The 60,948-nt window shown below is 41.3% G+C and overlaps 2 protein-coding genes and 1 pseudogene across 2 annotated transcripts; all 3 read right to left on the bottom strand.

Moving 5' to 3' along the window:
• Window positions 1–3,000: 3,000 nt before the first annotated feature.
• pskh1 (protein serine kinase H1) lies at window positions 3,001–14,323 on the bottom strand. Its single transcript, XM_039809821.1, has 4 exons — window positions 13,990–14,323; window positions 12,493–13,285; window positions 10,928–11,851; window positions 3,001–3,533 (listed from the first exon to the last, which is right to left on the bottom strand). Exons 2-4 carry the CDS (start codon window positions 12,559–12,561, stop codon window positions 3,216–3,218), a joined length of 1,311 nt encoding a protein of 436 aa, XP_039665755.1. The 5' UTR covers window positions 12,562–13,285; window positions 13,990–14,323; the 3' UTR covers window positions 3,001–3,215.
• A 10,640-nt stretch (window positions 14,324–24,963) lies between these two features.
• Window positions 24,964–26,348, bottom strand: LOC120564292. Its single transcript, XM_039809148.1, has 4 exons — window positions 26,269–26,348; window positions 26,022–26,163; window positions 25,456–25,904; window positions 24,964–25,029 (listed from the first exon to the last, which is right to left on the bottom strand). Exons 1-4 carry the CDS (start codon window positions 26,272–26,274, stop codon window positions 24,964–24,966), a joined length of 663 nt encoding a protein of 220 aa, XP_039665082.1. The 5' UTR covers window positions 26,275–26,348.
• Window positions 26,349–58,955: 32,607 nt separating this feature from the next.
• LOC120564742 lies at window positions 58,956–59,807 on the bottom strand (annotated as a pseudogene).
• Between the last annotated feature and the right edge of the window lie 1,141 nt (window positions 59,808–60,948).

The following is a 60,948-nucleotide window of genomic DNA, read 5'->3' as shown; positions in this document are numbered from 1 at the left end:
CTGGGAACGATGGCAGGGCTTGGGTTGCACCAGCTGTTTGTAAATCCATTAAGACGTTACTACAGTGTTAACTAGCTTTTCCTTTTCCAATCATTTTTTTGTGTTTTTTTATGAATTTTTTGTGCAGAACTTCCAAAATGTAGTTTTGTGGGGGCCAACAATATCTTAAAATTAACAGTATTATTTACTATTATTATGGATTTATTTCCATCTATAAACATGGAGAACGTTGTTAAAGAGTATTGATGCAGTTTTGAGTGGTTGGGAAAGATCTGATTATACTAATCCAACTAAAATTATTGTTTTTGCCATAATTGTAATTTAAGGTTATTTTCTGAAATGTAATTTAGAGTCTTCCCAGTTAACATCATTATTAAACAGAATTTTGATCAAGTGTCGGGTCAGATAACTCTTTTACTCTTCAGTTTGAACGGGCTGTGTATTAGCAGGCTCACTTTATTTCTGATTATTTACTTTTAGAGATGCAACGATAGACCGGCCTGTGACCGGAATTGGCCGGTTTTCACGTGCTCGGCCACGACCGGCAGGTCAGTCTGACATATGCCGATTTCATGCCAGTCAACACTACAATTAACTGACAACATAAGTTATACGAGTTACAGTTCTCAAGGACGCACTCACAGTCTCTTCTTTCCTTTCAACTTTTCCGCCGCGTGTCCGCGCTATTCTTGCACACGTAGGGAACCTCGACCTGCAACATGTCAGCTGTTTGGAAATTCTTCAGCGTGTGTGCAGAAGATAACAAGTTTGCAATTTGCAACACCTGCAAAGAAAAAGGGCGTGGAGGGATGACACCAAAATCAAATTTTTTTAGTTGGATATTGGATGTGAAAAGAAGGAAATGGTTCTAACATTGCACTTTAGATGTGTGTGAATTTCCCACACCAGGAGTAATTTATATAGTTCTATTTTATAGTGATCCATTATCTGTTTAAATTTTTTTTACCATGTTCTGTGCAAAATGTTCTATTAAAGAAAAGATAGAAAAGTGGTTAGAAAAAATGAAATTGGCTTAAATCGGTATTGGCTGGCCTAACTCAAAGAAAATCGGAATTGGCCTAGAAAGTTTTCTTTTTCCCAAATTGTGGTTATTGAACTAGGTTTATTTATTTATTTTCTATCTCTTTTAACCAGTCCAATTGGGTTACTGTCCTTGTCAAAGATTATGTACATTCATGCTATGTTAAAAGGTCAACTAAGATATTGTTGGAAAAAAAGAAAAAACTAAGAAAGAACTAGTTTGTGTGATGCAACCTGCTTTAAATTGGTGATGTGTAAATCCCCACTTAGTTAACACTTCTAACTAATTCAATAAATTGAATAGGCTAAGTTTGAACTTACAAAGAACTGGTGCAACTGGCAGCAAAAAGATCTTTGCCTTCATTGTTGTAGGTGCCATTCTCACTGTAACCAACAATGCAACTGTAAACCACATAACACCCTAAATGGCCCCTTACTTTTACAAAGAGATTAGAATACGGCCTCTTCGCCACGAACGGATCATAGCAGGTACTGCATGATTGAATCTATCGATGTATAAAAATCATTGGATGTGGGGCTGCGTGGCCTATTGTCTAATACAATACAGATTTAACACAAACACAGCTTCACAACCTTTAGAACAATGATATTGACAGAGCAATAATGGCAAGATTAGATGAGCTTAGAACTGATTAATAAAAAAATACGCCTTCATTTTGACCGTCGAGGGTGTGGTCTTGTTGCAGTGTGCTTGCATTACCCACATCTTAAGGCAAACGTCTGTACAATTAGTACAATAATAAATTCACAGCAATTTTCAATCAGAAATGAGTGAGAGGAATTGGTTCCCCCACCTCTTCTAAAAGTATTCCTTTCTTCTTAGAAACTTCAGTACCCAGAACTCTGTTCAACAGATCCGCGCGGAAGGTCATTATCCAGTGACCATTTGAATGGAGACTAATAATCACGTCAACAATAATAAATAAATATGTAGAGACACAGGGATTGAAAGAACAAAAGCAAACGAGTTGGAAGGCACCATCCTGACAGAGAAAAAGTGAAGGAATGGATGGAGAGATGATGTAACCCTTTGGAGTTACAAACTTTTCTGGTGCGTCCCTTTTTTTTTGTGCTCATCAGGAGACACGCTGCCAGAAGAATTCCCAACTGGCAGCAGTTACTTTTCAACCTTACTGTACGTACACACCGCTGCCGACTTGAGCTGCAAAGAAGCACTGGCCGCCCTGTCGAGGACGCTTGTCGAAAAGTACGGGGAAGCTGTTTGACGCTTTGGCCGCTCTGACGTAGCAGCATTCTTCGATCATGTTGAACACACGAATAAAGAAAAAGCACAAGCAGCCACTGCACGGCCAATCCATTGACACTAGAAACCTTTTATAAATTGCATATATAATGACAGAATTTGTATTGTTTGTTGGTCGCAGCGGTGTCTGTTAGCAGTTAGCTCGCTCGTCAGCCGCTGAACCGCAGCAGAATGCAGGCAGAGCGAGCAGCCGCCAGCTGTTGATCCGTGCAGGACTTCACCATGAGCGGACTGTTTAGAGACCATGTGACCGGCAGGTAACGTTAACTGGTCCCTATACGCAAACAATGTCATATCATAAATGATAGGGGAACCCAGCAACGGCGATTATGAGATTTTCCTCCATTTTCATGGAACTAATGTCTTGGTAGGAACAAAAGTTTACATCGTATTTTTCTCTGGGATCAGCCAGCGCGAAGGACGTCTATATTCCGATTGGTTGCTGGCGTTTGCCGCTGCTTGCCGCTGAACCACGTCATAGCTCATTACCATAAAGTTGACCAAAGTTCAACTTTCTGATTGACGCTCTGGACGCTCAAAACGCCCAAAACGCAACGCCGACAGATTTGACGCTCCTTGCAGCTGAGAGAAGCCAGCTTCCATTGAAAATGAATGACTTCCGGTATCTTTAGAAGCTCAAGTCGGCGGCGGTGTGTACGTACAGTTAGTTCTACTTTTGCTGGTAGCCATGGAATTAGTCAGGCCATTGTCCTTTTTTTTTTTTTTTAAGGCAATGATTTGGGACTTGAAGCATTGGCAGCAACTTCGAATGGTGGTAGTCATTGTATAAAAAAAAAAAAAAAAAAAAAAGAAATCAGTCATTGTAGTGCTGTGTTCTTCAAAAGTATAAGGTTTGCTACAGTCGCTGGCTGTCAAGGTCCAGGCTGGTTCAGCCGTTGTACTGCTGCTGATAGCGACGGTTCAGCTCCCGCAGCTCCTTCTCTCGCACCCGTCGGGCTTTGTTGGATTTGGTGGAGCGGCTGGAGCGGGTGGACTGGGCCGACTTGGTGCTGTGGCAGCGCGAGGACGCCCGCTTCAGGAGGTTCTGAGATATACAGCGCTGTAGGTTCTTCATGGAGGAGGCGGCGGCCATGCTGACAATCCAGGGGTGCTTGAGGGCCTGGCCAGATGTGAGCCGCTCGCTGGGGTCCACCGTCAGGATCCGCTCCACAAAGTCTTTGGCCAGGTTCGACACACTGGGCCACGGCTGGAGAGGGGAGGGGAGACAGATGGGAGACAAGACTGTAAATTAACACACTTAGTACATGGCACTTTTGATGCCAGTACACTCAATAGTCCAAACCAGTGGTTTGAACTATGTGTGTTCGAACTGAGGTTTAGACACAGAGAGTAAGAGGAAAATACTTTTCTAGTATAGGATCTTCTTATTATAAAAATAAAAAATACTCTAATTTTGATTGGCTATGGTTTTAATCCATACTCCTTCATTGAAGGAAATCTGAAAACTATTGAATATGCAAATATTGTTCATTCCAGAAGTTTCAATGCCGGACATAAGACGTTTCCTACTTCACTGAAAAGTCCATTCTCAGTGTTAAGTCCACTGGAGGTTTAGTTTTAATATCACACTTGTGTAAGTTGTATACTGGATTATGATTGTCTTCCAAACCAGTTGTCAAAAAAACTTGCTTGTGCGTGCACGTGTTAAAGTCTGGTTTAAGGGGAGTACAGAGAAACTTTCCACCTTCAGTAGATTGTGAAAACAGCCTTCTAGCAGCAAACTCTGCACATACAGACACACCGATAGAGACACACCGATACAGACACACACAGATAGACACACACCGATACAGACACACACAGATACAGACACACACAGATACAGACACACACAGATACAGACACACCGATACAGACACACCGATACAGACACAAACACACAGCAAGTGCAGTAACAATAAAACACCTTTCTTTTAACCCTTGTGTGGTCTTCCCATTGACCATGCAACCTTTTGTTTTTCTGGGTCAAAATTTTAAATGAAATTTTGTGTTTATTTTTGTGTTGCTTTTCCCGATGTTTTTGTCACTTTTTTCCCCCAATTTTTTTGTCACTTTTCAAATGTTTTGAGTTTTGCTGCGATTCTTTCAACGTTTTTGTTGTTCTTTTCGACATTCTCCATATGCTATAAAATTGAATAAATCCCCCAAATTAAATAAAAGTAGTGATCTGATCATTTATTTTACTTGTGAAGAGCGTTTTAATGAACCATCCATGTTATTTATTTTGACAATTTGGTTGAAAGAAACTCAAATTCTGATATAAAAACTTTTTGAAAATGGGTCCCATTTGACCCGAGGACAACAGAAGGGTTAATCGGATGGGACTTTAAATAATTTTGTCAATGCAGTTCTGTTCACTGGACACATGAGGGCAGCAGAGTGATATAAAAGGGGAGAATGTCTATTGAGGACAGTACTCACTGAACTGACAAAAAGCTCGGTCATTTTAACCATGTTAGGCGTTTGGTTTATTCCATGTTCAATGTGAGTTTTCTTGGTCTTTTGATATGGTCAGATGTAATAATGGGTGTGGGGTAGTTAAGTTGTGCATCTTGATTGCTTGCATGTGTTTTGCTTGAACACATTATCTTGTTTCCAAAAGACCTAATGTGACATAAAATGTCCTTTAAAGCAAATGTTCTCGCCAACGGCTTTCTTTCTGAAACACAGACTCTATTTAGTATGAGTGACTGATAGTGAGTCAAACTCTACCCCCTACTTAGACAGGAATTGGGAATATCAACGCTGCATGCCTTTCCACACACAGTTTGTACATGATGTCCTACTTGGCAACCAGCTGTGCCTTCAGTCTCCCAGTAGACAACTAACCCCCCCTACTTCACACAACAGGTAAATCACCAGTGTTGGTGAAAGATACATGAGCCATATATAAGCCTCAGACGTACATTTGTCCACCTACGACGATGTCCGGGCTGTGATCACTTCTTGGACTGCAGCTGTAAATGTTACACATTATTTATCGCAGATGTAAAGACAGGTCCCTATGGGACGTCATGCATAGTGACGTAATACAAATTGCTGTATTGCATCGTCACAGGGAGACAAAATTACCCCTTTATGAAATGAATAATTCTAGTCAAGTGAGTCGTGTTTAAAGCAAAGTAAATCAACGCACAAGCTTTGCAGCAGAACACAGCATATATACACTCACCTTAAAGATTATTAGGAACACCTGTAAGATTTCTTGTTAATGCGATTATCTAATCAACCAATCACATTGCAGCTGCTTCAATGCATTTAGGGGTGTGGTCCAGGTCTAGACAATCTCCTGAACTCCAAACTGAATGTCAGAATGGGAACGAAAGGTGATCTAAGCAACTTTGAGCGTGGCAAGGTTGTTGGTGCCAGACGGGCTGGTCTGAGTATTTCACAATCTGCTAAATTACTGGGATTTTCACGCACAACCATTTCTAGGGTTTACAAAGAATGGTCTGAAAAAGTAAAAACATCCAGGATGCTGCAGTCCTGAGGGGCCAAAATGCCTTGTTGATGCAAGAGGTCAGAGGAGAATGGGCTGACTGATTCCAGCTGATAGAAGATCAACTTTGACTCAAATAACCACTCGTTACAACCGAGGTATGCAGCAAAGCATTTGTGAAGCCACAACACACAACGGATGGGCTACACCAGCAGAAGACCCCACCGGGTACCACTCATCTCCACTAAAAATAGGAAAATGAGGCTACAATTTGCACGAGCTCACCAAAATTGGACAGTTGAAGTCTGTAAAAATGTTGTCTGGTCTGATGAGTCTCGATTTCTGTTGAGACATTCAGATGGTAGAGTCAGAATTTGGCGTAAACAGAATGAGAACATGGATCCTTCATGCCTTGTTACCACTGGGCAGGCTGGTGGTGGTGGTGGTGTAATGGTGTGGGGGATGTTTTCTTGGCACACTTTAGGACCCTTAGTACCAATTGGGCATCGTTTAAATGCCACAGCCTACCTGAGCATTGTTTCTGACCATGTCCATCCTTTTATGACCACCATGTACCCATCCTCTGATGGCTACTTCCAGCAGGATAATGCACCATGTCACAAAGCTCAAATCATTTTAAATTGGTTTCTTGAACATGACAATGAGTTCGCTGTACTAAAATGGCCCCCACAGTCACCAGATTTCAACCCAATAGAACATCTTTGGGATGTAGTGGAACGGGAGCTTCGTGCCCTGGATGTGCATCCCACTAATCTCCATCAACTGCAAGATTCTATCCTATCAATATGGGCCAACATTTCTAAAGAATGCTTCCAGCACAGTGTTGAATCAATGCCACGAAGAATTAAGGCAGTTCTGAAGGCGAAAGGGGGTCAAACACGGCATTAGTAGGGTGTTCCTAATAATCCTTTAGGTGAGTGTATATTTCGGCATTTTGTGATAGCAACAGAGAGGAAACATGGGCTGCATCTCATGGCCGTTATTTCTAGGGGTGCACGATTTAGAAAATTTAACGACTCGATTCAAAATCGATTTTTAGGCTTAAGATTCGATTCCAAATCAATTTTTGAAAAGAAAAAAAAGAAAAGCTATCCGGGCGCCCGGATTGCTCAGCTGGTAGAGCGGGCGCCCATACATAGAGGTTTACTCCTCGACACAGCAGGCCTGGGTTCGACTCAGACCTGCGGCCCTTTGCTGCATGTCATTCCCCCCTCTCTCTCCCCTTTCATGTCTTCTGCTGTCCTATCAGAATAAAGGCTGAAAATGCCCAAAAACATAATCTTAAAAAAAAACAGTAAATGTAGTTACTTTTCCCCATGTAACTGCAGTAGACATACAATTTAAAATATATATGAATCGATTTTTGGGAATTCTATCAATCGATTTTGAATCGGTAGAGCTTGAATCGCGATACGAACGTGAATTGATTTTTTTTGCACACCCCTACTTATTTCACAGCTCCTCGACTCCTCGGTCCTCGGCTGAACCGGAAGTTGTTCTGTCCCTCATTGGTCCCCGGTGAAGGCCGTCTCAAAGCTCCTGTGTATGCCCTGAGGACCGAGGAGGGATCATTGAGGAGGGATCATTGAGGAGCTATAGGCGAGGATACGTGAGAGCAGCCTTCCCGGAAGCCGTGCAGCAGAAGGAGTTGCTAACTCCGCCCATACAGCTGACAAATTCATGGGACGCTTCAGAGGAAAGGACGTCTAATCCCTCTAAAAACACACTTGCCCGTTGCCTCTCTCCTCTGATGATTTCCTCGCGTCTCTCCCGTGCCTCGTCGTTGGGAATGGACTAAGACGCGAAGAAGGGACGCAAGTGGAGGAGTCGAAGAGGCAATTTAAGCGACGTGAGATGCACCGATGGCTACAAGAGAAAGAGGTATGACGTGCAAGAAAGGTCCCCGGCCGAACGGGGACGTTGCATCTTAAAAGGAGCACGCCGACTTATTGGGACTTTAGCTTATTCACCGTAACCCCCAGAGTTAGACGAGTCGATACATACCATTCTCATCTCCGTGCGTGCTGTAACGCTGTCTGACGGCTCCAGCATTAGCTTAGCCTAGCACAGATCCTGCAAGTGAATGGTTCCAGTAATCCTACTGCTCCAAATAGTGACAAAAGTGACAAAATAACGCCAACATGTTCCTATTTACCTGTTGTGATTTGTAGAGTCACAGCGTGTACAAAAAACAACGTAACATGAGACACAGCCATTTTCTAACCGTAAACAAACCGGGAACTATATTCTCAGACAGGCTTGCTGCGAGCATATCACTCATATTCTTCCGCCTGAGAATATAGTTCCTGGTTTGTTTACGGTTAGAAAATGGCTGGGTCTCATGTTACGTTGTTTTTGTACACGCTGTGACACAACACGTAAATAGGAACATGTTGGCGTATATTGTAAGATATACTAACCATACACACCTGCTTTCTGTTATGGGCTGATGCCACTGGAGCCATCAGACAGCTTTACAGCACGCACGGAGATGAGAAGGGTATGTATCGACTTGTCTAACTCTGGGGGTTACGGTGAATAAGCTAAATTCCCAATAAGTCGGCGTGTTCCTTTAACCACTATGCCACTGGATGCCTCCGACCCTGCACTCTTCCTGTATTTTCTCTTTTCTTCTTATTTTGCTGTGTGCAGGACTTTTATGGGCGGCAAAGAGCCTTTGGGCCCCACTGAGTGCGCAACCCTTAGCTAATAAAAAGCGCGCAGGGGGGGCAGCCAGTTCTCATTCCCGAAACAGTTGCTTTGCCACGCCCCTCAGTATCTGATGCCGACACACAAGGCATCCTGTAGCGTATTTTAATACAAAGCAGCAGTGTTTGAGAAATGGGTTATTACTTCGCTGGGCATTTTTCTGTGCTTCGGTGTAGAGCCCAACCGAAGGATTTTTTCAGGCCGATACCGATACAAATATTTGATGATTTAAAAATCCGATATTCCGATATATTGGCAGATATATATTTAAAAAAACAACAAAAAAAAAACCAACAACAACAAAAAATCTAAGAGTGTTGCCAACAGGGACGTTGTAGAGCGCCCTCTGGTGGACAAACTATGCAACGCCAACACTCAGAACATGGTTAAAGGGTGTTTCGTCCATTTTTATGTCATTTTTTTAATATTCAATTATCAGAATCATTTGTCATAAATGATTCTGATGAATGAATAAAAATATTTTAATAAAAATGGATGAAACCCCCTTTAACCATGTTAAGAGTTTTGATAATATCTGTGTGTGCGCGCGCGCACACACACACACACACACACACACACACACACACACACACACACACACACACACACACACACACACACACACACACACACACACACACCGATATTATCGGCTGATATTAGGCATTTTCCAAACTATCAGTATCGGCATTTATAATGGCCGATAAAACAAATAATATTGGCCATTATAAATGCCGATACCGATAGTTTGGAAAATGCCTAATATCGGCAGACATATCGGTGTTTCCCCTGCTCCTTATCTCTCTCCTCTGCTGTGGGCTGTCGGACGGCGGGTCTGTTTGAACAACACAAAAAAAAAGGTACCCTGTGGAGTTTTTAACCACTAGTAGCACTATGGAGCAGTGTTTTTTATGAGTGGGTCCCTGTTTTGTTTGTATAATGCGCACCAGGACGCACATGCACAAGCCATTCCAATGAGAGACAGTGAATGTGCCCAAAAAAGTAGCACCAACAAAAGGAAGAAGCTAGCAAACTATCACGTAAACTATGCAAGACCTAAAATACTTTTAAAAAATGGCAATGCATCACACGTTTGTCAGGACTCAAGGCTACACACAATGCATGTTGGTGAGAATGAAGTGAAGTGGTGTAATTTTATGAACTTACCAGACTGTTCTAGCTGTTCTATTATTCGCATTTAACCACTTAGTCATTATATCCACTTTACTGATGATCATTTATCAACAATCTCATTGTGTAAATATTTTGTGAAAGCACCAATAGTCAACCCTACAATATCGCCACAATATCGATTTTGATGTATTTGGTAAAAAATATTGTGATATTTGATTTTCTCCGTATCTCCCAGTTCTACTCGCAGGGTAAAGACTGTTTAATGACAATTACGTTATCACATACAGCTCCTCCGGGTAACGTATCGATAACATCCGGTTTGCAGTGCATGTGTGAAAGGGGCTAGAGAATAAAGATATTCTGTCATTGCTGTCATGAGAAATCTTCCTTTTTTTAAACGTGACTTTTATGTGACAACTAAGACCACAACATCAATTCAATAACCCCTGTATCTCTCAAATAATGCATATTTGGTTTATTCCAGTGAAAGGTTCTCTCACTAATTCAAGGAAGACTTGCTGTCCATACCTAGTACTCATCCAGCAGCTCTGCTAGACTATTTGCAAACCTCAGCCAAAATACAGGCTGCCTTTAAGTGATGTCAATCAATTCAATTATTAATGTGTCCCATCTGACCTTATCTTAGCCTGTCAAGACACTTCAAGAACTTCAAAATCTGGACGCATTCCAAGAAAACAGATGATTCAACTGCTCCAAATTAAATATTACAAAACTACTCAGCTGTTATTTGCTCTGCAGTGGCTGTATGTGGGGCAAACATTAACCAGGGGCCCCTTTTGTAAAGCGCACAGGCAACATAAACATCCCACGCCATGAAACAAAGGAATGGACTACTCAGCATTTTTCCAACTAAATACACAGATAGAGCATAAATTATTGTGCACGCACACACACACACACACACACACACACACACACACACACACACACACACACACACACACAGATGTAGAGAGGACAAATATGCAAGAGTGAGCGCAGAAAGGTAAAACTTAAAGGAAAATGAGATAGATATGGATGTGAACTGTGGGATGATTCACGAGGAGAAAAGTTAGACGTGTGAAGATGTGTGTGTGTGTGTGTGTCTGAACAATGTCACCTCACGAGAAAAGCTGAACTTCTCGGAAATCTGTTGAAAAAGCCTTATGCGGTGTGAGGAATGCATTCCAAATATGGGTGAAATCTGCTTGTGTGTTTATATGAGAGAGAGAAAAAGAGAGAGAGAGAGTGTGTGTGTAACACATATCACCCCTCACCTCTCCAGAGAAGCTGTACTTCCCCTTGAGGATCTGCCGATAGAGCCTCATGCGGTTGTCGTCCTCGAAGGGCATGGTTCCACTCAGCAGGATGTACGATATCACCCCCAGTGCCCACATGTCCACAGCGTTTGTGTAGGGCTTCCTGACCAGGATCTCCGGGGCGATGTACTCTGGCGTGCCGCAGGTGGTCTTCATCAGACATTCATCTCCTTTCTTCCGGCTACTGGCCAAACCAAAGTCAGTGATGATGATCTTGGAATCGGCGCCAGGGTGGTAGTAGAGCAGGTTCTCCGGCTTCAGGTCTCGGTGGGTGATCCCCAAAGTGTGGAGGTACTTGACGCCGTCCAGCACCATCTGCAGCACCCGCGTGGCGTCGCGCTCCGTGAAGGAGCCGCGAGCGATGATCCGGTCAAAGAGCTCCCCTCCGGTGGCCAGCTCCATCACCATGTAGACGCGCTCGGCCGTCTCGAAGACCTCCATCAGCTGGATTATGTTGGTATGACGGACACGTCGCAGGACACACAGCTCGGACTCGCACACCTCTCGCCCCTCCCGGTAACGGGTCTCGATCATCTTGATGGCGTACGGCTGCCGGGTGCTCTTGTGCTCCACGCGAACGACCCGGCTAAAACTCCCGCGGCCTATCAGAGCTTTGATGTCATACTTGGCCGTGACCCGGGGGTCAAACTTGGCTCGGTATTTTGCCACCTTTTTCCGCTGAGGGTCCGACAGATCGGACGGGTCCTTAGAGGGCTGGGCCGAGGCGGTGGGAGTGGCCGCCTGGGCCTGGGCCTGACATGGGGAGGTGGAGTCAGCCTTGTCACCTCCCCCTCCAACGGCCCCATCCGTCTTGCTGCGAGTGCCATTCCCTCGTATGAAGTGCTTATAGATATCTGTATGAGCAGGTTGGGGAGGATCAACCTGAAAGATACAAGGACCCCATTTCATCACAGACGCAAAGTAGGAACCACAGCAGAACAACAAAAGTTAACAGAGTTTCTGAGTAAATAAATAATAAACAATTACAAATCTTAAAGTCAAGTTCATAAAGTAACTTTCTTTGCATTCATTTGATTCCCAATCAAGATACACTGGTAAGAATTGCTTTCCATTGTTAATATGTACTTAAAAACAGTTCTGAAATGCAAAATAATACAATTTTATTCATGTGATAAAACGTGATTAATCGCAATCAACTACAGAAATTTTATGGAGGATAAAAAAATAAAAATGATGGACTCTTCAGAAGAGGTCATTATCTTCACTCAACTTTCTGTGCGGGAAAGTCACCGGATGCCACAATCTTCTGAACATAGCCATACTGGGAAATACAGTACAATACAGGATAGTCTTAATTAGCTTTGTAGCAACTTTGGCAATGGCTTGAATGTAACGGACGTTCATTAATATCAAAAAGTTACACACTAAAGCTTTAAGGTAGCACGAGTAATCGTGTTAAATAATCATGATTCTGATTCTTTCTTTTTTTCCATAATCAAGCAGCCCTACTGTGGCGGTAACAACATTATTACTATTACTGGTAACGACGTTGTCCTACTGACCTTTTTGACCAGGTCCAACTGAACATCCCCTGGAGGCTCAGGGAGGACCTTACTGTTCCTGCACCCCATCACATCACCTTGGGCCACTGCCCAGCGAGCCACACAGGCCACCAGGAGCCCTGCCTCATCACCGCAACAGCTGATTCAACACACTCAGGGCATCCAACATCCAGGCTGTAGCCACACTCAGGGTTCATGAATAAAGCTGATTACACCCACTCAAGTCCCAAGGAGCTGGCATCAGCAGTCACAGTTCATGAATACACCCGATACATCCACTTAAGTGCAATTTTAAAAAGTCCAAGAGTTCATTAACATATTCTGGGCAAGCAAGTTGTGTGTCTAGGCTCCATCAGCAAGTACTGTATTACTGGTTGTCTTTTTGTTACAGTATTCTTTTGATAGGCCTGTGCCGGTGGGTCTCGCACACACAGACAGGCCTGCAGTCAGCGGGCAGGGGGTACCTCAAGCCCCTTGCAGAACCTACCAGGGCCCCATCTCAGATGGTGTAATATGTCGAATGTTTGAGAGAAAAATCGCATGAGCTAGTATGGATGCTCACGGGACGAAAAGGACTGATCAGGGCAGCGGAGGGAGAGACGTATAAAACAGGGTTGAGTGCAGTTGCCTTTAGGAGAAATGCAGAAAGATTCAGGCAGAACTTCCACAGAAAATAAGATCATCAAGTGCGCTCCGATCCATTGGGGAAGGCTGCAATGTCAGCAGCGGGTCTTGCCACAGATAAAGCAGCTCCCCTGGAGAATCACAGGCTGACGAACAGCAGAGGGAAGCTCTGAAATGCAGAACAAAATGAAATATGAAACTTGAGTGATTATGGTTAGGCTCACACATGGGCATTGCTGAATTCGGACATGATAGCAGATCTCAATTAGGCCAATCACTGAAAAGGCAGAAAAGCAACGGACCTAAACACAATGATAATTGTAGTACTAGTTACACACCATTGTTATATGGAAGTTACGTGATGAAGCCATATTGTTAAACTCCCTGCCAAAATATGATTACAGCTATCCAGACATGTTTTGCAATGGCCAAGAAAACAAGGCTTTGGCGTTGTAAAGAAATAGCTGCTCTATCACAGATGGTCACTTATATCCGAGTATCAAATGCTGGAACTCTGCTTGGTATTTTTTTTTTAAGTTATCATTACAAAATGTTTATCAATTTACTTTTTTCAGTCATAACAACAAAATATTAACTGGAAACATCCCTAAAAACATACGTCAAAGTACCTTAAACGCTGAAGAAACCATGACACAGAAGTGTTTATATCGGAAACGTAATGGACAGCTGCATTAAGTTTTAGTCAAATTTGAAAAATGGCCAGGCCCTATTCATGTCAATGTTTTTTCTTTAGCCCAAAACTAATTCAACCGTTATTTTTTGGCAAAACTGGGTAACGACAGGACAGTCTCTAAAAAACACTTTCACAAATAACCCCGACATTACAAGTGTAAAAGTGACTTGCAATCTCACCTCATTACTTATCCGAAATAGCGTGTTGAAGAAGTGTTTAAGTATGCTAACTAGCCTGCTAGCAGCAGGGCAGGACTCCCAACTTTGCCAAATCCAGCCTCCTCACCCCACTCTCACTCAGCTGGGCTCTCCATTTTCACCTCGTAGTTTCCCAACTTTATTCCCGAGGACAACCAAAGTCAAATCCGTCACTTCATTTGTTAGCGAGTTAGTTTGTACTAATTCCGAAGTTTAATGGTTTGTTTTGGAGACGAAGGGACTACAAAAACATGCAAAGTTGCCCCGTTGGTTGCTTTTCTGGACGGTGTTTTTCGCCCAGGACCACCTTCCCACAGCCAGAGAAGTGAAAAGAGACATAATGCAACTCAGGTGTTCCGGTTTACATTTTCAAAATAAAACGCTAGTGAGAATTATTTGCAGCATTTTATGTGGAACTAAATGTTTTTTTTTTTTATAGAGAAAAAAAACTCAAAAACATGAGGTGTGTTTTTCTCTACAATGTTCTGTATGAGTTACTTGAATATGACACTTAATATATTTTTGGCTTGTTTGAGTTGTTTAGCTAGTTTGAACTGTGCTTTTTTAATTGTTATGTAAAGTAGTCTATATCCTCAACGTTCCACTTCTGGGATTGTTCTGTTGCCAATGGAAATTCTGCCAGATTTCACTCATTTAGGCCGGATATCGGTTGCCTTGGGCTTCCTCCAGACAGCTATCTGTCCAATCTAAGTTTTCTGTTGCATGACTAAAACAACTTTCGAACCTACACATGTTCCACCAAAACAAGTTCCTTCCCCAGGCAGAGGTGGCGTTGAACCTTACGGTGCTTAATGCCGCCCAAGACAATTGTGATTGGTTTAAAGAAATGCCAATAAACCAGAGCACATTTTTCTCCCATCCCGGGAATGCTGTGTGGACTAGCCAGACCCTCCTCCGCGGCGCTGTGGAGGAAGGTCTGGCAATGCAAGACTAATGTTAAACTATATATCATGCAAAAAATAAAATAATTGAGGATATACATATACTTAAAATAAAAAGTGATAGGCCTATTAGTGAGAAGTGATCAGGTCCAGTGTTCCCATGTTCTACGTGTATAGCAAGCTACGTTTATTAAAAAAGTAACATCCAGCATTGCTGTGGCTGAATTACCAACCAGACAAAGCAGTTCAGTACTATTGATACAGTGTATCATCTGGTGTGTGCTGGTTCATTAAAAATGTGTTCAGGATTATGCAGCACTTAACCACAATAAATGGCCTGATACCTATGGATCCCGCTTTATTACACAATCTTGACAGGTTATTGAAGTAGGCTACTCATATTATGCTCATTTTCAGGTTCATAATTGTATTTAGAGGTTGTACCAAAATAGGTTTATGTGGTTTAATTTTCAAAAAACACTATATTTTTGTTATACTCCACATTGCTGCAGCTCCTCTTTTCACCCTGTGTGTTGAGCTCTCTTTTTAGCTACCGAGTGAGGCATCGCACTTCTGTTCCATCTTTGTTGGGAGTCGCACATGCACGGTAACTAGGTAAGGACTACAAGCTAGTCAGAAGCAGAGTTTGAGGGCGTGCCACGCTAGCAGCTAGGCGAGCATTATAACGTGGGTTACAAAGTGACGCACGTTCATCACGGAAGTAAAGGCTGGACTACAATAGAGCTGTTTGGAGCAGTTGTGAACAGTGTTTTCTCTGGAAGATGGTAAGTCCCTTTGGGGTGGACTTTGGGCTTTTTCACTTTGTAAACCTATAACGTGCACAAAAAGATATATAACACAACAAAGGGAAAAAGCCAAAAATCATAATATGAGCACTTTAAAGACCTTCATTATGTCAGTATTATGTGTGTATGTTGCATATTCGTGAATGAATGCGTCAAATCAATTGACCAGAAAACATTTCTGGGGACAGGTAGTATTCGTACAGAGAAAAAAAACTGCATCATTTCACATGGAGTGGGAGCATAGACTGTATATTATAACAATCTATGAGTGGGAGGAATAGGAGGTTAATGGGGACCTAACAGCTAATGTGTGCCCTGGGGCCCACAGCTACAATGACATTACATTAAATATCATCTGAATATTAGCCTATATGCATTTTCTTAATGTTGCAAGGGAAATATATAAATGGAGGAATTTATCTGCTGATAACTCACATAGATGACTACATAGATTAATTTTCCTCAATACCCACTTTACATGCTCTTAATTTGAAGGCAAAATCCTTCAACTTCCGGTGTACTTCCATCTGTCTCTGGTTTGCTTGATGGAGCTCCACTGCTTCCACCCAACTTCTTTTGTAGAGAGGCGACGACCTCCCTCGGCTTATTTCGACCCCATTTAGTCCTCACCGTCACTTCCTGGATACAGAGAGAAGTCCTTCTGCCAAAGTGCTGACTTCTCTTTTGGAAAATTACTAGAAAGTCTGGGTGGCACATTACCGGCCAACTCACAAGTTCAGGTTAGAGTAGTTTACATACAGCATGACTCTTTTCTGACCCTCATTTGACATGATTATGCCTCAAGTAACAACATCTGAGAGAGAAAGTGACATGCTAAGCACAATTCTACATCTATCTATAGACATCCGAGAAAAATATAAATGGCACTGAACTTTAATAACATAAAACATTTTAGATTATAGTTCATTTTGTTATTCCTTTATGTGGCGGGGTCCCACTGGGATACTCTCGGAATCCCATGGAACATGGAACGCTTTGGGGGATCAACTAAGTCAGTTAATTCACAACAGACATGCAGATGGATGAGTTTACATAGTAAAGTAAACTTCAAATTCACCCCCAAGTAAGGCTGGGCAATATAATATGAAATCGATATTGTAATATGAGATTAGATATTGTCTTAGATTTTGCAGTTAGTGATATCGAAATGTGGCATAAGTGTTGTCTTTTCCTGGTTTTACAGGCATTACAATAAAGTGATGTCATTTTCTGAACATATCAGACTGTTCTAGCTGTTCTATTATTCGCCTTTACCCACTTAGTCATTATATTCACATTATTGATGATCATTTATCTAAAATCTAATTGTGAAAATAGTTTTGTTAAAGCACCAATAGTCAACCCTACAATATTGTTGCAATATCGATATCAAAGTATTTGGTCAATAATATCGTGATATCAGATTTTCTTCATATCGCCCAGCCCTACCCCCAAGCCATTTCACTGTGCCTCCAGTCTAAAAAAAACATTAGATATACAGGAAACTATATATTTAGACACGTGTTTCACAGTGTATGAAATTGTCTGTGCGTATACAACATTATGTTTTAATTTTAAGCATCTTTCAAGTGGTTAAAAATCTATATTTCGGATCTCTTTAAAGCTATTAATTTGCAGAGGACACAGCAAAAAAAATGCATTTACTGATGCTTTAATCTGTTGCATTGCATTTCCACATGGTGTCACTATACACATAAAAGACACTTTTGACCCTCATGTTTTCCTCGGGTCAAATAAAGACCCGTTTTGCATTCATTTCAATTGTTTTATTCAATTCAGAAAAAATTAAAATGGTTTCCAGACTTAACTTGGACATACATTATATTAGTCTGTAAGTATCCATCAACATACATTTCTTTGATTTTAACTATTTGTCAAAACAAAATCATAATTTCTTTTTTTAAGATCTTTTTTTTGGGGGCATTTTAAGGCCTTTAATTCTGACAGGACAGCTTTAGACATGAAAGGGGAGAGAGAGAGAGAGAGAGAAGGGGAATGACATGCAGCAAAGAGCTGAACCTGCGGCCGCTGCGTTGTGGACTGAGCATCTATATATCTATATCTACATATTGGCACGCGCTCTATCAGGTGAGCTAACCAAGCGCCCAGCTTTGTTTTTCTTTTAAAGATAATTTTTTTGGGGGGCTTTTTTTCTGCCTTTATTTGATAGGACTACTAGGTGAGAAAGGGGAGAGAGAGGGGGAAGACACGCAGAAAATCGCCACAGGTTGGACCCGTACCCTGGACCTCTGTGTCGAGGCATGAACCTCTACCCACTGATCCAACACGGCCACTCACGCCCAGCTTTTTTAAAACAAAAATTTGATATTATTTCATGAGAATGAGGTTTATTGACCATGAATTCCAAAAATTTGTGCAAAACTAGTGGTAATAAGTTAGTATTAGTAGTGTATATACTGGTGGTAGTGGGGAAAAAAACCTCAAAAAAAGCAACACAAACTTTTTTTTTTTAAGATTATTTTTTGGGCATTTTTAGGCCTTTATTGACAGGACAGCTGAAGAAATGACAGGGGAGAGAGAGGGGGTAATGACATGCAGCAAAGGGCCGCCCGCAGGTTGGAGTCGAACCCGGGCCGCTGCGTCAAGGAGTAAACCTCTATATATGGGTGCCTGGTCTACCAACTGAGCTATCCGGGCGCCCAAGCAACACAAACTTTGAGAAAAAGCGTCAAAAACGTCGGAAAAACCATCAAATAATGATAATGCTGCTTTTTAATTTTGACGACAACAAACTGCATGGTCGACGGGAAGACAACACAAGGCAGTGTCAAACTGTAAGGCTACCCTTTAGTCCTTTTATTGGCATGGCTGTTTCTTTACATCCCAACACACCTGCCCCCACCATGCTTGTCCATATGAGTTGCATTCAGTTTCACCCTGCTTGTCCATAAACAATATAATAAAGGATACTTGGCCTTGACTTCAGTATTGATGTGATAGACTGTACTGGACTCACTGTACACTGACCATGACTTGTACAGCCTTTTACAGGCCACAGCAGAGTTTTAGGGAGTAGCATTAAAAGTGGGGAATTAGTAAGAGAAAGACAACTGTTCCATAAAGAGAGTCATGGAGACAGTGAAATTCATCACATGATGCCAATAAAGCTCCTTGAATTGGATTGAGGGAGGGAAAATGAGTGGGAGAGGGGGATAGTGGTGACAGAGGAAGACAACGGATGACAGATGGTGGGTACCAGACAGAAATATAGGGAGAAAGAATGGGAGGGAGGAGGAGGAGGGGGCAGAGGGATGAAGCAGCAGAGAGTAATCAAAATGGAAAGAGGGAGGATGCGGAGAGATAGAGGAGGAATGGAAGACACAATGCAGTCAGGAAGGAGGGACAGAGAGAAAGAGAAAAGACAAAGAGAGAGAGAGGACACAAGCAAAGAAAGAGAGTCTCTGAAGACTCTCTGCTCTATCTGCAGTGCAGCTGAGGTCATGGCCTCTCTCCGGCTCTGCAGCTCGCTGCTACGTCGTCATATCCTCGTGATTGATCACCACTTTGTCGCACTCTGATTAAGATGCTTTGTCTGAGCGCTCCACTTCTATTGACACTTGTGTGTATTCCTCTGCATCTCGGCTCTCAGTTCAGCTCTCTATTCTCCCCCCTCTATCTCTCTATCTCTCTCTCACCCCTTGTGCCATCCCTTTTGTTCACTCTCTTTCTCCCCTTTCCCACCCCCAAAGGTCAATATCATCTAGTAGATCCAGATTTGCTGACTGCTGTATTATTTATCCAAACAGAAGAAGAGGAGCTGCTCTATTAAAAAGCTCAATTGACTGTCTGTGTCTCTGGCTCCATTAATATCCCCATGATGGTTTCCCCCTAATTTGTGTGTGTGTGTGTGTGTGTGTGTGTGTGTGTGTGTGTGTGTGTGTGTGTGTGTGTGTGTGTGTGTGTGTGTGTGTGTGTATGTGTGTGTGTGTGTGTGTGTGTGTGTGTGGTGTGTATTTGTGAAAAAGCTGCAGAGGATGAGTAAGCGAGTGAGGGTTTACAGTGAGTAGACAACTTTACTTGTGTGTGTGTGTGTGTGTGTGTGTGTGTGTGAGAGATATTGTTGGTGGATATTGCTATTTCTGTGCTCTCCCCCATCTCTCGCCTGTCCTCTACAGGGGTACAATGAGAAAAAAAGGCAGAGAGAGACCACTGCTGCATGCCGTCAGTACAATCTGGTCATAGAGAACTCATTGATTACCACAGACGCATAATTCCCTAAAGTAATATTGTATGACTACTATACTAACACTGAAAGAGATAAAATATATCATAAAGTACATCACACTCATTGTAATGCTCTTATTGACCACCTCAGGCAAGCTATTAGTTTCCAGGGGAATATTATGAGACCATTACAGTGATTGTTTCTATTCTTGTCAAAAGGTGCAGCCTCTACATGGCAGGTGTCTTTGAGACAGTAGGATTTCATTTGGTCCCTGCTGAACTGTGCATGTCTGGAACACCTGTGGTACGAACTTTTATTATGTATCGGTGGTATTGCTATGGACGAAGTACACACGGCAATACATTAGTAAGAGAAAATTAGGTTTAACCATGTATCCGGCTAATTTAAATAGGTCACTTTACTGTATTGTGTGAACAGTTAACTTCATTTAATATTGTACATGCCGTTTTCTTTTATCAGGTTGCAAATGTTCCATCAAAATAAGTTCTTTCCCGAGAACTTTTGTGGAGCCACCTTCGCTGTGTCCACAGTTTAGCGCCGCCCAAGGCAATTGTAATTGGTTTAAAGAAATGCAAACAACCCAGAGCGTTTTTTTTCTCCTATCCTAGAATGTATGTGTGGAGGAGCCAGACCTTACTCCACAGTGCTGTAGAGAGACTGTAGGTCTGGCAATGTGAGACTATAGAGAAAGAGAACAGAGTGGTTATCCTGCAACAGCCATGGGTATTGATATTGGTGCCTATACCCTACATTTTTGGGGAAATAAACATGGTTTGACCTCATTTTTCATTCAAACAAAATACATCAAACTGCTGAATGCATGTCTCCAAAAGCCCTATGAAGGAATTTCAAACAGCATTCAGACTTCCATGTTAGGAAATAAAATGGTATTTCCGAGATCCTTGCTACAGCCCTGATGAAGGTAGATATACAGTCAACAACACATGAGAATAAATGATAGATAATTGCTAAATAAATAAATAATAGATAATATAATATGCAATGGATAATAATCTCCATAATGACAAAGTCAAAAGAAGAAGATGGAGAGAAAGGCTTGACAGGTAGACAGCAGGTAGATGGAGTTGTAAACTGACAGTTAAGATGGACTGAACGACAGAATGGCAAATACACCAGCTAATAGAGTGACAGGCAGACATAGGGACAGTGACGAATGCAACTGAGTTTGGACCAACTTCTGTCCAATGACAACACTGGAAAGTGGGAAGAGAAGTTGATAAAGCACTATTTTAGATACCCTTCAGTAAAAGACGCAAGTTACTCCAGTTGAACTTAAACGACTTTAGTAGAAATGAATAGGAAGTACTCTGTTGATGAAGTACTTATGAACTCCTTAGGCAGTGTAGTGCAGGTAGATGTTAATTCATTAGCTTTCAGCTTAAGAGACAACAGTAGAAAGGCAGGCACAGAGGGTCCACAGGCAGACAGAGATAAATAGAGCAGACGGGTTTCAGAAACCACAGACACAGGTGGAGAGAAGCACCACATTTACTCTGGTACATTTACTCCACTGCTTCAATGTCCAATTTCCAGCATTTCATATGAGCTTCACAGCAGGAAAAAGCAATTCGATTCACAAAAGTATTGCTTTGGCCCAGCTATTTGAATCCTCATGGTATGCTTGACTGGGCTACACACCTTGTGAGAATTTTGGGGATTCTGAAGCACTGCAAAAACAACATTGAGCAAATAAAGACCAGGCATGATAGGATGTTTTGAACGTCCCTCTACCATCAATATTTCTCTTTTCTGAGGTTCTGAGCTGGAAGATGAGACTTTGGAGGCCAACATCTGTCAGACCTTTAACACTGAAACAACCCACTGGGTTGAATCTTGTCTGACTGTTTTTGTCTTTAGGGAGTTCACTTTTAAACTACACTCAGATTTAGTCTTAAAGGTCCTATGACATGCTGCTTTTTGGATGCTTTTATATAGGCCTCAGTGATCCCCTAATACTGTATCTGAAGTCTCTTTATCGAAATTCAGCCTTGGTGCAGAATTACAGCCACTAGAGCTAGTCCCATAATGAGCTTTCCTTAGTATGCAAGACTGTATGGCTGCAGCCTGGAGCGTCCCATGTCATGCCGTCCCGTCTCATGCCGTCCCGCCTGGGGCCATCCCCGACCTTCTACTTTTCAAAATAAAAGCTCGCGTCTCATGCCATCCGTCCGGAATAAAATACGTATTAAAAATACGTTTTTGCGTCGACTATCATGCTAATGAATAAAATACTTAAAAATATATTTGGTGTTTAAGTAAACAGTAAGATAAATGCAGACTATCATGCTAATGAATAAAATACTTTATATGAAATAATTTATATATTTGGTCTATTTTTTAAACTAAACAGTAAGATACAGACTATCATGCTAATGAATAATATATTTGGTGCAATATAGAATATAAAAATAAAAAGCAGTCTTGGAAAGAGTGTAACATGTTTATTTTATTATAAGTTCAGAAACATTGATGACCTCCAGAATCCCCTCCTTGGTCAGGTCAACAGGTTCCTGAATGAACACATTTAACACTTATTTTGAGAATTCATTATGTAGACAGTTTGTAGTATTTTGACAGTAGGTATGTATACAAGGCATCAAGTTTACTTCATTCACACTAACCGACTGTTGAGGAGGGATTGTCCTGGGCCTCTTTGCCTCCTCCTTATCCTTATCTGCTATTATCTGTACACAGACAACAATTATTTAATTGTCACAGGGTGTAAATACATATTTAAAAATATTTAAAAAGCCCTATTCGCACGGGATAAGTATTATCTAGGGACCTCGTGTGAATTATAAATTACCCACCCACATCTGAGTTTCGTAAAAAGTATGCATATGAAGTGGGAGGTTTGGATCCAAAATACATCAAATCATATAATAAGTAACCCTTAGCATGCAGGTCACAACATCGTCAACAACTATCAAAATGTGATTCTTACGAATTGATCTTCATATTTCCTTTTCTGTGCGAACCTTTAAAACAGACAGATTTTCTTAAAATACATGTTAGAGATTAAGAAGAATAGTAATTACATCTATATGTATAATTTTGGCTTAGTTATACATTTTTATGTTACAGTTGTACATGTGATAATGAAATCAGACACACCTGACAACTGAATGACCAGACAGGAGCAACAGGCACCACCATGTCCTGATTGTGTCCATGTCACCCTAGAAATACAACATTTTAAACAATGAAGTCATGTTCTACAAAAACAGTACTGTAATATGTCTGTAGATTTTATGGGCACTTACAGTTGTGAAGTCAAAATCTGCCCCCAGCACAATGTAAAGAGCATACTGTAATAAAAAAGAAAATGTATTGGTCTGTACTAGTCTTGGAAAAACATACTAAGCTATATTCCCCTGGTGTTTAAATAAAATAACAGATCCACAGCTAATATGTTGTCAGGTAAATTATATTTAACACCATTAAGTGACATTTGAGGACAACACACAATACCATTAACATGAAGATCCCACAGGCATTGCCATCTTCCTGTCTTGGGAGACCCTGAACATCAGAAATACAGTAAGACAGTGTACAACATTCAGCACAGCTCATTCATGGAAAATAAACAATAAAATACGTAGAAACCCATTTACTTTGATGTCCTTGCTGTAGATCACAGTCCATTCTCCTGGTTTAATCCTCTGCGCAAGATTGCTGCAATTAAAGTATTAATCAGCATTTTATTTTCCAATATTCCTAAAACAGATCTAACTAAATATGTTATTGAACAACTTAATGTGGTCAGGAACAGACCAAAAGCACCTAGAATAACTTTAACAACTTTAACCCTTGTGTTGACTTCGGGTCAAATTGACCCGTTTTCAATTTTTATTTTATATCAGAAAATATGGGCCGTAGAAACAACCGCTGAAAATGAAAAGACAACACAAGGGCTAAATCCAAAACAGATGGATTGAACGTCTGAACTTAATGAGTTGAAACCTGCAAATCTGAATGTAACGTTGATCGCCAAAGCCAACTGAGGCTTCCAGATGTTTATGGAATAAGGAGTCTGGGAAAAGAATGTGTCTCTCTGTCAGCTTCAAAACCTGTACACATATATATTTAGGAATATTAACATAAACGAATGTAATATAATTTCTCAAATTAAAGATAAAAAGGTTTCTACAAAGAAGAAAGTAGATTATAATAGTAAATCAATGCAAAAATAATGGTAATAATAAAACTGCAGATGCACACAGAGCATGTAGTGTCCTGGTTTCCAAATAGGTACAAAGTACAAAGAGGACAAAATCCTTGTTTGCCAAATCATTCTGAAAGACATATCACGAAGAAATAGAAAAGCAGAACAGATCTGAACCTTTATTTTTTTAAACAATATAACTATTTAAAAAAAATTATATATAAATAATAATAATAATAATAATAATAATAATAATAATAATAAATTACGGGGAAAGACGAAGTATCCGGACAATGTGGTGGTAGCCATGGTACCACGTAGCAATCCACTGCATACACATCCTTTTGCTGATGGCACATATATCATTGAAATTCAACTAAGTTGGAAAGACAACATTTATCATTGTATGCTGTATATTGTAAACTAAGTAATTTACCTGTGACTGTGCTATTTGGGTGATTATCTGAAATAGCAATTTGCTATCTGTATGGAGCATAAAAAAAAACAAAATATAAACCCAAGGCAAAAGTGCGCTATACCCAAATAACTTGTTAAAGTTGTGCTTACTGTGGCCTCCAACTCCCGTGCCAAGCCCAGAGTCAAAAAGTCTCTGCGTTGCAAGGTAACTTGCTGCACTTTGGTAAACTGGGTTTGTATAATTGTTTCATCTGGATTTCTTTTGGGGTCCAAGACATATTTCAGCTAGAACACACGAACACGAACACACACAAACACGAACACACACAAACACGAACACACACATTAAGAGTACCAACTTTGTGTATGTACAATATAAAATCAAACCTACCATATTTTTTTGTCGTGGACTAGGTTTCAAACCCCAGCATGATCTCTGTGGCTGTATGTCACGCAGGGAAGTTTCCCTTTCAGGAGTTGGTCCTACAGGTTAAAGATGTAAAAAGAGATTATTTTTCAAGCCTAACAAACTGATCAACCCCAATATCTGAAATCTGTTTAAATGAGTCCTACCATCAAGATTTCTTGTGGGTTCCTATGAAGTGCCCAATGAAGTCTGTGGAGCTAAACATAGCAATCAACAGTAGATCAAATACATCCTGGACTGGATTGTGACACTACATTTTAAACAACTGTTATACTTATGTTACCTGCCATTGCCTTCCCAAGTGTGTCCAGTGTGATACTGACATTCCTCACATTTCTTTTCATCTTCTCAATGGTTTGTCTCTCTTTTTTTTCATTGTGGTGATGAACAATGTTTCGCACCAGAAAAATGTGAGCTGAAGGCGACATATTGTTAATGAAATAATTGTTCTTCCGCATATTTGCGAAGAACTGTTCAGCCACTTGGCTGTTGAGCTGACCTGCAAGCTCCGGTACAAGTTCAATTCTCCTGAGCATGTCCTTCTCATTCTTGCTGTTACCTTCATGTGGCTTGTCACACAAGACATAATGTTGAGAGGATTTGGTAACCGGATGACTATCATCTTCAAAGTTTTCAGTGTTTGGCTCCAAAAGCCACGGAAGGTGGATCTTCAGTGTTCGGTCCTTGGCAGCCAGTATGTTCTCAGGGGTTGGAAGAGCAAGACGGCCTTCATTTGGCTGGAATGGTGGATTTTCTGGCACTCTCACATTGGTGTGGTTTACAAGACCTCGTGCAAAGTCATAGACTGATATATTGGGCATATGTTTCCACGACAGAAGCATATCTGCAAAGTCTCTAGGGCCTTCTGCTCTGATGTTAAACTTCAAGCTGTACAAAACACCGCAGAGACACATGATGGCAGCCAAACCACCTGGATGAATAGTAAAGGATTAAACCATTAGGAATAAGAAGTATATAAATGTAAAGTTAATATGTATTTACAGGAATACATAAAACCGACAAAGCCAGAAAAATGTAAAGCTGTCACCTGATGCTCCCCAGATCTTCTGAAACACTTTGTCGTAGGCCTGTCTATTTTGCATTTCGGTTCTGAGGCGCAGAATTAGATCTATCTTAGAACCACAAGAGTCGACACCACATTCCTTACAGAGTGTACGTACTGCGTCCACCTGTGTAGGTCAAGGGAAAGAATAAATACAGTAAACGTGGGTTGACAATATGTTATATTATCCCCACTAACATTTAGGCTATTGTTGTGACTTCAATCGATTCAACTGCATCAAAAAGACACGTTGCTTCCATACAACTGTCCTGCAGTTTGTAGGCCTATAACAGACAAAGATTCCATGAGAGTCCTTTGTGAAAAGAACCAAATAAAGTGTGATACAAACTATGTGGAGGATACCTTCAAATTCATTAATTCATTTGAGAGTCTGTCTTCAGTAATATTGATGTCATCTGCCTCTGCTGAGTTTCTTGGACCTTGAGCTTTTAAAAACTCTGTGTTTAGCACAGTGTTGGACCTTTGTGTGCCTTGCCCAATCCAAGGTGCCCAAAAATGATAGCTGGGATGGACAGTAAAAGGATTCTTCCGGTTACCTGTTAATCAGAATGAAATGTTGGAAAAAGACACATTACTTATATCTGATTTTAATACTTTTTTTTTTACTGAATCCTAAATAGAAACCTAAAAAATACACTTACTTGATGTAAGCCCTCTGGCAATCATCTCTAGTGACACAGAATCCCAGAAATCTTCAACGTTCACAAACAAACAAATGATAATGGCATTGCACAAAGCTGATGGATGGGAACTAACCTTCATGTTGAATGGCATTCTTTACATGCACCTCCATGTGCTGCAAAGCCTTTGCCCTACACCGGGGCTTGTATATTGAAGTGGGGCAAAGGGGACAATGATGGTCGGTACAGCACACCGTGCATCGTGTCACCTGCGGTGTGTTATTTGTTTTAAAGACACTGATGTGTACCTTAAGGACAATCACAGAAAGAAACCATCAGAGTCTGCAACCATAAATTGCTCTAGGTAACGTTAGCTAACATTCGCTAACAAATGTCAACCAACGCTGATGCAGGTTTCAACAAATGTACGTTAACATCAGGGACACAACAATACAACACATTCTCACACCCAACTCGTAAAATAAGGACGTTCGGTCAGGAGCCTTTCTCGTTCTTATTTGACGTTAAAAGTCTCCTTTAGCGTCTCATGTAAACGTGCTTGGTCGCCACTATTGCCGTCCCTTTTCGGAGAAAAACAACGGGGAAAGGACGCCTCAAAAGCCGGGAAACACACCGCGGGTGAAGCGCGACAATAACGGAATCGCGGAGGTTTAGGAGAATAACAACGGGGAAAGGACGCCTCAAAAGCCGGGAAACACATGCCGTAGACGGGGGAAACAAAAGAAAAACAACGGGGAAAGGACGCATCAAAAGCCGGGAAACACACGCCGGAGTCGGGGAAACAAAACGCCATAGACTGGGGAAACAAAAGAAAAACAACGGGGAAAGGACGCCTCAAAAGCCGGGAAACAAAACGCCACACGCAGGGCGCGAACCCAAGTCTCCTGAGTGAAAGTCCGGTGTTTTACCCAACCACCATCCTTACCCAGCAATTTCCCCTTACATACCACTCGCTAAGTCTCATCCAACTGCGGCTCTCCCCAGTACGTTACACAAATACGCCGAAGGGTGCCTTTTTCGTCGCATCAGACGCTTAAGGACACTGACCAAACGTACTTATTTTACGAGTTCGGAATGAGAACGGGTTGAACAATAACATCCAGAAAACTATCAGCAAACTATGTATGGCTGAAATTGCTACTTTAACAGTTTAAACGTTTTTCAATTGATTGCAACAAACGTGGTCACGAACTTACCTGTGACTCTGGTGACTCCATCTGGAAATCTGGAAAATAATTTGCGATTTTGTATTTTTGACCCTCTAAACTTACCGTTGGAAAGCCTCGGCATGAGACGGGACGGCATGACATGGGACGCTTCAGGTTGCAGCCATACCCGCCTCTTAGTATGTGCCACTTCTGTGTCTGTACCTTTAAATGCTATTGAGGAAGAGAGAGGTGGATCAAGGTGGAGGGTGGGGGTGTGGCCTTGACCAACTGCCATGCTTTGCTTGTTTGCAAGCCATGATGTCTCTCTCTTTCTCATGGGCGGCACAAATTCTCTGGGCGGGCAAAGCCGTGAAAGGGGAGGTAACCTTTCCCCTTATGACGACATGTAGGGAAGATTCCAGATTGGCCCATCTGAGCTTTCATTTTCTCAAAGGCAGAACAGGATACCCAGGGCTCGGTTTACACCTATCGCCATTTCTAGCGATTGGGGGACCATAGGCAGGCTGGGGGAACTCATATTAATGTTACAAAACCTCATAAAGTGACATTTTCATGCCATGGGACCTTTAAAGCTTTTAAAATAACCGCTTTTGGAACCTTGAACCTAGAATGTGGATTGCTTTGTATCCATTTTATGTTGACCTAGATTTGATTGGAGGCTGGTGAAAGCAGCAAGGAAATATAATACGTCAGATAACGGTGGACACCAGCGTAAACCCTGTGAACCTTCAGATGTCAGTTTCAGCTCATGTGACTTTAAAATATAGAAAGACCCTTAAAGGATGAAGTTCAGATGTGGAAGTCTGTCGTTAATACAAACACTCATCCTACACTACAACGGCCATTATACTGTATATGAGATATTGGTCGCTGTTATTGTTCTTTCTCTCCATATTGGCTGTGAAATGATCCCTTCCTGACGCTAAGACGTGTGACGAAATCCGCAGTCTTCATTCTTTTGCAAAAATGCATTTCAAAATTCAATCGAATATGTTGCTTCAACAGCCTGTTTTTGAAATAACAAGTTTTTTTGTACACAATTCTGAATGTTTGCACAGAACGAGGACAGAGAACCAGAGATATCGTCTTTTTTATTGTATAGTCTGTATCCGTGATGTTCCACTTCTGGGATTGCTCCGTTGCCGTTGGAAATTCCGCCGGATTTCACTCTTTGTGTTTGTGTTGGAATTTAAAACTCCGGTGGATTTATGAGGACTATGGTTAACTGCTCCTCAGATCTCTGCAGGGTAAATCCAGACAGCTAGCTAGATATCTGTCCAATCTGAGTTTTCTGTTGCATGACAACAGAAAACAACTTTTGAATGTACAAATTTTCCACCAAAACAAGTTCCTTCCTGAGGCTATTTTGCAGCAGCACCGTGGCTCTGCCCGGTGCTTAGCGCCACCCAAGACGATTGTGATTGGTTTAAAGAAATGCCAATAAACAACACCACGTTTCTCTCCCATCCTGGAATGCTGTGTGGACTAGCCAGACCCTCCTCCTCCACGCTGTGGAGGAAGGTCTGGCAAAGCAAGACTACCCACAATACAACTTGACCTCTGACAGTTTAGTCGCAGATTCGTATTTGTTAAGCTAGTAACGGCTATAGCCTTGAGCTGCTAGCCTCAAAACGAGATGAGGATTGGATTTTAGAGGTTCAATTTCCTTCCCGAGATTATTTTGCAGAGCCACCGGCGCTGCGTCCCGAGCCGCACCCAAGACGATTGTGATTGGTTTAAAGAAATGCAAACAACCCAGAGCGTTTTTTTCTCCTATCCTAGAATGTATGTGTGGTGTAGCCAGACCTTACTATGCAAGACTTTGTGAGCCTAAAACGTTGAATAACTTCCTCAACCCAAGAGCATCAATTTATCAGAAAATATGAACATGTGTAGAGGTGAGGATTTTAGAGAAAACACAGAGTGCACAACAAGGTCAATGTTAGAGAATGATTATCTGTTTGGAAATGGTTTCGCTTTGCAGTGTACTCTTAGAGTTACCTCTGTCCTGCTGATACGAGAGATTCAAATGTAGTGAAGTTTGATTGGAATTGATGCCACCAGAGTGGAAAGATGACAGTACGGGTGCATGATCCCATCACTGAGTGGAAATTAAACTCGGAAGAAGCAGTTCAGCACAATCTGTACTTATACTGGGTGATACTACAAGGCAAGTGTAAAGTTGTGCAGATCTTGGACAGGAAAAAGGTTATAGGACACCTTCTTAGTAGCTCCGGTAAAACTGTCTGTTTGGCGTTCTAAATTATTACGCTACATTAAAAGAAAATAATAATAATCTGAACTTTACTTATTACTTACTTCCAACACTGAGTGTAGTCCTCCAGTGCCTCGTCCTTTGAACACCACAGAATGGCGCTAACACACAAGCTGCTAAAAGTAAGTTACACTGCCCCTCTGAACTGACTTTGTTTCACATTTAACGATCATCTCACATCCCATTCACTGTTCAACTTATTACTTCGCCGTACACATGGCGTATCATTTGTTCGTGAAAGTCTTTGTATTGATTTGGGGACAATGGCATGGCTGTTAGTTAGCTTGTTTTGATGTTACACATACGGTCAAATGATATTTACTGTTTGTTAAGTGTATGCAATGTTATTGACTTTGAAACTTGCTAGCTTAAACTTAGCTTTAAAGGAACACGCCGACTTATTGGGAATTTAGCTTATTCACCGTAACCCCCAGAGTAAGACAAGTCGATACATACCCTTTCCGCCCGGCGTGTGTATTGCTGGTCTGACGGCTCCGCCAGTTTAGCCCAGCACAGATCCTGCAGGTAACTGGTTCCAACTAGCCTACTGCTCCGAATTAGACAAAAGTGACAAAACGCTAACATGTTCCTATTTACATGTTGTGATTTGGTCATAGCGTGGGCACAAAAAAACAACGTAACATGAGACACAGCCATCTTCTAACATTAAACAAACTGGGAACTATATTCTCAGACAGGCTTGCTGCGAGCATATCACTCCGCCCAAGTACTATATTCTTCCGCCTGAGAATATAGTTCCCGGTTTGTTTACGGTTAGAAGACGGCTGTGTCTCATGTTATGTTGTTTTTTGTACACGCTGTCACTTTACAAATCACAACATGTAAATAGGAACATGTTGGTGTTATTTTGTCACTTATTCAGAGCAGTAGGATTACTGGAACCATTCACCTGCATGTTCCGTGATGGGCTGATGCCGCTGGATCCGTGAGACAGCCTTACAGCACGCATAGAGATGAGAAGGGTATGTATCGACTTGTCTAACTCTGGGGGTTACTGTGAATAAGCTAAATTCCCAATAAGTCGGCGTGTTCCTTTAAGGGTTCTATGAGCTGAGCAGACTAGAACTATCTCCAGTTGCCAAGTCATATCTAAGGTCCGTCCTATTTACTAGAGCAGTGAACAATGTTTGCATTGCGTAAGAACCTTATGGGATGCGAATGGTTGTTCCAGGTATTAGTCAAACACTAAGATGTTACCAGGAACTTGGCAAACTTTAGATTTTGATTTCAAAACACATGAACATAAATAATTTTCTTAAAAATGTTCTTTGGCAATTGATGAGTTGATGATCATGGTATACGTGGGTTAATGCCCTTCAAGGTGTCAAATATCAGGAAATTAATCTACTCCGCTTTGGATGGTTCTGGCCTCACGTTAATTCCTGATAATGGACCCCTTATCGGGGATTAACCCTTACATAAAATGACTTCTGTGCCTGCCTGAACACGAGGCTCTGTTTCATCCGTGCCTTTTAAAATGACCCATATGGGCGTTACCAAAACAATTCATTTGATCGTTTTCTGGTCTGCCACCTCTCCAGTTAAGGTCTGATTAAGTAAGGACGAGGCAAAGTACAATTATTGGGTTAATTGTCGTAGCTCCGGTTTTAAGGTAAACTAGGAAGTCGATCTGTAAACTCTGATTGATGTTTACAATGGACAGTTTGGGCTGCAATTTTACTGTTCACCTTTCTTTTCTCTTTCACTGAAATTTGACTGCTCCTGCTTGTTGTCCTGTTTGACATACCTGTATTTTCTCTACAATTATTTACAATATTATCAGAACCAATAGAACCAATTCAGTTTTTTTCATTTTAGTGTAGGGAAAGATTATTAAAAACAGTACTGACAGTTGATAGGAGATGGAATGCAGACCGTGGTCTCTGGTGTCAAAGTCAGACACTTCTTACCTTCAAACCTTCTACCCTGAACTCGATAACTTCATGATACTTCTACCTTTGCATCTCAGAGACAAGGCTTTATTTGCATTACTTTAAGAGGCTGCAACATCGGTTGTTTTAAAGGAATAGTTAAAAGGTTTTGGGGAAACACACTTTCTCACTGTCTTGCCGAGAGTTAGATGATGTTAGTTGATACCACTATCATGCAAATTTTTTCCCATGTCTTTCATGTTTTTACGCTAAACTGTTGGCTGTAGCTTTGCGTTTAAAGAGATAGGCGTTTTGAACTCCGTGCACTGGCGCCACGAAGGGAAGCCACACACCATGACACAGAGCTGGATTGAAATCAGCAATGTATCACTTTTATGCAGGGGTCTTCAACGTTTTTTAAACCAGGACCCCTTATCTGAGAGAGGGACGGAGGAGGGACCCCCTACTACATATTTTATAAAGTTAAGTTGCATATTTAACTGGGCCTACAATAACGTGTGGGCGGCCTAAAGCCTTTATACATACCTTTTAGTGCATAGAAAACTAAGCTATAAAAATAATTGTTGATATGATTTTACAAATCATGTTTTAAAGTTAAACATACATGTGACAGTGACTGCCTTAGCTATACGCCAGAAAGCCTATCAGTATTTTTTTTTTTTACAAATAGGCTGATTTATATTTACTAATAATATGTTGGATTCATGTTATTCATGTTGTCACATTTACTTTTTTTTTTTTTTACTTTCAAAAGTTGGCCAGAAACTCCCTTCATTCATTTTGCCTAATGATGGTCTAGTACCGAAACGTCACTTACTATTACATTTATTTTTTGCAAGTTAGACAGTATGGGGGAGTTTCTTTGCAACTTTTGACTTACTTAGGGACCATTCGGTATTTACGGAATGGACCACCGGAGGAAAATAGGGGAGGGTCATGTCTTTTTATTCTTTGTTGAGGGGAGGGTCACCCAACGTTTTTTAGTCTGTGTAGGGGGCGGGGGGTTGCTGGTACCCTATGAAGACAAGCCATGTGGTGTCTTGAATATGGAAACATGACCAAGACATTCAGGACGTCAATACTGAAATGGTACAGTTTGGTTTTGAGCTACTATGCATGTGTTTTGTTGAGGTTTCTGGTGTAACGTTGCGATTGGAGCACAGTATCACAGAACAGAAGAGTAGGCTAGTCCACATGTGACTGGAGCGCAGTATTACAGAGCAGAAGAGTAGGCCTAGTCCACAGAGCCTAGCCTACTGTTTTACAATAAGTCAGTATATCAGTTTTATCTGTGTACCAAGTATCACGGCCTATTACAACATAAGTGTTACACATCATTCAGTACAGAAGGCATCAATAAATTGTTGGGGAGGGTCATAGAAAAATGTATTGCTGGCGAAGGGAGGGTCAATTCTATTTTGACTAAACATCCCAAAACTCTTTCGGTAGCATCCTAAATAAAAAAGACGAACAGGCCCTTATCCCCCACCTGTGCAAAGTACTTTTCTGTACTGAAAACACTTTAAAGAAATTAACAATAATTTGGAGGCCCCCCTGAAGTAACTCTGAGGACCCCTTGTTGAAGATCTCTGCTTTAATGGACAGATTTAAGAGTCATATTAATCTTCTTATCCAGCTATTGGCAGGTAAATAAGCGTATCTTCAAAATGTTTAACCATTTCTTCAAGTATTTTAAAGGCAGGGTTAGTAACTATTTCCAATATACACTTTTTATATATTGTTTGAAATGGTATTTGCACCCTGACAGCAATAAATAACTTCCTCTAAAAAAGGAACGAAAAAGATTTGTCATCTGTAGCTGCTGTAATCCTGTAAAATGCGCACCAATCACTGCCTCGCGGTCCGAAGAACCAAAGAACCAATGAAATGCCTCCTTGCCCCGCTGCACGTACTCTACCCCTCCTGTGTACGAGAGTAAGCTCAATGCGCGTCGTCGCCGCATTGCTAACAGTAATCATGTTTGGCATGATAATATTAGGTGTTTGTGAGACGTGAAGTAAAATGTTGGTCCTTTCTCTGCTCTGCTCTGAAGCAGCGACCCCGCGGTGCCCGTGCAGTTCTGTGTGTGGGTCGGAGCCCCGAGAGCAGGGGGAGGTGTTAGACGGAGATGCTAATTTAAAAATTTGCTAGCTTTTCAACATCACCAACCCTGCCTTTAACAACCTCTGGTGAGGACAGTCTCTTCCTGAATTCCCACATGACCCATATTCAGCAATTGCAATCCATAAACAAAATAAAACATATCTTGTGCGGACAAAAAGTTCATCTTTGCCTATATTGTTGTCAACCTTTCGACAGCAGGATATGACAATACATAAATAAAAGTGAATTATTCTGCCCTAAGAGAGCAAACCTTAATCATTTGTTGGAATGTTGTGTACGCACATGTTATGGTAAACCAGGGATTTGGCAGATTTAGGCCAGAATATTCCCTGCAGAGACAGTCAGCACCAATTTAACATTTGACCTAGCGTCCTTGCTGAATTCTCAAAGGAGTGTTTATTTTGTAGGGCTGTCCATGCCATGGAAAGAATTATTAGATGAGGCAAAAGGAAGGAAGGTGCCTCGACAAAGCAGCTGAGGCTTAACAGGGAGGCTGAAAAGCCACTGTAAACCCTGTCTGGGTGCTGTGGCTTTGTAGCCATAGTCCCATCTACATAACTGAGGGAGCGGAGGATCTCTGAGGCAACGTTCAAAATGAGGAAATGTCAGGGGCATAATTTGGTGAACCATTTGTCATGGAGGTCCAGGAATAAAATACTGACATACTTGTACTGACTAGATTCTTTAACTTGCTGGCTACTTTTAAAAATATACCTAATTTCCCCACGGCGAGCAGTGAAGTTACTTCTTGCCACATGTGTGGAGCTCTAACAGAATAGTCCAATACTTCATGTCCTGTGCCCTTCCCTTCTAAGCACTGAGACATTAGACATTAAAAGTAGCTTATGAGTTCATTAGAGGCATAATGACCATGATATAATAATCATCTGTGCAATTTGCACAATGTCTAAAACCTCAAGGCAGTGAGTACCTTCTGAAGGAGCTGTGTGGGTAACACCCTCATAACATAGTCATTACAGATCCATAATGTATAATATGTGATGACAGATTGTGTGTAACTTTCAAATGTAATAATAATGAAGCACAACAGTGCACTCAATGTAAACCAAGGACTTCAGATCATACAGAAATACCAAGGGACCCATAAACAACTATTATTTGGTCAATAAAGTGGTTTAATGACATCCTTTTGATTATAAATAAATATGTCCTCCATAAATGTCAGCTTAATGACAGAAATCATAATCAGGTGTGTAGTATTACACATTCACTTACAACACATTCTACAACTCCAAATGTACATATTTTATACAAGGAGTGTTTCAAGGGATATAAATAATGCATAAATTATCTGCAATAATGAAATATGTATAGAAGATATGTTCGTAATGGTCATGTCAGTGTGTGTTTGCCTGTGAATTCTGAAATGTGGGAGGTGCTGCACATGAAGATATACACACACACGCAAGCACACGCACACACACACACACACACACACACACACACACACACACACACACACACACACACACACACACACACACACACACACACACACACACACACACACACACACACACACACACACAGTTAAACTGGGACTATTTGGATGGCTGCTGGTATTGAGGTGTAACCTGAAGATTTATGTTTCCACACAGATACACAGTGATCCAGCAGCAGTGAGAGGAAACACACACACACACACACACACACACACACACACACACACACACACACGCACACACACACACTGGGGGTGGATGAGCAGTATAAGTGTGAATTTTCCAAAAGGGAAAACATGTTGTGGCTTTCACTTCCCGCTTTATCCTTTAGCAAACATTCTCTCTCTTTCTTCCTCTCTGAAATTTCTCTCACCCACTCTGTTTTTCTTTCACACTCCTCTTCCTCCATCCCCTCACTTTCACTCCTCTCCGGCTTTCCATAACCTCCTTCCTGCCTTCGCTTGCTCTCTTTACACCCCAGCCCTCTCTTCCCCTCTCACTCCATCTCTCTCACCATCAACCCCACCCTCCCCCATCTCTCTCTTTCTATGGATAATTCATCAGTGTTTCTCAGAGCTGCTGTCTGCCTGCCTGCCTACTGTGATTTCCACTGGGACTCCTTCAGGGACCATTCCCACCTCAGCCGGGAATTAGAGCCACGGCAACAGAGAGAAATTAATCACAGCCACCTTATACTAACCCGTTCACACACACACAAACAGACACACACACACACACACACACACACACACACACACACACACACACACACACACACACACACACATACACGAAAGTTCTCCTAAACTTCTAATATTTTCATACTCTTTTGCTTGTTTTAACTCTCGTTCACTTGAAACTTTCACAGATTCACATACGAACATGCACACTTTCTCAAACATACTTTTTTGTTTTACAAACTCTTGATCTCAAACACACACTCACACAGACACACAAGCACACATACACACACACACACAGCAGCAGCAGCCTCTCTTTGATCAGTTCTGTCCCCTGTTGCTGAGTTGTGTACCTGGACTGTAGCAGCGATCATGATAACTGTACCACATACACTTACAGTACTTAAAGTGTGTGTGTGTGTGTGTAAGAGAGAGAGAGAGATACTTCACAACTACCATACAGAGCTATAGGCAAACGTCTGCTGAGCTTTGACCGCATTACAAATGTATCAGCCTCATTTCTAGTGTTGAAACTATGTTGACACGTTGAAAACATACATCAGCAGTTGGATGCAGTGAGAAGTTGTTTCATCATGGTACTTATTTACATGCCAGTAATAATCTGTAACATTTTATTGTAATTAAATGGCAATTTGGCTTTTCTCTATCTGATATAAGTCAATATTCAACCTACCGTACAGTCTGTTCCTTACATCAAGACTTTATTGTGTCATCAATGACATTTCGTACTGTGTGGTCCTCCTCTTCAAAATGTCAAACAAACCAAAGTTCAGGAATGGGTAGCGTAGAACAGTCAAGCAGTAGCCATTAACAAGGTGAACTAAAGGGCGTTATAGCTGTAACTTAAACTTGTAGAAGACAGTTTTTTAAAGATTAATTTTGGGGCATTTCAGGCCTTTATTTTCATAGGACAGATGAAGACATGGAAGGGGAGAGAGAGGGAGAATGACATGCAGCAAAGGGCCGCAGGTCAGAGTTGAACCTGCGGCCGCTGCGTCGAGGAGTAAACCTCTATCTCACGTGCTCTAACAGGTGAGCTACCCAGGCACCCGTAGAAGATAATTTAAAAAAACTGTTTGACATTTTGGAAATACACATCATTTTTTTACTTTCTTGTCAAGAGGTGTCAAGTAACGAAGTAGAAATACTTCGTTACCTTACTTAAGTAGAAATTTTGGGTATCTATATTTTACTGGAGTAATTATTTTACAGTAGACTTTTTACTTCTACTCCTTACATTTTCACACAATTATCTGTACTTTCTACTACTTACATTTTAAAAATAGCCTCGTTACTCCTATTTCAGTTCGGCTTGTTTTCACTCCAGCTTATCATCGTAAAAAAAAACACACACACAAAAAAAAAACTATCCAGATAAGTCGCGCCACCCGGATAGAGTGAATTTGACTGTGGTTGGATGAGAAGAATAAACAAATACCATTCCGACACCCTATTGGTTTGTACGTCATCCATCGCACCTGCCCATGACACAAATCACGTCACACTCCAGCAAGGAAATAGCAGACGTATGTAGCCTAGTACGAAGATGCCCATGGCAGAGACTTAAGAGAACTCGAGCGAAATGTCCCAACCAAGCACCGGCAATTTTCTTGTCCAGTTTTGTTATCTTACATCCGTTGCCCTCACAGATTCCTGCAGCTAAGCTTGGATGTACACTTACATTCCAATAAAGGCTATTGATAACATGCCTCTGAAGTTTGACTTTTTGCACCATTACAATACTTTTAGGCAACTAGTTATCATATCTTCCGCTCCATGAAACACATGTTAATGCTCAGTAGTACACATATATGGTTCTTTAATGTATTTGCATTGTACTAAAATGCATTCATTTTCAATAGGCTGAAACAATTGCATCCCACATTTTTTAACATTAACATTTTAATATAACATTATAGTCATTATGGCCTTTAGAAAAATGTTTTTTTGTGGAGGTGGGGTAGTGCACTATAGGCCCCTGTGGCGAGGCCTTTTGTCCTTAATGGCATTTTTTCCCCCTTACATTACTTTTACTTTTATACTTTAAGTAGTTTTGAAACCAGTACTTTTACACTTTTACTTGAGTAAAAAGCTTGAGTTGATACTTCAACTACTACAGAAGTCTTTTTAAACCCTAGTTTCTGTTACAACGAGTGACAGAACGGACCCAAACGCAGGACTCAGCTTCAACAAAAATGTTTTTTTGGGAAATAAAAGGAAAGGGTAAGGGAGAGGGGAGACGGGGGAGACCGAGGGCGAGGAAGCTGAGGAAGGGGCACTGGAAGCGGGGGTGCCGAGGAGCAGCAGAGGGGAAGGTCGGAAGCAGGCGTGGAGGCAGGGTTGAGCAGGGAGCTGCGAGAAAGGGACCAGTTGGTGAGGCCAGCTGACTGGAGGCAGAAAGATGGAGGTAATAACTGCAGAGAATAGATAAAAACACAGACAGTTAGGCAGGGGAACAGACAAAGGGAAATATACAGGATTTCTGAAGAGCTTGGAGTTCATATCACCGATGGCAGAAACAACGATCAAGCAAAGACGGTGAGTAGATCCGGGGATTAAATACTGTGCTTGATTGTAGCTGATGACTGGCAGGTGTGTACGGCTGGAGAAGCTGGAGGAAAGACAAAGAGACATAGAGAGGCAGGGCCAACAGAGAGACTGACAGGAGAGCATAACAGAAATAGCAAGTAGAAAACAAAACAGAAACTCACAGCCAGCCGGACCCCAACCATCACAAGTATCTATACTTCTACCTGAGTAATGAATCTGAATACTTTTGACACCTCTGCTGAGAAGATTATCATGAAGTGCGTTTTCATCCTGTATTTGTGCACATTTTCAGAATAATTCAAGAAAAAGTCAAAAAATCAATTAAAAGTTTTGACACTTAGCTGAGGTGGAAAGGTTGCATCGAAAAAAGCAAAATGCGACAAAGTGAAATGGATACACAATTTAGCGAATCATGAGTATGTGGAGCATGTGACCTGCGACACACAAGCTTCCGCTCCACTGAAGAGATGAAAAGTTGTAGCGGTTAAAAACATCAGATCTGTGGGGAGTGATGGAGACAGCCTTCCAAATTAGACCTTTTCAAATTAAAACAGAGTAGAATATTTATTTTAATTACCAATAGAATATTGTCTTGACTTACCAAACACAACAAACAACAACATACATACATACATACATGAAACAAACATAAATGCCATATTTCCTTCATATTGTCGTCCTTTACTGCAATGGTTTAATAAACCCAGCTGGAGAATTAGCGCCACCAGCTTTTTATCTCAATGTATCCATAACTTATGAATGCATTTGGATGGAAACCTGAATACTTTCATGTCTGTAAGCTAAATTTGAAGCTAGAGCCAGGAGTTGATAAGCATAGTTTAAGACCAGAAGCAGGAGACATCTAGCCTGATTCTCTCTATAGTTCAACATTTTCCTACCAGCACCTTTAAAGCTCATTAAAGCCGTTTTCTCAGATGAATTCCCAACCCGTTCTCATTCCCAACTCGTCAAATACTGACGCATGGTCAGTGGCTCTCAGCGTCAGATACCGATGCAAAACTCACCCTTCAGCATCTGTATGGGACGCACCGGGCATAGCGGTAACTCGACCGCGGCCCTGTAAGATGAGGTAGTATTATGAGCGACAACAGTAGCGAGTAATATGAAAGACCGGAGAAAGGTTTGGGTGGCGGATGGGTCAAACAACACAGGACTTTCACCCAGGAGACCGGGGTTCGTGTCGCGTTTGTATCCCGCGTGTCACTGAAACGTACATTTTCCTAAATTTAACTGTCCCGATCTTGTGGGGCATGTCAGTTAAATGTACATTTTTTAAATGACGCCAAATCAGTCCCGACCCAGAGCGTCTAAAAGAGTCCCGAACAAGTGCAAATTAGTTACGTAAGTAAAGTAAAATGTATTTATATAGTGCTTTTAACAGATGAAAATTACAAAGTGCTTTACATAAAACATACAATATGATACATATTAAAACAACGTGCACAATTAAAATCATAGAGCAATACATACAAATAAATTAAAGTGTGTAAAGTAGGTATTTAACAGATTTTTAAAAGAGTCAACAGAGACAGCAGATCGTATTGGAGGAGACAGAACGTTCCAAAGTCTCTGTGTTACCAGCTCAAAGGCTTTACTGCGGGTCCTAAGCCAGGTTCGAGGAACAGTTAGTAAATATAAAGTAAGTTAGTAATAAGTAATAAGTAAAAAGACATAATAGACCTTAGAGGACGTGCTGTCAAATAAGATTCCAGTAGGTCGGCCACATATGCAGGTGACTGACAATGTGCAATGCTCTAAATGTTAATGCGAGAATCTTAAACTGAATCCTGTATTTGACAGGGAGCCAGTGCAGTGACTTGAGTACAAAAGTGATGTGAGACCATCTAGATGACCCTGTAAGTAGCATTTTGAATATGAAGAAGGCGATCAAGGGCAGACATACTGAGTGCAAAGAACAATGAGTTGCAGTAGTCAGTGTGGGAAGAGATACATGCATGTATGAGCATCTCAAGTTCAGCAGATCTCAATTTACTAATATTATTCATATGGAAAAAAACAATAAAGGGTTAGCTGCTTTACATATGTGTCAAACAATGTCGATTTAATCACCCCTAAATTGCACAGGTTTAAGCAGAAAGCAGACGAAAGAGGCCCAATACTTTGTATGATTGTGGGGACGACCTGTAAGGAATTTACAGCTAAGCAGTCCCTAATAGCATTGAGAGACAACCTGGAGGCCTCACTGGATTTAAATAAAAAATGTAGCTGGATATCATCTGCATATAACTGGTAAGCAATATTGTATCTATTTATGATCTGTCACAAAGGCAGAACATATAACACGAATAGCAGGGGCCCCAGAACCGAGCCCTGTGGGACACCACAGGACAGTGGAGATGAAGTTGAAAACGTCATTAACAAATGCCAAAGGCACCTGACCAAGAGTCGTTTTTTGACTCGCTGGGAGTGAGACTGTGTTGGAACTCTAGACAATGTTGGGAGAATCAGGTCTGTACATTGTCCGGAGGTTCATTTTTACACATTTTTCACACAACAGGAGATTGTCCGTGTCAGACACATTCTCACTTACTGGAAATACTCCATTTGATTTGGACGAGGTGTGGCGCTGGGTAGAGCATGCAGCAGATAGGATTACACCACGTCATAATTTGGCGTTGGCCCTTACCGACAGAAGTTCCAGAATCTCGTTGTCTCTCTAGTTAGACATTTTCGTTGCGGTCTTCATTTAAATCACCCTTCTGCTTCACTCTCAGTTGTTTGTTTTCTTCCTCTTTCTCACGAGCCACGATAGAAATGTCATCAACATAGTTGCTGTGAATTCCCTGCACAATGAACTGCTCTATTCACACATATTCTCAATCAGAGTTTTTACTAGGACGCAAAGACAAAATTAAGAAGAATAACACAGCGAGTGGATACCGAACTTAGCTCTCATGAACAACAGAGTTGTAAGAAAAAAAACTTTAGTTTGCACTGCAATTAGTGTCACTCCCTTCTAAAGCAGTGCAACCTAATTTACCCACGGGGATATATGAAAGACAAGAATGAAAAAATAGTGGCAAAAAAACTACAGTTGGAAAAGAACTATTCCCTTAAATCAACAATATACTGCATATCAGTATATTTAGCTGAAGAATTACTGAGAATTCAGTATAGTACGGTACATCTGCTGCATTCATGTAAAGTTGTCCAGTTTTTGGAACAGGAACACTGCACGTCAGTGGTGAATTAAGTGATATCCCTCATTTAAGAGAACATAAAATCTTGACTGGAGCATGCAGGGAGGAGGAGTGAAGAGGAGCATCATCCCCATTTAGAGCAGCTTGATAGAAAAGATAGAGCTCAATTGATTAGAGTCAATTAGAGAAAGGTCAGGTCACAGCTGGGGCAATAAGGCTCCTGTCACTGGGATTACTGCAGCAAAACACACAAACACACACACACAGACAGATAAACAGAGCGTATACGTCCATGACATACACTTTTCAAGCTGAGAAAACCAATGTTAACAGAAAAACACACACACACACACTCGCACACACACGCACACCTCTTGCTGCTGATCTGATTTCTGTTCTGAACATATATCTTCCTCGTGTGTAATGAGCCTTGCAGACCGTTTACTGCTCAGTTAAGTAAATCCTTAACTGACACTGTGTTTTCTGCACTTCTGTAAAATACCTTGATTTACATGTAGCTATTGATTTAGCTCTCAAGGTCACACACACACACACACACACAAACACACACACACACACAAAGAGACAAACCATCTTTCTTTAAACATCCCCAGCCACCTGCACATTATCTTCCTAACCTCCCTCTCCTCTCTTCTTTGCTTTCTTCTCTCTCTCTCTCTTCCTCTCTCTGCCTTCCCCCAGTTTAACCATTCATTAGTATAACCTTCACTCTCTGTCTGTTCTTTCTTTCTCTTTCCCCCGTGTTCGCCCCTCCTTTGCATATATCTTCATAATCTGTCCTTCAAGTCCTCGTATTCCCTCAGTATGTCTTCTTTTTCTCTCTGTTTTTCCTTTACTCTTTGTCACTAACTCCCCCCATCCATTCTTCCTTCAATCTCTCAATAAACAGAGGAATAGGGATCATGGCAACTGCACATTTACAGTAATACCAGATTATTTCTACTTTACAGCTTTCTTTTCTCTGTACTTTTTGTTTTATTTGCAATGAATGTTGATGTTCAGAATGAGAAAATGTACTCTTTCTGAAGAGTGGTCCCTTTAAGTTATTGATGTGGTAACCTGAAAGCAGCCACTACTTCCTATACTGTTGTGTAGTTTTAAAGGTCCCATGACATGATGCTCTTTGGATGCTTTTATATAGACCTTAGTGGTCCCCTAATACTGTATCTGAAGTCTCTTTCCCGAAATTCAGCCTTGGTGCAGAATTACAGCCACTAGAGCTAGTTCCACAATGAGCTTTCCTTAGGACGTGCCATTTCTGTGTCTGTAGCTATTGAGGAGGAGAGAGAGAGAGAGGGGGGGGGGCAAGGTGGAGAGTGGGGGTGTGGCCTTGACCAATTGTCACTTTGCTCGTTTGAAAGCCATGATGTCTCTCTCTCTCATGGGTGGGCCAAATTCTCTGGGCAGGCAAAGCAGAGAAAGGGGAGGTAACCTTGCTGCCATCTGAGCTTTCATTTTCTCAAAGGCAGAGCAGGGTACCCAAGGCTCAGTTTACACCTATCGCCATTTCTAGCCACTGGGGGACCATAGGCAGGCTGGGGGAATGCATATTAATGTTAAAAAACCTCATAAAGTGAAATTTTCATGCAATGGGACCTTTAAACAAGACTATGTACAAAACGTGCCTGTTTGGAACGGCCCGATTGCTTGGCCTGTGGCATTGCTGCTTTTAGCTTTCTCCAGAACCATTGTACCCCAAAATAACTTACTGTACAGAAGGCCCCCAAAGCACTTACTATGCAAGCTACTATAATACAACCCAGTCTCATGGCAGTTCATGAAATGGTCACGTTATTTAATCTATTGATTCATGTACACGGACACGTTTATCTCGTTTATTTTGTGGTGGTCAGCATGTATTTTAAACTAATCTTTCGTCTTTTGTGATCACAGCACGACTACGGTAGCGAGTAGTATGAAATGCCGAAAATGTGTTGTGACGTGTCCTTTCCCCGTTCTTCTTTTCCTAAACACAACTGTCCCATTGTTGTCCCGTGTCCCCACAGACCGCGGATCGTGTCCCGGCGTGTGACGTTAACTTTCGTTAACCTTTTCTTTTCCTAAACCCAACCTCCGTATAGATGCTGCTTCCCCTTACGTGCTGACCACCACAAAATAAACAATATAAACGTATCCGTGTACATGAATCAATAGATTAAAAATAACATGACCATTTCACGAACTGCCATGTATAATAAGTTAGAACACCTACACAACCTAGTATGAGCTAGCTCTCTTTGCCCCGTCAGGCTCTGAGATGACGTTATGTTCTGCTTAGAAATGGTGAATTTACAGCACAGCAACTTAATACAATATAGTGTCTGTAATATCCGCTGTAATAAATGCTGTCCAAACAGCTCCAAATTCCAAACGCCAAGTTCATTGGGTACCCAGAAAGCCAAGGGTGAAGTAGATATTTGAAAGACAACGGGGACAAACACACACACACACACACACACACACACACACACACACAAAACTATCAGCCCCATCCAGAGGTGTTTCTACTTAAGGTCTACTTAAGTAGAAACTTTGGGTATCTATACTTTACTGGAGTAATTATTTTATAGCATACTTTTTACTTCTACTCCTTACATTTTCACGCAATTATCTGTACTTTCTACTCCTTACATTTTAAAAATAGCCTCGTTACTCCTATTTCAGTTTGGCTTGTTTTCATTCCGGCTTGCCATCGTTCAAAAAAACACACACTCACAAAAAACCTATCCAGATAAATCGCGCTATCCGGAGAGAGTGAATTTGATTGTGGTTGGATATGAAGTATAAACATATACCATTCCGACACCCTATTGGTTTGTACATGATCGATCGCACCTGCGCAGACCCGGTGCTAATATGGCACCGGTAGCTTAACGACCGTTATCTACCGGACCGAATAGCAACGCGGATTTCGGTGCCTTATTAGGTGTCACTTAAATGCCTGCGCTTACGCGCTGATTCTGATGCTCCAAAAACGGACGTTAGAGGGAACTAAAACATCGCCGCACGGGACGCTAGTCAACACTACACTCGACAGCAGGTAACGTTAGCCTACCTTTAGCTAGCAGCTGGAGTAAACACGGTTAAAATGCTGACAGCTAAACGGTGTAAAAGTCTGTATTTCACTGTAGAGGATTGTAACACCAGACTGTAGCTGCCGTTGTCTGAAAAACACAGAAGAGATGTGTCACCTTTTTCAGCCCTTCTGAGTTTGCAGGTATGATTTTAATATAACATTATTTTAGTCATTATGGCCTTTAGACATTTTTTTTGTGGAGGTGGGGTAGTACACTATAGGCCCCTGTGGGGTGGGCTAAGCTTTTGTCCTTAATGGCATTTTTTCCCCCCCTTACATTACTTTTACTTTTATACTTTAAGTAGTTTTTACACTTTTACTTAAGTAAAAAGCTTGAGTTGATACTTCAACTTCTCCAGAAGTCTTTTCAAACCCTAGTATCTATACTTCTACTTGAGTAATGAATGTGAATACTTTTGACACCTCTGGCCCCCTCTAATGTCCGTAGTAATTATGACCAGAGCACGTAGTAATGTATAAGAGTGTGAACACAGCCCAAGACAGAGGACTTTCACCTGGGGTACTAGCGTTCATGTCCTGGAAGGGGACCAATGTTCCAGGAAGTACACATTTGAAACCAAACCACAAACCTTTTTTCTAATCGTCTTGGTGCCTAAAATTAAGGGTTGCCATTTCACAGTCACCTTTTGGTGCCTAATGGTGAGTGACAGCAATAATTCATGGGCTCTGAAAAAGGACCGAAAAAGATCGGTCATCTGTAGCTGCTGTAATCCTGTAAAAATGGCCACCAATCACAGCCTCGCCGTGCGCTTGGAAAGAACCAATGAAATGCCTCCTTGCCCCGCTGCACGTACTCTACCCCTCCCGTTTACGAGGATACGCTCAATGTGTGTTTTCGCCGCATTGCTAACAGTAGTCAGTTGTTTTAAACATTCAGTATGATAATATTAGGTGTTTGCTTACTGGTGAATAAGACATGAAGTAAATTGCCCTCCTTTCTCCACTATGCTCTAAAGCTGCGCATAGCTTTAAATAGAAGGTCATATTTTGTACGATATCACACAAACCCATTTATGAGAATCCGTTGCTTGGTCTGGTATGACCAGGAGTTTATGGTAGCAAATGTAAGCTTAAGTTAGCAAACTCTGGCTTTATATTACTGTGCAACAGTAGCAGAGCATTACTGAGTCAGTTCACTGACTTTACAACTCTTCTTGTACTACCGTTATGTTGTATCATTTGTCATTATCATGTAATTGACACGTGTAGCGACAGTGGCCGCTGTTCAGCAAAAACATTCTTGCTTTAAAGGTGCCCTGCCACACATATTTAATTACTTTGTGGTAATGTCTGAAGATCTACCATGGACTCTGTAATATTGTTTGTGGAAAAAAATGCCTTGGTTACCTTGTTTCAAGCCATTCTAGTGTGGTATAGAAAGCTTGCAGGAAGACTCAGCTCAATTTGTGCCAGTTCTCATTAATATTCAACAAGCTAAGCTGCTTGACTCTGATTGGCTAACAGCTAGCCAATGAGAGCCTGGCTATCAGCATCCTTTACCCAACGCAACTGGGCGAGCTCATGAATAGTAATGAGCTCAGGCAACACCATGTCAGACTGACCAGCTTTTGTAATTGGCCTGATTCTTTTCAGTGGCTAGAGCTGACAAAGGAGGTAGCAGTTAATTTTCACATTCATGAAATAACACAAACACATATGGACCTAATATATTTAAAAAAATACAAGCAAAAACGTTTTGTGTGGCAGGGCACCTTTAAAGCAAGGCCGCCCAACCCCGGGGGCCAAGTTTGGCCTGTCCTCCGTTTGTTTTGGCCCACCATGGCATTTGACATGCTCATGCAGGTGCTGTAAAATCCTAACCGTAATGAAGATGAAACTTTTTGTGCTGCTAAATATTACTTAATCCGAGTTTTACGGGAATGTAAAGCACAGTGCTGGTAAACTTCCACTCTTCATTACATTATATTACATTTCAGCTTCATTTTTCAGTCAGAAAGGTGTTATCCTTTAAATAAAATATGTCTATGCTCCCGAAAAGAATCATATGGATCATCTCTTGAAATGAATAAAATTACTGTAAGGCACATTAAAGAGCAATGTTATTATTTCAAAATTTTATTTTAGATTTAGAATGTTAATTTTCTATAAAATATGACACAATTTAATGTAATTAAATTTTACATAACATCATTTATTTTTGGCCTGTGGAATGTTGGTGGCTGAGGCTGTCGTACAAGGTTTCACCTGCTCATCAGATAAACATATACACACATTTACACGCAATTTGGTGCAATTTGGGGTTCAGTATCTTGCCCAAGAACACTTGGACATGTAGATTGCATGGGATCATACTGCCGACATTCAGAATGGACGACCGCTGTACACCTCCTGTGCCACAGCTGTCCCATATTACAATATATGTAAAGCATGTAAATATATATATTTATTTTTTTGCATAGTAACTAGTCACAAGAAAGAAATCCTAATTTAACTCCCCCAGCTTTTGTTTCAGGTTGATAGTATCTCTGGACATTGCTCTCTTGCTGTCTTTCCACCATAGTCCATATTTTAGAATATCTAAGTTGATAATAGGGATCGACCGATATGGATTTTTTAGTGCCGATGCCGATACCGATTTTTTTCCATCAGCCTTAGCCGATGACCGATATGGGCTGCCGATTTTCTTGAGCCAATTTTGGAGCCGATACTGCTTTTGCTCCCTCAATTTACATCATAAAAATGTAAACCCTGCCAAACTGGATTTGTTTTCGGAATGTGCTCTGCCATTTCTTTAGAAATAATAAACAAAAACACAGATCAGCGTCACTTCTGCAATCATCTTACATTCATATCACCCAAATTATGTGTGCAATGTGCATCATATGGATGGGTGCACTGCATATGGTTAACTGTGCAAGGGTAAAAGGCTTTCATCAACATCTACAACACAGCCTTGATGATGCATTTCTTGCTGACATATTATAAGAGAGATATAATCAGGTCAACACATTTAAATAATTTAAGAAAACAATAAACCTGAAAAGTAGTCATTGAAATAAAGTGCTGGATTTGTAATTTAAGACTGCCATGGTGCTGGAAGCCTGCCACTGCAGTGTCTCCAGCAACACAGAGCTGCCTCTGGACGCCTGTCTGTAAATAATGCCGGGAAAAAGCTATCGTATAGGCCGATGCCGATACACGTAAAAACGCAATTATCGGTATACCGATATATCACTAGTTGATAAAAATGTTGAAACACTCATCTTAGTCGCCTTCAGGTATTACCTTGTACACACAATAATGAGAAACAAGCAGCAGCAAGTGCTTCACATACGTTTTTGCCATGTGTTTCACCTCTCTGATCCAAAGAAGTGATCAAAGGCGTCCTCTACAGTAATATAAAGAACACATGTGTGGCTACTATGTTTTGCATATATGTACATGCTGATTATAATTGCCTGTTTTTACACTTTGCTACCAGTGGACTGAAGATAAAACTCCATTTTATTTAAATTCTGCGGTTTAATAAAAGCTTTGTCCTTCAGAAGTCACCCACTGTTTTTGTGACTGTAACAGCAGAATAGCCAGGTTTCTGCTGTTCACTAAGCCATTAATACACTCAGCCAGTCATTTCTGGGCAATTATTAGATATGTTATGAATAATTAAATACAAAATGCTATCGGCATTAGTTAGCTTCTTCTTTGACACCGTAATGATAATGTCTGTGTGTAATCCCATGATGCACTGGCAACTTGTTATGTTATGCAGCCTTGCTGCCTCTTGCTCAAATGCATGTGAATGGATACTTTAGTTCAAAACCCTCTAATTGCATCCCCAACTAAATGTATCAATATAAAAGACAGAAAGTTTCATCAGATCAGTGAGTTTCATTGGAAAGCAGGGACCTCGTTAATGAGAGCGGACTGAGATTGTATTCTTTAACTAAATCTCCTGATGATTTTTTTAAACTCAACTGCACAATTAATTCATCATTCAGGAATCGTAGAACAAAGATACTTCATCATTTACAATACGGGAGTCTGAGTGTGCTTGAAAGTGCTTAAAATGACTTGTTTGGGTTTCATCATACAATGATGTGCTTCACATCTGTCTCATATACAGTATATGTGCAGAAGAGCTGCCGCTATGTGTTGGAAACATTTCACAGAGATTTCTACCCACAGTTTTTCGGATCACAAACCTGGAAAGAAGCTTTTCTCTGTAATTGAGGCCACTGGAGATGGAGGTTCGCTGATCATTGCCTGTAGGGAAACACAGAGGAAACTGCAAGAAGGAAACTAAACTTTGAATCAGAATGCTGAGACCAAACCAATATTATGACAGCTTCACACTGTTTATAAGTGCAGATGTAGTTTTTGAGCCTGAAAGTATTTCACACATAAGTGTGTCAGAGTGCCAGACCATTGGAGTGTGTGTTTACATATGCTTATGCACTTGATGGTAAACCCAGAGAGATCTGGGACATATGTTTACATATGCTTATGCACTTGATGGTAAACCCAGAGTGGTCTGGGACATATGTTTACATATGCTTATGCACTTGATGGTAAACCCAGAGTGGTCTGGGATATAATGTACTTCGTACTACTTTTTCTTAATTTACACACACACACACACACACACACTTAGGGGTTCGTGCCTTGACTACGGATCATTTTTGGGGCATTTTATACCTTTATTTGTATAAGATAGCTGAAGATGTGAAGGGGGAGAGAGAGGGGGGGGAGGAGCCATCCAGGCGCTCCCTAATATATAACTTTTTTAGTTTCTGAAACTGTGTCATTTTTCATATAATGATCTTACAGTTTTTTTTAATTGCTTTGGTACAATTTTCACAAGTAAGGTGTACATTTTCAAAACTCTTAGTACAAATATCCAAACTGATCACACTTGTAACGCAGCTAGTCATTCTTTCAAAACCTGATGTAATATTTTCAGTCCACATGATCATCGTTTCAAACAAGATTATTGTAATATGTAATGAGAACATTTGGTTTAATCACTGAAACACAACAGTATGATCTTCTTTCAGTTTAGTACTTTTAACAGTCAGTTCATCCAACAGCAAACAATGCAAGATACATGTTTCAAATCAGCCTTAGAAGTGCTGAAATCAATATGCTATAGTACTATAAAATACATATTACACAGTTACACATTAGGCAATACACTTACATTACTTACATTTACATAATCTATCATTTCCAAAATATCTCTATGTGTAATCAAGTGAAGGATCAATGAAGACATCCTCTACAATCATTTGGGCAAATTAGTTTTTATTTTTCAGATATAATTGTAACATAGTTATATTTTCTATAATGTAACTAAATGAGAACAAAACATAACAATTAGTGCACACATTACATTAATTTGGCTCAAGCCTGTCTGGAGCATTTGGCCATAGATTCTCGTCCACATCACAATGAATGTTTTCATTGTTCAAGCACCTTGGACAAAATCTTTTGGCATGACGAATCCATGCTTGACATTGGTCTACATTGATGTCATCACATGCATTATCCATGGCCTGAAGGAGGGTGGCACGCTCAAGGGGATGGCGATCATAGACCTTCCACCTCCATGCTGAAAAAAATTCCTCAATAGGGTTGAGGAAAGGAGAGTATGGAGGCAGGTTGAGGGTCATGAATCGAGGATGGGTCTGAAACCATGCTTGAACTACCTCTGCGTGGTGAAAACTGACATTGTCCCACACAATTACATATGTGACCCCTTCACCTTGACAGGCCAGCTCAATTTCATTGAGAAACTCAATAAGATGTGCAGCATTATAGGAGCCAAGTAATGGCCTACGTCCTAGGACACCATCTTCAGAGACAGCTGCGCACATAGAGATGTTTCCTCCACGCGTTGTCCAGGCACTTGGACAGTGGCCTGTTGGCCGATAATGTTACGTCCCGCGGCGAAGTTTTGGCAAGGTTAAAGCCCGCTTCATCAACAAAACGTACTTGCTGTGATGGTTCACATCAGCGTCAAGCACCATAACCCTCTGAAAAATATAATTTGGTTAGTTCTTTTTACAGTGTTGTTCCAATATACATATGATGCAAGTGATGCTTCAAATAGTAACAGTAAAACAATATACAGTATAGTGCTGTACCTGAACATACTCAGCCCTTAGTTGTTTCACCCGGTCATTGTTTCTCTCAAAAGGCCCCAGGTAAATGTGTTTCATTGATACCTGGTGCCGCTTTAAAAGGCGGGTTACTGTTGGTAGGCTGATGGATGCCACATTGGCAAAGGTGTCATTGTTCTCCTCAATTTCCTGCTTTATTTCTGACAGCCGTATATCATTCCTGGCCCTCACCATTTCCACCACTGCCATTACTCTTGCTTCGGTCAGCACGCGCCACGACCACCACTATGGGGTTTCTGTTAATTCTAAGCATAGAACGGAGAATACTATCAATAGATCATGCTGTACAAATACGGTAACATGTTAACATGCATTACAATTTACTCTGAATGTAATAGTATACATCTTCCACACTTACCGGTTTTCTTGGCGAAAGGTTCGGATGATAGAATTGACAGTTGATCTTTTTAGATTTGGCTCAACTAATCTGGCAGCTTCTGCCATAGTAAGGCCTCGGTTCACCACATGATCAACGACGATGGCCCGGACTTCATTAGAGACAACAGTTCTGCCTCCCCTCTCCGATGACCAACCCTTTGATGGGCCCCATGCCCACCTCTCTGACGGATCCGCCGTCCAACGAGCTCTTCCAATTCCTTGCTGTCTATCCTGGTCCATGTTGAAAGAAATTGCCAGTGTTCAGACCCTCACTTATATCTAATGACCAATTGTGGTTACCCCATCTGAAATCAATTAGCAATAACGAGTTCTTATCAGGTGTGGTTATTTTATATGTTCTTACAAACACATATTTTATTTCTATAGTTCTCAAAATCCATATACTGTATTGCTGAAATGGAAATATATAGGTTTACCAAATGGTTAAGTGATTAACCATTAAGATCAGTTGGATTAAGTGTTGGTCAAATGTATTTACACAAATCAGATGAGAAGCATATCAAAAGTATTGTGAGCATTGCATTGTGAAAGACAATTACTTCATATGAAAGGTAAGTCTTGATGACACACTGATTAGGTGTGGTGAAAAAGTGAATGTGTAATTTTGTGCGTTGTACTTAGTCAATTGAACATGTGATTACATGTTTGAAAAAAAAAACTTTTTGATGATCTGCTTTGAGTTTTGTACTAACAGTTGTGAGTTTTTACCACATACTTGCGATAATAGTACCAAAGCGAATAAAAAAAACTGTAAATGACCTGTAACAGCAAAGGAGACTAAAAGTGAAAAGAACGCTATTTTTATATAGTTTTCTTTCTTGGTGTGGTAAAAACACACACAAAGGGGCCGCTGGAATCAACGCAAGCTGAAAGTTACAAATAAGCACTTTAAGGACACCTGTCCAGCTACCAGTCCACACTGGTCCGTTTCCGTTTCCAAGCCTACAGACTGAGTTACTGCCTCCCCAAACTTTATCTTCACTATATAAACTGCTGCTGCTTCTCTGTTTACAGAGGCATCCGGCAGCAATAAAATATTCATCTGTAAAAAAAACATCCAAATAACTGGGAGCAACTGCTGCATAGCATACGTGGCTTTCACCTGAGACTCTTACTCACACTCTCTCACACCACACTGTGATGATGAAGCACAGTGTTAGGGATGAACCAAGGCCAGACACGCACACCTACACACTTAACAGTCCTATACACTCCCACCTGCACTCCTGTCTTTCTCTCACATTCTCTCTTTCTTAGGTTTGCATTTACAGCTTGAGGGAGCCCATCTAAATGACCAGAAAAAGATCTTCCAGGACTTATACTCCATAACTTGTAAATTTCAATTTCAAAGATGCTTCCAGTGGTGCGGTGCCACCACTTACAGTAAATCCAGACTGAAATATCTCAACAACTATCGGATGGATTGTTGTAAGGTCTGGTGTAGTCTCGCTTTGCCAGACCTACCTCCACACCCTGGAACAGGGTCTGGCTAGTCCACACAGCATTCCGGGATGGGAGAAAAATGTGCTCTAGTTTATTGGGATTTCTTTAAACCAGTCACAATTGTTTTGGGATGCGCTGAGCTCCGCAGAGAGCCTCTGCAAAATAGTCTCGGGAGGAACTTGTTTTGGTGGAACGTGCACATTCAAAAGTTGTTTTAGTCGTGCAACAGAAAACTCAGGGTGGACAGATAGTCTAGCTAGCTATCTGGATTTACCCTGCAGAGATCTGAGGAGCAGTTAACCATAGTCCTCATAAATTCAACAGAGTTTAAAATTACAACACAAAGAAAGTGGAGGGAAACGGACACCGGCGAAAGAAATGCAGAATTTCCTGCGGCACCGGAGCAATTCCGTAAGTGGAACGTCGTGGCTATAGACTAGGTCTGGTGCAGACATTCATGGTGCCCAGATGATGAATCCTACTGACTTTGGTGATCCCCAGACTTTTCCTATAGTGCCGCCATGAGGTTCAAAGTTGTGGTTTTGAGTAAAATGTTTCGACAACATCCAATGGACTGCCATGAGATTTGGTACACATATTTGTGTCGCTGACTATGGTGACTATGGTCAAATGCCTGCAAAACCAATGACACTTCCATCCGCCTCAGCTGTACTTTAGGTTTGATGCTAGTTAGCATGCCAACACTCTAAACTAAGATGTTGAAAACTGTAAACATTGTACCAGCTAAACAGCCACATGTTGGCATTACCATTGTGAGCATGTTGTCATGCTTGTGTTAGCATTTAGCTCAAAGCCCTGGTGTGCAGTACAGCCTCACAGTGCTGCTAGTGTGGCTGTCGACTCTTAGTCTTGTGTTAACCAGAATGATTAGCACTATGCATTTTTAAGAATATGCATATGTCTCTGTTCTCAAAAAATCTGCAGGTTACTCATCATTATGTCCCAGCAGGCAAGTCCCAGCAGGAAAGTCCTTGCACCAAGATGTAAAGGGCGCATTTTAATTAATTAACATTTGTATCAAGCTGTTGAACAATTGTAGCCTAATATGGCCGGACATGAGGGCAGCTCCACAAACAATGAAAAAGTGAACCAACAGCACATTGACATTTAGTACAAAGATCTGATAGATCTGGATTCATTCTGTGTCTGGCTTCAGGAGTAATACAAAGCCTGTATAAAATCTTAAAAAGCCCTGGTGTGCAGTACAGCCTCACAGCACTCTTGTCTTGTGTTTACCAGAATGATAAGCACTATGCATTTTTAATTACAGGTTAGATTTTTTTTCTCCTTTGCAAACCCCTAGCCTGTTACAGTTTTTCTTGATTGCTTTGATGCAGCAGTCAACTCAAACTCCACATTTTCAAAACAGTTAACACACAGGCCAAAACAGTGGCACTCATGGTCAAAATGATACATTTTATTTGCAAAAGGTTCTAACGGTGCCAAAACATTTAAAATGCAACAAAAGCAAATTTTGTCTTCAAACAACACAAATTGCAATCAACTGTGTATGAGCTCTTCCAATCAACCATTACACAGTGGACTACAAAATACAAAATACAGCACTCGAATCAGCGCACCATTGCTTGTCATTGTAGCCTATTACTGTACGTAGCTTTCATGCCAGTGCCATTTGTTGTCAAATTTGCCTTCTTGCAAAGAATTGCATCCAGAATCAGAAATGCTTTGATGCAAATTTTATTGATTCCATTGATTCTTATTTTCAAACTGTGGCTGAAAACTGAAATACTGTAAATATTACACAAAATACATGTAAACCAAAATAAAATATTTAGAGTATAAGAAATTAAGAAAATAAAAATAAAATCTATTACAGTAAAGTATAAACATCTATTACTGTAGAGTATAAGAAATAGCCACTATTGATATTCAGTCTCTTCTGTCTTGACAATGGGGCCACATGGCCTAACCCTGCACACTGATTGCTAATTGAAGATTTGTGTGTAGGAGTGTCAAACAGGTGCTTCAGTGATTTCATACTGATGTAGGTAGTTTCTAATAGTTAGGAACAGATGGTTTCTGTTTGGTTACCATAGCTAAAACAATGGAGTTTGGACTGCTTGAATGACATCCGTGTTAACTGTTCTGCAAAAGGGTGGGGAAAATGTGTCAATCCAATGAGAAAGGGTTAACACATTTGCAAGAGGTGTCTTCTGCTCTGCTGAGACAGTGATGATAAAAAAACCGAGTGGATGCCAGTTTCTTTACGCAGGTCAAAGCAATCACGAAAAACTGTAACATCCACCGGGTCGCCGGCAACCCGGTTACGTAACTTATGTGAGTTCTGACATGTTACATAATAAGCATTTAAACAAAAAAGTTCAAAACTTTTGTCAATATCGACATACTGTACATTGTTTGATTGGTAAAATTCTCTGCAATTCAATCATTCAGTTCATTTTACTGAAATCGTAAGCATCAAAGCATTATTCATGATCTTAGTGCTCATGCTATTGAAAAAAAGGACAAACTGATTTCAAATGAATGAATCCAGGTTTTGAATATTGTCCCCACCTTTTTCTGTTAAGTTTTCACCCTGGGACAGCCCCCGACGTCCAGCAAGCGCTCCCACTGTGGAGCGTCAATACGCCGCGTCCAGCCCACTCTCACTCAAAAGCGTACAAATAACACAGGTTTATACCTGTGAAAATACGTGCAATGTGTACGCTAAAGTAAAATTGTGCCTACAGTAGATACGTGGAGTGCTCCAATTACAGTAATGGAAACCGCTGCGTTTATAGTATAAAAGGGACGTGGGACTGCGTAAGGAGGTTGGTTAGGGTGGTGGATGGGCGAAACACAGGACTTTCACCCAGGAGACCGGGGTTCGCGTCCCGTGTTTGGCGATTTTCAGCGTCCCGTGTTTGGCGATTTTCAGCATGTTTTTTTTTTTGTTAGGCCGTTTATAAGCGTGTTTATGTGGTGCATTTTTGCGACTTTGTTGTGTTTTTTTGTTAAGCCTTCCCTAATGTTTCTTCACTAAACCCAACCGTTTATTAGCGTGTTTTTGTGACTTTCTTGTGTTACTAAAGCCTTTCCCTGCCTTTTTCCTATTTTTCTAAACCCAACCATATTTATCTTTTTGTGTGTGACGCTGTTCTCGCGATAACACACAAGCGTCGGGCAACTTGCGGCATATAAAAACGCATCGGTCTCCCTTACTTCAATTGGAGCGCTCCGCGTATGTAATGCACGAAGAATTTTACTTTGGCGTACACATTGCACGGTTGTAAACCCGTGTTATTTGTACGCTTTCGAGTGAGACCGGGTTGCTGCGTCATCTCTCTGAGCATCCATCGTCATTGGCTATCAACACGTCAATCATGGCAGTTGTAGCCAATCACATTCCCTTTCCAACGGTATAGCGTGATAGGAACATCCAATGGGAGCCAATCCAAATGAATGCGCAACAGACCAAAGCCCCGTCTCCCAGAGCCAGCAGGCACATACATGTGATTTATGAGAAAAAATATGTTCAACAGTGTTTCAATAAATGTAAAAAGGTTTTGTAATTCTAAGTATTTAGTAAGTTTTTTCTAATAGCATAGAAGTTAGTGAAAGCATTTAGCAAAATTTGGTCACTTGGAGAGGTTTTGGAGAGGTTTTGGCACACCAGTGACACCTGTAATACCAAATACTGAAAACTCCCTAGCTCCCATTAGGTTAGGACTAAAGTTCTGAACTTTATAGAGGTCTTGTTGACAAGGTGTAGAAGGTATGTGTTGTGGTCTGCATAGTGTGGCACAAAATATGTTTTAGTTATTTATTTATTTTAAATTACGTTTTTTTAGACGGGACCAAAATAACTATTTTGAACCATGTTTGAACTGCTGTAGTGTATGTTGCATTTTAATCACATGCTAATCAATCACCTTTCCAGAAACTAAAAGAATTTAGGTTTGAAATGATGCCTCATAAATGCATTTTGGCCTTTTCTATTCACCCAGTTGTCCTTAACCTTACTTACCAACCTATAAATGAAGAATTAATATTTATCTGATATGTGGCATTATACAGTATAAACATATATAGACAATAATTGGCTATATAACGTATGTTAACATATACATAAATGGACATATTTTCATCAATATTTCATATGTGTTTCGGGCTTGCTATATCCAAAGAATCTTTGCTGGTAGAGAGTAGGCAGTGTAAATCCACTACCAAACAGCGTTATAAGATACTTTGCAGCCTCAAGGCAGACAACTGGGGATCTGAACTGGGCACTTTATTAGAACCAGAGGCCTAGAATGCCTTTGTGCAGCCAGCCTTCTGTTGTCCTAGCATCTAATTCAGCCTGGGAGAGGCAATTTACGATTATATACAGGCTTTATATAACTCCTGAAGCCAGACACAGAATGAAACTGGATCTATTAGATCTTTGCATTAAATGTCAATCTGCTGTTGGTTCACTTTTTCATTTTTTGTGGAGCTGCCCTCATGGGCTTAGAAATATAGGAAATATTTGATAGGATAGAACAACGAGATGTAATTTTGCTAAATAAAACACATCACATTCTTTATTAATTTCACTTGTTTTTTTTCTCAACAAATTGTGTATCCAAATTCAAATACACTTTTTCTATGGGCTCTTAAGGCAAAGATTTGGATGGTCATCATTAAAATATTAATTGGTCATGTGACAAGGGCTGGGCTCTTTACAGAATGATATAAAAATAAAGTGCAATACACTTACAATAAACTTGCCTCAAACTTCAACAAAGAAAACCTTGCTGTTCACAGAAAGCTTGTTTTTGATTTAGTTAAATGTTCTGATTGGTTTATTAACAATAAGTGTTCTTTTAAGAGCACAAACAACAAGTATGATAAAAGTCTTCCATTACACCAAATGGAAGGGTGATTGGCAGAACAGGCAGCAAAGTGACAGTACTCTGAGCCAATGGAAATAAAATTTGTCAGATTCACAGCACTGATTGACTGTCCCCCTCTAGACCCGCCCCTGACTACAATTTCTCTTTACATCTTGGTGCATAGCCTTGCCAGCTAGATCTAAATGAGTTACCTCCTGAGTTTTGTAACAGAGACATTTTGCATATGCTGTTGCACTCTGCTCTGAAATGTATCCTAGTTATGTGGATCACTGATAAAGCTCCCCTAAATTCATGGCTACCTACTCTAAGTATCTAGTATTTTGAAGTTTTCTCAACAGCGGTAATGGATGAACCCTTTTTATTCTACCGGATCTGGGACCCCTTCTTTGAATACCTGGGAGCCGCTAAATCTCAAAGGATGAAGTGGGGACTGATAGAAATGGCCTGGAAAAATGATGGGAATTTCTAGCTGGAGATGATTTTGAAGTGCAAAGTCTATCAGGCTTTTCAGATGTAAGGATGACTACGGGTTCCCTGGATTCCCACTTTCTTGGGAATACAAGATCAGTTGGTTTTATCTCTTTTTTTTTTTTTTTGGTTGTCTGTATTTTGTGTTATTTATTTGTTTATGTGTATTGTCATTTTTTTTACTGCTTTGCAAAAACAAGTTTAATAAGACTATGTTTGAAAAAAAGCACAACTTAAACAAAGTATTTGTTTGTACATATTAATAAAATACTGTAATGAGCTGAGTTAATGTGTCCCTGTTATTATTCTGCGGATTAGACTATGAGTGGGCGACTGCTCCAACGGAAGCACAGAGGGGCGCGTAGCACTGCACCTCTGATTACTAATATCAAACTTGGGTTGTCATAGTTTATGACCGATAATAGACTCAGTCAGATTTTTTGATATCAGAGCGGCTCCGTCCCAGGTGGGAAGAATGCCGTCTCTCCTAATCAGACCAGGCTTTCCCCAGAACGCCCTCCAGTTATTCACATAGCCCACATCATTAGCTGGGCACCACCCCGACAACCAGTGGTGGAAGGATGACGTACGGCTGTACACTTCATCACTGGTCAGGTTTGACAGGGGTCCAGAGAACACTACTGAGTCCGACATTGTCTTTGCGTATGCACAAAGTGACTCAACATTAATTTTAGTGATCTCCCGATTTACGACCATTACCACCTACGTAAGTATGATCTTACTGTATTTACGGTTCTTTTTAGCCAGCAGCTTTAGATGGGATTTCTACATGCCGCTTTAGCCCCGGGGACACATATGACCGCAGCCGCTGGGGCCGCCGGTTTCACATGTCGCAGTATAGAGCTCCCAATAACCAGAATTGGCTTCTCAGCGGGTGTATCACTGAGTAGGGAGAAACTGTTAGAGAGGCGAAGATGCTCCGGTTTAGAGCGACCGTCATCATGTGCACTCCCTGGTTTAGATCTAACGCTTCCCTCGGACAGTCACCCACTGGCCCGGCTGCTCAGGGTCTGCCGGGGGACTGCTAGCAGAAGCTACAGAAGCTACAGTATGTTGGCCCACATCAACTACATGGCGCTGGCTAGCTATGGAAGCATATGATTCTGATTCCATGATGCGGAGCTGTGCCTCAAACTCACTAAGCCTTGCCTCCAGAGCAGCGAATATACTACATTTATTACATGTATCATTATCACTAAAGGAGGCAGAGGAATAGCTAAACATTTGACACACAGAGCAAGAGAGCGCAGGAGAGGGAGAGGAATTAGCTATTGCTAATGGCTAAGCTAAGTAGCTAACAGCGTTTTAACAACTGTAAGATCAGCGAGGCAGTCGCTGTAAAGGAAGCGAAGTATAAGTGCTTGAGTAGAACAATTGTAATTAAATTGCAATCCAGGCAAATAGCCGCTAATTTAGACAATAAAGCAGAGTTGAGTAAGTTTTTGCTGGAGCAGCAAACTAGCGTTTGGAACACTGGAACACCGGAAGTGACAATACGCTTACCGTACACGTCAGCACATTGTCAGAATGATACCACCTACATGGTCCTCAAAGCCACACCCCCTGGTCGGGACAGCCGTGGAGACACACTGCCATGACACAAAAACCCCAGATGAGAGCAACAACTCCCCAAGCCGCAGTGCCCTGCCTCTGGTGTCCCATGCCCCCAGCAACAACCAGCCCATCTCTGCACACTCCAGTTCACCTCTCCCAGCCCGTGCAACTACAGTGGAGGGGACGGACAGGTTGGCAGCGGTGAGGGAGATATGGAGACAGAACTGTGACCAATTGGAGCAATGGCAGCAGGAGGAGCTGTGGGAGATCTGACTTTACAGACATTTTTGCACTATCAGACAATGAAGTGGGCCTGACACACCTGGTGCAGCACGAAATAGACACTGGGGATGCACAGCCCATCAAGACACGTCCCTGGCGCCTCCCCATGGCTCACCGTGAGGCTGCAGACAGAGCGGTGGAAGAGATGCAAAGAGCTGGCATTATCGAACCGTCAGACAGCCCATGGGCCTCAGGAGTGGTGATGGTGTCGAAAAAAAGGAGCTCCAAGATGAGATTCTGCGTGGACTACAGAGCGCTGAACAGTGTGACCAAAAAAGACGCATATCCATTACCCAGGGTTGATGAGTCACTGGACTTGGTGTCTGGCTCCTCCTGGTTCTCTTCACTCGACCTGCGAAGCGGATACTGGCAGGTGCCACTCAGTCCTGAAGCGAGACCAAAGACTGCCTTCTGTATGGACAGGGGGTTGTGGCAGTTCCGGGTCCTCAGTTTTGGCCTGTGAAATGCCCCAGCCACCTTTGAAAGACTCATGGACCGGGTGCTGGCTGGCATTCCCTGTCAGAGATGTCTGGTGTATTTGGATGACATCCTGGCCCACGGGAGCTCCTTC

Source organism: Perca fluviatilis, chromosome 8, assembly GCF_010015445.1.
Source record: "Perca fluviatilis chromosome 8, GENO_Pfluv_1.0, whole genome shotgun sequence".
In the NCBI taxonomy this organism is placed as follows: Eukaryota; Metazoa; Chordata; class Actinopteri; order Perciformes; family Percidae; genus Perca; species Perca fluviatilis.
Note: the sequence above shows the minus strand (reverse complement) of the source record. Positions and strands in the feature narration are given on the sequence as shown.

Coding starts and splice junctions, on each gene's coding strand:
- pskh1 (XM_039809821.1), bottom strand. CDS start 12,561: ATGGGGTGCAGGAACAGTAAGGTCCTCCCTGAGCCTCCAGGGGATGTT. Junction 11,852..12,492: donor AGTTGGACCTGGTCAAAAAG/GTCAGTAGGACA, acceptor TGTATCTTTCAG/GTTGATCCTCCCCAACCTGC. Junction 3,534..10,927: donor AGTACAGCTTCTCTGGAGAG/GTGAGGGGTGAT, acceptor TCCCCTCTCCAG/CCGTGGCCCAGTGTGTCGAA.
- LOC120564292 (XM_039809148.1), bottom strand. Junction 25,905..26,021: donor GAAGATCTGGGGAGCATCAG/GTGACAGCTTTA, acceptor CTATTCATCCAG/GTGGTTTGGCTGCCATCATG. Junction 25,030..25,455: donor CAGGTCAGCTCAACAGCCAA/GTGGCTGAACAG, acceptor TTTAACCTGTAG/GACCAACTCCTGAAAGGGAA.